The sequence below is a fragment of the Quercus lobata genome, chromosome 11 (assembly GCF_001633185.2).
Source record: "Quercus lobata isolate SW786 chromosome 11, ValleyOak3.0 Primary Assembly, whole genome shotgun sequence".
Lineage (NCBI taxonomy): Eukaryota > Viridiplantae > Streptophyta > Magnoliopsida > Fagales > Fagaceae > Quercus > Quercus lobata.
The window spans coordinates 55,868,358-55,923,636 of NC_044914.1; the positions used below are offsets into that span (position 1 = coordinate 55,868,358).

Sequence of the window (55,279 nt, forward strand, 5' to 3'; positions counted from 1 at the left end):
ACTAATGAAAAAGAGGCAGAGAGCTAATGAGAATGAGAAACGAGTGAGTAGGGTTTAGTATTTAGATTAAACGGTGCGTTCTGTGTGTTTTTTTTTTTTTTTTTTTTTAATTTCGGCCGTTTCGGCCGATATCTGCCGATACGGCCCGAGTCGGCCTGATTCAGCCCGAATCGGCCCGAGTCGGAGCCGCATCGGCGCGAGTCGGCTGAGATCTCGAGCCTGCCACGTGGCAGGACTCGGTCGGACGCGGCCGGACGCGCGGGCAACGGCGTCCCTCGCGCGTCGCCGCGTCCGGCCGCGTCCGACGCGGGTGCGGCACCTCCGGTGCCGCGTCCGTGCTTCATAGATGTGGATACGAGTATTAATTAATGAGTAGTTGTGGAGCCTTTATTAATTGCCCTGTTCAGATGAAGCAGAGGGTAAAAAGTTAAAAGAAAGGATGGAAAACAAAACTTTGAAAAGAGAGAAGGGAGAAAGTATGGCATGCCAAGGAGGGAGTAGCTTAGTACAAAGATTCTATGCTGAGAAAGGAGAAGTAACAGAGTTGTGTGAACCAATGCAGTGGTGTTCCAGCTAGGGAATTAATGAGAGAAAAACAAAACTATACGACTATGCAAGTTGTGCAGACTGAGAAGAGTAGAGATTGAACAGGGAAGCAACCAGAGATGTTTCATAAACACGTTAAAGATGTGATGTGAGAAGCTGATGATGCAGATGAAAACAAAACTTTTGTCAAATGCTTATATAGAAAACTAGGCCATTAATTTTAACATGTAAATGCAAATGCAAACAAAACTTTTTCTGCCAAAAAAAGTGGTCAAGGGGTCACAGAACCAGATGCAGAGCGAAATGCTCCAAGGTACTAGACTCAACTCAAGCCAAATTTCTTCTCAAAAAAAAAAAAAAACTCAAGCCAAATTATTCTTCAGCTGGCTGCATTGAGCAAAGTGGGAAAAATATCCCACATAAAGTTATCTCTGAATTAAGAGAAAGTCACAATGTAATGATTATGTGAAGCTGTAAATACGATGAAGATTAAGATTAAACTCAACTAGGTCGGGCCATAGGAACAACACTGTGGAAGTAAAAGAGCATTTAGCAGTTAACTCTTTTGTGTGTCTCAAATCTCAACAATAATAGTCCCAATATCACCATTTGATCATATATTCAAAGTTATACTTCGATGGAAAAAAAAAAAAATTACAATTCCAAATGCAATATATATATATATATATATAATTATGCAAAATATCGAAAATATTCAAAGTTGTCTTGGATGGAGGAAAATTACAATTCCATTGCAATGTTATTAACTTATTATGTAAAATCTTTCCCCCTATGCTAGCTAAAGTAATTCTATGACACTAATATAAATTAGGGTCTCTTTGATTCAATTAGGACCATAGTTTCTGAATTTTTTACACAAATTTAAATCAATAAAATGAAGTTTTACAATCATTAACTCAAATCCATTGTCAAACATCACTCAACGGAACAGGTCAATATAATATTTCACAATAAAGTAATAGATGAAACTATCATTAAACGACTTATTAATAGATGAATAGTTCACTTCTAGCAGATAAATAGTTCACTTCGTAATGGTATTGTGGGGACCGTTCGATTAATGGGCCCATAGGGTTCAGAATTGGTTCAGGATTGTTGGGCCCGTGGCCCATCCGAGGCCGTATACCCGTCCAAGGACACCATGCTCCTCGGCAGTACGCGTCCGAGGACGATCGCGTCCGAGGACGATCAGGACGTGGTCTCACTGCGATCAGATCTCAGAATTAGGTCACCGCAAAGGATAGAGTAGCGGACTAAAGATGAAAGAGATAAGGCAAACAAATATCTGTAACTACAGCTGCCTCCGCATTAATGACCTCTCAACCAACTCTCTGGCCGCATTAATGTGGAGGTGATACCTGAACAGTAAGGAAGCAGCCTTACAGCTGCCCATAGGAAGTTCCAGGAGGTGCCAGATGGGACAGAAAGAAATCCTCCGGACACAACCTACACGTGTGCGGTAAGGATGGAGCGCAAAGGGGAGTATATAAACTAAAAGAAGAACATGAAGAAAAGGGATCGGGACATAAAAAGAAAAAAGAGAAGAACAGACATAAACTGAAAAGAAGAAAGTAAGAGAAGAAAAAGAGAGTTGCACTAGTCACCAAAGAAAAACATTCATTATATCAACTTTAAACCTTGAATGTACTTGAGAGTAAATCTTTGGAGGAGAGACCACAGTTAACCTAGTTCTTTACACCCACGCTCTAAAAATCATATTGTTTGGGCCTTTTACGTGCGAACCCAATACTGTTTAGGTTTGTTACAAAATCGTGTCCTTACAGGTATATACATCATGATTAAAGCATGTTACTAGATCCTTATAATTACAAAATTATAAGCAAAATTGAAAAACAAGATATTATTTTTCATAATCATCTATCTACACCCTCGGATGCAGGAAAAATTGTAACAATTTTTAAAATTCATTACATAAGAATTACATGTAAATTTTTTATTAAATTGTATATGTATTATATGTGAACAGAGAATTTTACATAAATAAGATATATTTTGATTAATCTATATATGATTCATAAGAAAATGAAAGTTTTTTTTTTTAGAAATGGAAATGAAAAGATTTAGTATCAAATGAATAGTAGTTTTATTTATTTATTTTTATGAGTACTGCATTGAATTTTTTATAAATTAAATTTGTTCACCTTATTTTACCATGTGGTAGAACTTTGATCCATGTTTGGGGGCACCGTTGAATCATAATTGTATTATGAGACCCCTTTCGTTTCTTCTCTCATTTCTAATCTTGTCAAGACATGTCCTACTGCTTGGGCCCAATTTGCTGGGTTTTCCCGTGTATGCATTTTTAGTAAATCACAGATTATGAAAGAGCTTATGGAGAATAGAGAGTTCACACTTTGATTATTGACCTGGAAGATGGCAAAAAAATTCAAATTCTGTTTTGCATTGGTTCTTTAATGTCACATTTGCATTGATTATGGGGTGACTAGCTTGAGACATTCTAAATTCCTTCTCATTGAAAATTAGAGTGCCAACACAAAGCTATTTGTTGAAGACAAATGTTACACTAGGTGGCCTTACGTTCATGATACAAACTCAAACCATATCATTCCTCATTTTTTTCATTATCAAGACTCGTGTTTTTCATCACGTAGTTCCAATCCTAATTGGTGGTAGTATGATTACTGACTAGAAGAATAGGCCATAACCATATTAATGCAATTTTTACTGAAAATAGTGGTGGATTAGCTTTAATGTGGTGTCAAGAATGCAACTTGAAGGTGCAAAGCTTCTCCCCCAACCATATTAATTAATGCAATTTTTACTAAGTAGATATGGATTCAAATGGAGATTAACTGGTGTTTCTGGTCACCCCGAGACACATCAACGACGACATACTAGGGCTCTTTTAGATAATCTAAGTCAACAAATGGACTTTCCTTGCGTCTCACTTGGCGACTTTTTACTGTCATCTTTAGAGAAGTATAGGATGAATGAGCGATTGTTTTACGAGATACAAGCATTCAAGGTGGTATTGGATCTTGGACTGGTACTACTTTTAATGTGTGACAAAGTGGGCGAGAGACCACTTACAGCTAGCATATATTTGGATCTTGGGCTAAAGACAATTGACAAAAACGAGGTTAAATGCCCAAGCTACTTTGGTACCAACCGAGAAGACAGAGAAGAAATCCAAATTATCTTGCACATTTTGGACTTTAAATGTCTTGCATCAATCATGGGGTGACTAGCTTGAAACAATCTGAATTCCCTGTCATTGAAATTTGGAGTGCCAAGACAAAGCTATCTATTTGTTGAAGTCAAAGGATACATTGAGGTGGCCTTGGGTTCATGATATAAGCTCATCCATATCATTCCTCATTTGTTCATTATCAAGACTCGTATTTTTAATCGTATAGTTCCTATCCAAAAGAGTGATACTTTGATAGTAAGATTACTAACTAAAGGAATATAAATCATACAACGCAAAAAAACAAACCAAGACTTGAGCTGAGACACATTGGCCATTACTAAAGCACATCTTGCTTGGCATCATCATTTCAAATAAGCAATTTTCAGTATCAACAATTGTATTAAAAGAACTACAGAGCCAGAAAAATAGAATATAGTATAAACATCAGACAAATGTACGGAGGCAATGTACCACATCTGCTAGTCACCTTTGCCTGGTATTCTGGAGTCGATTTCATATTCTACAATTTGCAGCTGGACAAGAAAATAATGCAACGTGTTCAAATATTTTACTTGACAATGCATATATCACAAAACTAGCACACTTTAAAGCAATGTTTTGGACTCTTTTAACAGTTATGGAGAGTTTCAAAATCAAGCAAATCTAGGATGGGATCAATGAGATTGCAGAGTCCGAAACAACCCTCCCCCTCACCACAAGATGCAGGTGATACAAAGAAAATTTGAATGCTTTTACGGTGAAGATCACTGATATATCCAGGTATGAAGTTTATAACAGAGACTTTTTTTATGGGATGAAATTCTCTTTGGTTTATTCTCTCAAAGAGCTTAATCATAATCAGTCTGTAAAGACTAAAGGGGTCATGAAAGGTCACAATGAAGTAAAAGTTAACCATCATAATGAATTAGGGTACATTTAAATTTCTCTTGTAGGGAATCAGTGTACTCACTGCAAAAGACAAACTGGTTGAGATCAAGAGTCACCCTGCCTTGCTTTGCTGTATCAAATGAACTGAATAAATTCCTGCAACAAACAAGATTAGGAATTCATAGTAGCACAATAATATTTGAATAGTATATTTAGTTTAATGAATATAACTTATTTATTCCAGATTTGAGTAGTCTCAATTCAGGTAATGTGTCATATGGAGTAGGAGTTTACATGTGCTAGGGCAGACCATTTGGCATAATCAAACCTAGAAGACTATAATGACTTAATGAGATCATCAAATATAAGTCCAAAACCAGCCCATGGGCACCATGCATACCCACCAGTCCACCATGCCCTAAACTTGTACTGTTGCCCACATTTCACTAAATCAAAAAGGTACAACATTAAACATGCACTTTTTGCGAGTATAAGGGACATTTACCGAGCAGACTGTAAAAATATACAAAGAGATATGAAGTCATCCAGCCGAAATCTCCCATTCTTCTTTTGATCAAAGCTCTGAGCAACCATGGAAAATCGTATAAGTATTTTCAACTTGATGAAACCAACTGAATACCTCAATATTAAGATTGCATAACAGCAGAAAGTCTATAATGCAGAGAAACAAAAAGTGGAGCATTAATTACTTAATTGCATGATCAGCAAAAATTTAAAAAGCCTCAAAGAGGTAGTCACATGTAAATTCAACAAGTCAAAATGACAGAAAAAAAAAAAAAAAAAAGCATTATTAGAAAACACAACTTTAGCTACAAGTTATTATATGCCTTAAAAAAATTTTTGAGTACCTCCCTAGTCCTATCTTCTTCATTGAATAAAAGCTTAATATACAGGTCAAGAAAATTTTTATTGAATTACGACCAATTAAGCTTCTGAATCATGATTAGCTGAACTTAAAAGGCTACTATATAAAGAGACGCCAAACAGGTCAAGAAAATAATTATTGAACTATCACCAATTAAACTACTGAATTGTGATTTTCTGAACTTTAAAAGCTTTTAGAAAAAGATATGCCACATGAAGCACTAAAAGATGGTGCCCACCAGTTTGAATGTGAACCACATGCACAAGTCTGTTGTGCAATGACTAATGCCCCACAGACGTGTATTTTATAACTTTATCATTCCAAATCCCTAGGTGTTATTATTCAAAACTTTATGTAACTGAAAACATAAGCCTTCCTAATACATTTGCTAGAGCAATTAGGAGAAAATTAGTAACGGAGAAAATCAGCCCTGGAGATTAAAGAATTCTGAACATAATTTTCATAATAAAAGTTTCTGGCACTTATCAAAAAACCCAAAAAAAAAAAAAAAAAAAAAAGTTTCTAGTCTTATTTGTCAAAAATATAAGCTCTACCTCGCAAACTGTGTAAAAAGCAGGAGAGTCCAATGAGAAACCAATCTTCACCAACGCCTGTAACCATCACTCAGAAGTTGAGGAAAAAAAAAAGATACTTAGGGTAATCACATGGTTTCTCATCAATAGTATTGTCAGATAAAAGGAAACCTCATTTATTCATCCAAACATTCTGGATTTTCATATATCTACAGAAAACTACCTCATATACGTCATCCGGAACAATATAGCCACGACCCCTGTAATGATGACAAAACATGAAAAGATAATTAAGGCAAATAAAATACTCAGTTACATCACTTAACAATCACATCATGTGAATTTATGAACATGTAAATACATCAGAGGCTTAGAGTATATAACAGAATAGCTTGTCAAACAAAAAAAAAAAACAAATCACCTTTCTCGGTCAGAGAAAGCTTGTTGAACCTGCAAAGAAATCGAAAGTAGAAAAATGTAAATGAATAATGATACAATTGATTCTTCTACTCTTCTAAGGTGATTCGTCAAGGAAGAAGAAAGAAATTGGGTACCCAGAATCTACATATCAGAAATGTGACATAATATGGCCTGTGATGACATTTACACAGAGATACATAAAATGCACACGTTTAACCCTTCAGCCAAAACTTGGCAGAAATTGGTCTCTAGCACCAGCTAAATGTACCTCACACAGTTCCCCGACAACCCGATATTTCATCATAACAATAGTTTTCAAAAACAAAGAGGTACCACCACTATGAAAAACAAGTCAAAATAAAACAACTGCTCCTACATCTCATTGAAAGGCAAAACTACCAACATAATCAGTCTATAGCACCAGCTAAATTCACCTCTAACAATCTATCCCTAACAACTCAATATATCATCATATCAGGATCGTTCAAAAACAATGACCACACCACCACTTGGAAACAAACAAATTTATAATTTTTTTTTAAACGTGCATTAAGTCCCTAACATTTTTGGGTAAAGTTCTATTTTAGTCCTGAAATTTGAAATGTTTTTTTTTTTTTTTTTACTCAAAAATTGTAAACACACCAGGTTTGTCATTCTGTAACCTTAGCATTTATAATGCTTCCTTACGTGGCAAAATTCGATAAAGCCAAATGGCGCTCCGTTATAAAAGCAAGGTTACAGAAGGACTAACTTGGTAGGCTTACAATTTTTGAAGAACTTTATAGCAGCAAGGTTAATAAACAAGGACAAAGTGTTTTTGCCCAATAAACAATAACTCAATAATTCTATTTATAGCTGATAAAGTGATATAAGTGGGACCCAAATGAGCTTGCTAACTCAACTGTTGTGCCACAACTCGCCAAGCATCACCCCTCTACCGCTCACAACTCGCCATGCGGGCAAGTTGTGGCACAAGTTGCTAACTCAACTGGTGACACATAAAGTGGCACAACTTGTGCCACCAGCATAAGTCGTACTAAAATAACACGTGAACATAATTTTAAGTAAAAATCATATAATTTCACACCAAAAAAAAAAAAAAAAAAATTAAATCTCTAAATTATAAACATATATAGGAATTTCTGACCTTAAGAAGGAACTTGTTGAGTGCAACGAATTCTGACGAAAGAAAACAAATTTAACAAAATCGTGAACAAGTTTTCTAAGCACCCAAACAATCAAACTAAACCAAAATAACGAATTTGAAAAAACAGTTACCATCGAAGCTCATAGTGCCATTTCTGTCAAAATCGTACATCCTGCAACATGCACCGTACAATACACACATCATCAGTTTATACAGTATATAAGAATGTGTATAGATATATGTAAAAATACGTATAGTATACGTATAGAGTAGAGAGACCTGATCATTTGCTGGACGACGGAGAGAGAGAATTCGAGGTTTCCAACGGAGAGAGCGCTCTGATTGAATTAGGAAAAAGATCAAAAGTCGTCGTTTTTTTTTTTTTAGGGCAAAAGATAGAGAAGAAAGAGGGATTTTTGGAAATTGAAATAGACGAAAAAGGAGTTGAAGAAGAAGAAGAAGAGAACCTTGAGCTGAGGAGCTGTGATGGTTCCGGTTTTCTCCGAGTCGACTCGCTCGAACCAGTCCTTCAGCATCGCCGTGTTCTCCATTTTTTTGATTTCTACTTCCACAAGCTTTGCGCTCTCTGTAACTCAGATCAACTCGTTCGCGAGTGAATCAGTGAAGTGAAAAATGGTGGCAATTGCCAATTATAGTCTATAGAACCGGCGTCATTTTCAATTGTAAATATTTTAAGAAAGAATAATAATATTATTTATTCATCTTAAACTTGAGTTATTACGTGGAGTCTAGTAAAAGTCATTTTCATGAATAATTAAATTTCCTATCAAGTCAAAATTACTCATATTTTCAATCATTAGTTTGAAAGTTGGTAGGTCAATAGTACTTTTGAAATTACTTGTGTAATTAATCTGTAAAAAAAATTAAATTGTTTTTTTACAATCTATATAGCTAGTTGAAATTGCTAATATTTTCATTCTTAAATTTAAGTGTATTATGCCAAGAGATGTATTGCATTTGACTTTTAAAAAATTATGCTTTCATTGATATTACATTGAAAATTTTGTACGTGCAAATTACTAATCTGGTGAAATATTCAGACGGCATATGCATCATGCTTGCAAAAAATTCTTAGACTTTCTTAAAAAAAAAAAAAAGATCTTAACTTTGACCAATACTTAGCAAATACATACAAGTATTGCATTATTTTATATTGGGCGAGTACAATTATTTAAAAATTGACTACACATGTAATTAGCTTGTAACCACATGTATATACATGAATATATTTAAAATATATACATTAAGATGCATATTATAATTCTTACCTATATAATTTAAATATTATTGATAGTTTTTTTTCTTTTTTTTTAACTTTTTAAAAAGTCTTGTAAGAATATTACTCCATTAGGTAGAAAATGTAAATTGTCCATATTAAAAAAAATATATATTCATTAATTTAAAACTTTTTAGTTTTTGTACGGTACTTTACTTTCAAAAAATCAAGTACTAGGTAAATTTTTTTTTTTTTCATTTTTTTTCATTTGTAAATTTTATATTATTAAGTGAATTATAATATTTAAAATAGTAATTAATATTTAGATTATGAACTGTGGGGTGATTTATCTTTATTTTTTTTTCTTTTTGTATGGTGCTTTACTTTTAAGAAATCAAGTATTGGGTAATTTTTTTTCACTTTTTTTTTTCTTTTGTAAATTTTATATTATTAAGTGGATTATAAATATTTAAGATAGTATTTGTATTTAGACTCTATATTTTAGAATGTGGACTGTGGAGTAATTTATCTTTATCTTTTCTTTTTATTTTTATTTTTGTATGGTACTTTACTTTCAAGAAATCAAGTACTATGTAATTTTTTTTCTTAGTAAATTTTTTTCATCTATTCATTTCTAGCAACTATATTTTTCAAATTCTCAACCATTATATTTTTTAAATCTCCCAAGGTTATCATTTTTTGTAACATTTTAATTTGAAATTTATCGAATCTATGTAATTTGGAATGAAATTATTCATCACTTTTTCCCTACAAAATTCATTATTATTATTTTTGCCTAGTTTTATTTTTTAGGTTATGATTATTATTCATTAACTTATCATTATCCCTTTCTAATTTTTCTTTTAAAAACCTATAAAATTTTAATTTAAGGGATTATTATTATTTTGATTGTTAAGTTTGGATTAAAAATAATAATTTTGTTTAAAAAAATGATAATGATGAGTTTGAGTTTAAGTTAGACTTGTTAGAGAGATAGAATTTCACTCCTTATTAAGTTTGAACTAAACAAAGATAATTTTATTTAAATATTGTGCTGGCATGGAATATTGTGAGAGTTTCAAAGATTTTGATTTTATATATATACTAGTCGCTACCTTGTGCGATACACAGAAAAACTATTGCCTCTGAAGAAAAAAAATCCAAAAATGTGTAAATAAACATTTTGAAAAAAAAAATCAATTGAAATTAATCAACCAAAAATATAGCTTTTAATAAGAAAACAAAAAATCACATGAACTTAAGAAGCATTTAAGGTGAAGAATTAAGATCAACCTACTAAGACGCAAATACCAAAAACCCCAAGACTTAAAACTTTAAAATTTATAGAATCCCCAAATTCTACTTCAGAGCCAAACCAAATTCAACAAATTTATATATAACATACCAAATAAAAATTTATCGTTCTCTAGTCTGGAAGACATAGGTTGCATATTTGATTTTTCTCCAAAAAAAATAGAGATGCTTTATCTGCCACGATTATCAACATGAGTCATTTTCTTTTTTCTTTTTTAGTCCTATCATAATTTTTTTTATATAGATTATTAACGTTTGAGTTTGAATTTAAGTTGGACTTGTTAGAGAGATAGAGTTTCACTCCTTATTAAGTTTTGATTAAATAAAAATAATTTTATTTTAAAAAAATGGTAATGATGAGTTTGAATTTAAATTGGACTTATTAGAGAAATAGAATTTCACCCCTAGTTAAATTTGGACTAAAAAAATAATTTTATATAAATATTGTGCTGATGCAGAAAATTGTAAGAGATTCAGAGACTTTGGTTTTTATTTTTTTTTTTAAATGATAATGATGAGTTTGAGTTTAAGTTGGACTTATTAGAGAAATAAAGTTTCACTCTTGGTTAAGTTTGGACTAAAAAAAATAATTTTATTTAAATATTGTACTAATAAAGAAAATTGTGAGAGTTTCAGAAACTTCGGTTTTATATATATAATATATATATGGCATTTGGCCTTACCATAAATTCTTTATTATAAACTTTATCCACATTATCTCTTTCTCTATCTTGCATGATAATTTGAATGTTATTTTCAATTATTAATATTATTAGATGGTTTAAATATTACGAGCCAATAGCATTTGGATATCGGCATGAGGCTGAGGAGAAGGCAGGTCGGGAATCATTATGGATATCCATAATAGTTCTAAATAAACCAGCTTTCATTATTATGATTGACACGAATCTTTCGGTTTATGTTGACAATTCTATTATAATCTACCTATGTGAAAATATTTCTGTGTTAAAAGCTTTTTGAACCATCAAATGATGTAAGGATAAATTGAAGTGAATTAGAAGCTATCTTTATTTAGTGGTTAGATAATGCGATCGCAGGGGATTTATTTATTTTGTAAGTACTACTGTATCAATCTGTTTATACTTTATAGATTAATATTTGTTCACCTTATTTTCCATTACGTGGTAGAGTGTTGTTCCACTTTGGGGGCACCCTTGATTCGATGTGGCAAAAAGGGTTGGGGTTCACTGATCCCACCTGAACTCGAATTTTTTGACATGAAGTAAAAACGGTTTAACGCTGCACAACTGAAATTTAATTAATCAAAAGTATTAAAAAATAAAATTGATTTTTTATTTTAAAAAAAAGCACGTGATCATGCCATTGATTTTTTTTTTTCTTCTCAAAAAATACAATGGTTTCAAGAAGAAAAAAAAATTCAAACTTTTATCTAGTTGCCTACAAATGAATTGAAAAATGAATTATTGAGCATTCTTGTTACTTGAATAATGTGATATGACAAAGTATATGTCAAGATAATTTGGTTGCAATAAAATTAAAAACATATATTTGAAATTATAGATATGTGAGAGAGGAAGAATTTGAATTTTGGTTCACCTCATAAATGAAACTAGGCCATGTCTTTGAATTACGAGTCTCTTGCCGTTCCATACTATATTTCAAACAATTTACAAATGTGTATCCACCGTCATGGTGAAGAAAGCATCCAACAGGCTTATAGTTGTCTGCATATAAGCATCATTGCTTGGAAGTTTTGTAACAGCACTTCTATTGCTTTTGAAGGTGAAATTTCCTTGATTTTTAGACTTTCCCATAATCATGGCAAGAAAAAGTATTAAGGAGGAGGCCAGGGAAGTTCTTGTCATGTGCAGTGAGAGAAGTTGGTCCTGAAATTTCACTATCCAACCGGTTGAAATTAATTGTTGGTTTCTCAGGTCTACCATCCCCGGTGGGTTTTCATACCCTTCCCCACACATTTGAGCAGGCATTGCTGAAGTTGTGGAGCATATTTATCAGATCAAAGCTTTTAGGGGCTAGCCAGTAGATATCTATGCTAGTGGATCTCCTTGAGAGGGGCAAGTGCTGATGATTTTTTAACAGGAAGCAAGGAGAAGCTGGCTGAGATTTTGTTTGGCTTGCCTAAGGTAGCTATCCTCTGATGGACCTACACTGTGAACTGGATACTATCAAAAATTGACTAAACTTTAGCTGTTTAAAAGAGGGATTATAAGGTTTAATGCCTGCTGGATTCAGTAATGATGATATTAAGAACCGCCTAGAATTTGATGCTGTAGTTGATATTCTTGCTGTTTAATCATTAATGTGTATTACTGAAATAGGTTGAAGATATATTTTTTTCAATATATGCTTAACGGTTGTCTACAATTTGATGTTGTGGTTGATGTTCTTGCTGTTCAATGTGTGTTACTGAAATAAGTCGAAGTTTTATTTTTTCAATACAAGCTGCCTAAAATAACTTGTGGGCTACATGAATACATGTGCGTGGATTTACACATTTTAGATTATTTATCTTTTTAACTAGTATTTTTGGATTGCTGATCCAGCAGTAGTTTAGTAGTGAGTGTTCTTTTCTCCAATTTAAGATTGGATTGTTTTATGTTCTGTTTCATTTTTGTGTGCGTGTGTGTATGGATAAGGTGAACTTTTATAAATATAAATTCAAGCTTTTCTTGTGTGGGGTTTGCAAATGAAGAGTTTATAAGAGGAGAAAAACAACTTTTGAAGAATATTCATCGATGCAGGCCAGCTCATAGTCATTACATGCAGAACCAAGATCATGTTTCAGTCCCATTAACCAAATAGGAAAACAGTATTTTGAGGTGAAAATTAATAGACTGAAACACAACAACCACTTGCTTCACTTGGATCTACAGAGGCATCAAAGACAAGGAGACATTTGAGCTTCAATTATGACTTTAGGTGAGAAATTGTGGAATATGGAACAAAAAAGAGGCAATGTGACTCTACTTATTGGTTGTGGTAACTATGGCATATTATGTTTGTTTACAACCAGGCATAAGCTAAATTGTTTTACTGGTGTAAATGGTGTTTGGCTCTACTTATTTGTTGTGGTAACTATGGCAATTTCCACTTGATGTAAATGGTGGCAACTATATACTAAATATTCTTGTTTTTACTGATTTAATTTTTTGACATTTGTGCATAGGGTATGTTTCCTTTTTTTAGTGGTTTTCATGCGTGTACATACTAAATATTAGCATCAAGTGTGAAGATAAAATACCACAATGAAATAGATCTAGAAATCAATCATTTACATTAAAAAAAAAACCCATTCAAACCAGACTTTAGCATCAACTATTTACATTGAAGCATCACCCATTCAAACCAGACTTTAGCATCAACTATTTACATTGAAGCATCACCCATTTACAGAACATTATCCGGAAAGTAACATAATTTTCTAACTAAACAACAGTTCTGAGACATAGAACATAGAAGCTGGCAACAGAAGAAACAACATGCTTGACTTCTTAAGGCAACTTATGTTGCTCAGTTGCACACACAGAAAACACAAATACTAACCTAGCTGGTTCAGTTATCCTTTCATTCTGTCAAAGATCCAGAAGAAACTGAGCTGGTTCAGCTTTTGCTGCATATCCAAACTTCCAAGTACTGTACTTTCTATATGCTCCAGTGAGTTTCCCAGTTCCAGCCTTCTGATGGCAAGTAACCATCAATTTGGAGCATTCTCTATTAGCACATATGAACATCATTTCATTGTTAAGCAAATGGATTAGATTGAATTTCCACAAATAATGTGTCCCAAACTAAGAAAGTTCAAGACAAAAAAGCTAGCAAAAACAACTCACAGAAGCTGATCTTCTGAGTAGTTAGTATGCCACTCAATAGTTCTGCTCCATTGCTTAAAGCAGTAAAGACTACATTGAGCTGTGTAAACTGCTGCAGCAGCTAGCAAAGACGGTGGGAACTTGAGCATTTCGTACTCCACCAGGCATAGCTCAATGATAAAGAAGGATAGGAGCTCGAGCTGATTCAGTTTCATAGGTGGAAATCTGACTTATAAGTATCGATTTTGACAAAAAAAAAATCTAATTTAAAATCAAGATGATTCTATGACATTGGATTATTGACCTTTTTGTCAGATTGAGCTGCCTTAAGGAATCTCCTCATAAACACATATGGGGTAGGCACAGACAACTTAAATTGTAATGTGTTCACCATAAATCTCTCCTATAAGCAAGGGAAATCATTAAGTTTAATTTAATAGTGAAAGGGAGGAAAGGAAACTAGTGAGAACCAATTAAGGATATTACCATATCAAGAACTTCTTCTCTTGTATAGGCCTTGTCTGATATCATAACAAGATCCTCCACAATAGGGACAGAAACTTCCTCATATTTGCAAGCTAATAGCATGGCTGTCAGCCCAACCAATTGAAGCTTCTTTCTGAGAACTGTTTGATGCTCTAAGAACCTGTCTATAAGGTTGACAGTGAGGAATAAGGTCTCGTCCATAAGCTCAAATTTGCAGTGAACCTGTTAATACAACCAATTTCATTAGTCAAATTTCAAGTACAAATTTTCAGCGTCACTCAGATGTCCCTACAACTGCCTTAATCAATAAAAAGTAATTCCTTTCTGAAAGAATGGTGAAATTGATATCTGTCTGAAAAGAACATGAATATGAACTCCAAAACACAGAGATTTTGCTCATTATAAACGGTTATGCAAAGGCTTTCAAGTGCTATGCAGATCAAATGTAAATTTTTTTATTTCTACATGATGACCAAAATACATCCTCAGTATCTCCCTTCACAGAAGCAAATCAGTTTAGAATCATTTACCTCGATAAGCCAGTCAATGAGGATAGCCCTCATTTTCTTGTTGATGTCGAATTGATGAGCCATGTAATTTGGAGAAACACAGCTAGAATTCTGCATGATTGTTTAGAGAATCAACTATGGATGATCTAACCAATTAGCTACATTCTTATGGCATATAATAACTCTCACAAGTTGCTAAACCTCAAGAATGCACGTCTTTGCAAAACACAAGTGATTGGCATGATGACAACAAATAAAGGGAACTTCAACAAAATAAATGGATCCACTTTATAGCAAAGTATATAGTATACCTCAATATTTGAATGTGAGGGAGTAAGTAAAGGTACAAGCCTACAACAGATTCATGGGTTTAAGTCATCCCATAAAACAAGTAGGTGCTTTCATATTCATACTTTTTAATGTCCACAAAATCTTCATTATTAAGCAAATGCTCAAAAGATTTTACATCATTTAATGACCCGCAAATAATCAAAATAGGACCTTTCTCAAGTTCTGTTGTTTGGTTGAAAGATTTCCATTTAGGACTTGATGCAGAAAATGCTGTCCACCTAATGTTGGTTCTAACATATTTACAACCTCATACCTCTCAATCACATCATAGTGTACATCGCACAATCTCTTCTATTTCCAACCCTCAAGAAGAGTGCACTTCTTTTGCAGAAACAAAACTTGTATCATTGATATCTAAGTCTATGATTAATCATTGATCATTAATTCAGAAGACCCTATATGTTGTAGTAATACTACTAGTATAATCAAATAATTTGAACAATTAGCCAAAAGAATTGAACATTGTAAAGTGTAAACTATTTGAACATCAATCAACACTTGTACAATTTGTGTGTTTCGATAGCAAATAAACTTGCCTCAGTTTCCCTGTAGTAAGCAGTTATATCATCTATGTACTCAACAACCGCAAGTGGATCTTTCAGATCACTACTGTCGATATCAATAACTGGTTCCTCCACATCTTCCATCTCAATCTCTTCCTACAGTCATTCAATGTAAAGTTATAATGATGCTGCTTGGCCAAAAATATACCTTCAATCCATTTCAACAAAAAAGATATGAGAATTACTATATACACATACCATTCGATCAATTTCATCTAGCATGGCTTCAGTGTGCTTCACAAACATCGGAACTTGACCATCACTAGCATCATCATACTCCTCCACATCTATTATTGTACAATCTTCCAAGCTAGTTGGGTTTGGAGCCAATGAGGTTACTTTCTTAGCTTCCTAATAGGACAATCAATCTATTAAATACCAATTCAAAATATTTTTTATAATTAAAGAGAAATAAAGTTAATTAAAACATCATCTTATACAGATATTTCTCCATAGCAGTGCTGGACCATTTGTGCTGCAAACTTCCTAAACAAACATCAAAAAATAACATTCAGTATTATGAGAAATATTTCACAATGTAGAAAGCATATCCAATGAAACTGTTAGTTCTAAATTCTAACCTTGTAATTGGTTTGTCATACATCACATCTTTCCTGAACATATTATATAATTAAAATCAATTAGAAAGATTTAATAGAAATAGAACCTAATGATAGACAAAAAGGTTTAAAAAGAATATGAAGATTTTACCCTTTGAATTCTGCTTTGTTTGCCATATAAGACTTCAAGCTAGCTCCAACAATATTCTGATTGATGTTACTTAGAGCCCCTCGATGATTATATCCCATTTCCTTCATGAACTTGGAACCCTCCATTCCTGCACCTTCTTTAAAATTTGAAAGAAATTAAAAAAAAAAAAGAAAAAAAAAAAAGAAAAAAAGATGGGTGATGATAAATTTTAAATTCCAAGCTTCTAACCATACACTTCAAGATAAATTTTTTTAGATTAATTGATTGGTCAAAACTACAAACAAGACTAACAACAAGAATTACAAGAAACCTTCAACTTCAACTTCAATTTTTACCTTCTTGAAAACTTGAGTGGCTAATGAGGCTTGGATAGTTCTCCTTTGATTCTTCCATTTTACTCACCTTCAAGATTAACCCACAAAAGAGAACTAAAGCCAATTAAAAACCCACTAAAACCCCATTATCTAAATTATCAAGAACAAGAAAAAAGAAGAGCAACAAATCCAAAATACCATAAATTTTCTTTACAAAATAAAACAAGCCCACCAACCTTCAAGAAGAAAGTTCCTTAATTTTTCACAAGAGAGAGAGAGACTAAACCCAACAATTGAAGGGTGTCAGTGTGTGTAGTATGAATAGATGAAAAGCGAAATTCGAGATTTTCCACAAACACACATGACACTTCTTTTTTGAAAATAACGGCTACTATAAACTGGCCGTTGGATCTAATAACAATGAAGGGTCGCAATTGTTTTGTGTGTAACGGTAACGTTGCTTTGTTTCGAATATTTCTATGGCCCAGAAAATAAAGAAAAGTAAAAGAATATTCGATTCGACAATGTGGGGTTGGGCTTGAAATTAAAGCCCATCAAGGCCATGCTGGTACGCTCTACTGCACTGAGAAAAGGTGAGCGTTCCTTGAAGCTTCTTTGGTTGTCACATGGTACAACTGTGCTGTATTTCCATTGTCAAAGAAGAACTTGACAAAACTCATAATTATGTTACTTATTTATTTATTTATTTTTTGCAAAAAAACTTAGTTACAATGGAATTTAATTAGTTCAATTAATAAAAGTTTGTCAAATAAGCAATTTGAATCTAATCCGACCCAAAAAAAGAAAGAAAAAGAATTAATCCGTTAATATATTGATTTGATAATAAAGAATAACTATTTTAAAACGGAAATCACAAATATTAATGTATAAATATTTGAAAAGAAAGTACAACTAAATTTTACTCATTGCTAAAACCGTTATTTATTAAAAGGTCTTCAATATGATGTGGTTGGTGATACTTCAATAACATAAAAATTTATAAAAAGTTTAATAAAAAAATGTTAAAATTGTTAAACGGATAAAACTATAATTTGTAATTTTAGAAAATTATGAAAAAGATTGTGAAAGATGATAAAGTTGTGATGTGTGTATGCATGTGAGATGTTACTCAAGTCACACGTACTAAAAAAAAAGTAATGTTAATCTAGGGATGGATTAACCCTTTTCCTATTCTTTCAAGCCTCTCCCACATTATAGCAACTTGCCACCCTTGTCATTATTTTCTGATGGAACTTTGGGAGAGATCATTCATATTTTTTTGTCTTGCAGAAAAAGAAAAGGGAATAATTTTGTCAAATAAAATCAAAAGGCCGCTGTCAAGAACAAGTAAAGCATTTCGTAATTCTAATATTAACACTAAATAATAAGAGTATAAGACACTAATTTAATGGCTTGTCTGGTTTGTTGGCATGCCGTCCCTTTATTCTTTTTTTTTTTTTTTTTGGGGAAAAATCGATAGAAACCGTCCCCTTATTAGTTGGTCCTTCTTCAAATAATAATAATAATAATATTATTATTATTATTATTATTATTACTTGGTCTTCCTAATTGAGCTTAGCCCAAAAAAAATTTTTCATTTTTTTTTAATTATAAATGTGAAAACTACATTAATTAATTATAAAACATATCTTGTGGATGTTAGTAAACCCTTATCTTTTTTTTTGGATAAGTTAGCTAACTTAATTAGTAAGATTTTATTGGGATTGAATCCCATCTATATCAAGAAATGGACAAGTATCATCATGTAGCTCATAGATTCAACAATATGTAATTCTAATATTAACACTAAATAATAAGAGTATAAGACACTAATTTAATGGCTTGTCTGGTTTGTTGGCATGCCGTCCCTTTATTCTTTTCTTTTTTTTTCGGAAAAATCGATAGAAACCGTCCCCTTATTAGTTGGTCCTTCTTCAAATAATAATAATAATATTATTATTATTACTTGGTCTTCCTAATTGAGCTTAGCCCAAAAAAAAATTTTCATTTTTTTTAATTATAAATGTGAAAACTACATTAATTAATTATAAAACATATCTTGTGGATGTTAGTAAACCCTTTTTTTTTTTTTTTTGGATAAGTTAGCTAACTTAATTAGTAAGATTTTATTGGGATTGAATCCCATCTATATGAAGAAATGGACAAGTATCATCATGTAGCTCATAGATTCAACAATATATTAGTAAAAAGATACTATAAAATAAAATAAAACCCTTCCTTCACTCTTTGTTTTTGCTAGTCAAAAAGGTAATGAAGTCGTGGAAGATAATAGGAAGCTGATGGAGTTTGGTGGATTCATGCATTGCGCACCGAATGGACATTATGGACTTGACCTAGTAAACAAATTCATTTGAGTTGTAAGTCATTAATCTGTTTGTTTTTTTCTTCTTTCATTGCTGGCCCAACAAAGACTTCAATTACATATGTAATGCTTTATGCTTGCCTTGCCTCTGAGTCAAGGTCAAGTTGAAGGCCAGCCCCTTGGACGGTGCATATGAAAAAATTATGTCATGCAAGCATTCACATTAGTTCGTACAAAAAATTTATGTGATATACTTACTTTTAAAAATATCTCAAATCAGATTATTTATTTTACACTTCATTTAATTAAAATATCAATTTTTTAAAATGTTTTTAATTTTTTTTTTGTTCACATGCAACAACAACCACCCACCAAATGAATAATTTACATGATTACTGTAGCGAATTAGTAAATTTAAACTTGATGTGATTAATTTTTAGACAAAAAATATGTAATTTTTACACATATTTTTAATTATACACCTAATGCTGTGAATGCTATCCTTTCTCAAACATGTCGGTTATAGATGTGAAAATCTCACAACACGTATATAGTGGTTACATGATATAACTACTCTTGCATATGATTAAGTGTTTCATACCGAGTTTCAAAAAAAAAAAAGTGTTTCATACCGGCAGTTTGTTTTGTTGCTGACTTAATAAGATGCAAATTATCTTTACCCTTATATTGAGGTGTGGCTGCGAGATATATGGTAATCAACTAATCATTGTAAATCTTTTGCACTTTTATCATTGTTTCACGGAGTTATTATTATTATTTTTTGATGGGACACGGAGTTATTATTATTTTAATGAGAAAGAGAATAAAGAGTCTATAATCTTTTTATAATTCCACTTATTACTTTTTTAATGGAAACCCACTTCTTATTTAATTGAAAAAAGAAAGATTTTAATTAACGGATTTTTATCTATCAAAGGATGTTTTAATATTTTATACTGTTAAGTGTTAAAATTCTTTGCCAATCAATAATCTCGAGGAAAAAATATCTTATGTGACCTTTTCGTAGTCTCATTACATATGAGTCTTAACACATAAGACGGATCAAACATAAGATAATTTTTCTCAATCTAATCCCAAGCTCCATTTGCAAGACTTTAACAACCAATATAGCATAACTTTGAATCGATGAAAACAGAGGCTCCACCCTAGATTTCTTGTCCCGAAATTGATACAAAAACCTATAAAAGTGGAAGAAAGATAAGAAAAAGGGACCCATAACCCCAAAAAAATCAAAGGAAGAACCAAGAAGAGACTAGGAAGCTTAAGAAAAAAAAATTAAACCAAAATAAAGAAAAACAAAAACAAAAGCAAGAGGGGGTGGGGGTGGGACCTTGTAGTACAACGCAAACGTAGAACAATGAAGAAGTGCAGCACGTGAAGACGCGTTAAGATTTGTCAAACAAAGTTTGAGGAAAACCGCGTGAAACCGTCCCTATGTAAAACATACTAACTGTTTTTCAAACACTATTCTATTTTTGGTAACCACAATACCCGCCAAACTTATTATCCAAAAAATATATATAAAACTCCTAATTATACAACCGAGCTGAGAAAATGACACCCAGTGGCCTTTTGAAATTGCCCCCACCAATTTTTTTTTTTTGCTTTTCTTGGGAAAGTCACAATCTTTCCGGGAAAATCAAAGATATTTGCTAATACCCCTTTTTAAGAATAAGAACTAGAGCTCGTTATCTGGTTGGTAGTGAGAGAATTTGAGAAAAATGGACAGCCGGATGGTGATGGAGGGAGGGAATAATGTTCTTGTTTCTGTATCATCTAGTGGTGGTGATGAAAGTGATGTGGTTAAGGAATTGATGGAGGTGATTGAGAGCGTTGGATTGTATAGTGGTTACAGGAAAACACAGAGGAAGGACTGCTTGAGTTTGGTAAGGAGGTTGAAGCTGTTGGTGCCTTTTTTAGAGGAGTTAAGGGAGCTTGGTACATCGGTTTCCGGTGAGGCTTTGAATTGTTTGGATAATTTGAGGAAAGCACTTGTATCGGCAATGAAATTGCTGAAGCATTGCAACTATGGAAGCAAGATTTATCTGGTCAGTTTGCTCTCTCTCTCTCTCTCTATCTGTCTGTCTTTGTCTGTCTTTTTGTCTTTTCCGATTTGTCAAGTGGGTTGTGTTTTTATCTGAGTTTAATTTAACTTTGGCTGTATTGATGAATCTTAATTAGGCATTGGAAAGTGAGGCAGTTATGAGCAGATTTCTTGGTGTTTATGACAAATTACATCAGGCTTTGGATGGTATGCCTTACGATGAGCTCGGGATCTCAGTCGAAGTGAAAGAGCAAGTAATTCCTCTCATTTCCCATCATTTCTAGTTTTTTTTGGTTCTTTCCCACATGTATTTTAGGGTCTTCATTATTGCTGGTGAGGTGAGATATACTTCTTGATTAGAAGTATATTGTCAGTTGTCCACAATGTGGCCATCTTTAGCTCTTATTAATGATCTATAACAGTCCTATCTTTTCTCTCTCAAAAAAAAAAAAAAAAAAAAAAATCTATCACAATATATCTCATATCTGCTTGCCTTAAACTAAGTTAGGAGTTGAGGTACTCACTTTAATTAAGTATCTTTACTTATGATAGTGATCTACTGAGTAGGAAGCTATAAAGTTTAAGGATGATCCCATTGACTTAAATTCACTAGATAATAAGTACTATAAATATAATTCATGTTTGCTTCTTATAGCGTATAGATAATGTAGTACTAAGAATTTTTCTTTCAAGACTTGGTTGATCAATAAATCATTTTGTTTGAATCAACCTAATGATTAAGTGCCAGTTTGGTTGAGATCCTGCTACTTAATTAGATAGGAATAGGATACCATTTAGAATATAATTCTTAAAAAGAATAAAAAGTTTTGTGGGATTATTGTAGAGTATTCTGTTTAAATTTGACGAACTAAATATTGTCTGAATGTGTTTGTTGGTGTGTCTGTGTGAAGATTACACTAACTACCAGTCTACCATGAAAAGATCGAGACTCATTTGTCTCTGAATCTCTGATAATAATAAAAAACGTGTATATGCTTTAGAATATACATATAGGATTTGTTTTACATGTGAATGAATATTTGGTGGTTGAACTTGAATCACGTGAAAGTTCTTGGAGAAAAGTCGTCTATAGTTTCCTTGTAGCAGAAACAATTGAAAAACCTTTTTCAGTTTTTTTTTTTTTTTGGTGTGTGTTTCCAGTCCTCCTGTCTTACACATATTGGGTAGGTACTGGGAAAAATCCTTTCGGCGACCCCAAGGTGTTGACTAGGAGAGGACCTCATGGGTCACAAAAGGCATGCGGAACCATTAGACCAACCTTAGGGTAAAACCTTTCTCAGTTGGTTGCTTAATAATTTTAGTAGAGGAAAAGTAGAAATAATATCAGTAGAAGTGATAAAAAAATAACTGTCAATTAAGGAAGTAACAAAGAGTATGACATCGAATAGAATAGAATAGAGGAAACAAAAAACATGTAACGGACCCTAACTAATTTGTTGAGGATCTATAGCCAACCCCAAAGTTTTGGTACTAAGGTTTTGTGGTTGTTGTTGCTTAATAATTTCAAAACCATTCCTCAATTTTGTTGAGTTAGCGGAAGTTCTGACACTAGATTATTGAATAAATAACTGAACAAGAGAGCTTTTATTTAAAATTTGACTATTTGAATTACAATACTTTACAAGCACTAATACTTTTACAAGGCACACACACCAACTCTCTAGACACCTATGTATTGACACTATACAATAGCTCTTACTTATTTCTTCACTTCACACGCTTCATAAGTCTCTCACACATCTCACTAATCTCTCTAATCTCACACTAGTCTCCCACTAGTAGCGCACACTAGTTTCTCACTAGTCTCACACTCTACTTCACATACCACCACATCTATTTATAATAGGTGTGTGTTGGTTAGGAAGCCAACTTGAAGCTTCTAACATCTTCCTTTTTATTGGCATTAAATGAATGCCATTCTCCAACCTTCTAACTATTCTATAAACATGTGGCTAAAATTCACTAGTGCAAGGAAGCTTCTAGAGAAAATATAAGAACTATCTTGGAGAGAATTCTGGAAAAAGAGCAAGTGAGAAATTTCTAGAATTAGAGAGAAACTTCTAGAAAGAGAGAGATTGTGTGAGAAGTTCTAGAAGTTTCTAGAGAATTCTGGAGAGAAGCAAATTGAGTGGAACTCTAGAAATTTCTAGAAGTTTCTAAAGACAACAGAGTTAATGTTGATTTCTAACAAATTTTGCATTATTTATGTGCTCTAGGTTGAGCTAATGCGTATGCAACTTAAAAGAGCAAAGAAAAGAACAGATACAATAGACATGGAGCTAGCAATGGACATGATGGTTGTATTCTCTAATATGAATGACACGAATGCAGACAGAGCAATACTAGAAAGACTAGCTATCAAGTTGGAACTACGAACTTTTACAGACTTGAATCAGGAGACATTGGCTGTTCAAAAACTAGTTAAAAAGAGAGCTGGGCACAATGCTGAGAACATCCAGCAAGTCGTAGATCTTTTGGGGAAAATAAAACAAATTTCAGGGCTCGAAGAGACAACTGCACTTGATGGTCCTGTTTCATCTAAAATTCTTCAGAGGTGTCAGTCCTCATTAGTCCCTCATGAATTCCTCTGCCCAATTACTCTAGAGATCATGACGGATCCAGTTATTGTGTCTACTGGACAGGTAATCTTACCTTGATGATATCCATTTCAATTACATGCATAACAATACTTAAAAGTGGCAATCATTATTAATCACAAAGTAATGCTGCGGTACTAGCTATTTTAATTTCTGATATGTAGTTTAATATATCATATGTAAAACGGATCACTGAATACTAGTAGTTCTTGACATGTTTCATCAAGAGTAGACAAAATTGCCAGATAGCAAACTATAGTTTTAGGTATTTCAATTTTTCTACCTCATGTTAAAAAGTGTTAAAAGCGTTCTCTTAATAGTACAACATTACCATATATGAATACACTCTGGAACCAGTTTTTGTTATACATTTGAGAAAAACTAAATGTAGAGCTAGATGCCAATCATGCATGCTCTGGAGCTGAGACAGTTTTCCTTCTGTTTTGAAGACATATGAAAGAGAAAGCATACAGAAATGGCTGGATTCTAATCATAGGACCTGTCCAAAGACTGGACAAATTTTGCTTCATTTGTCACTAGCACCAAATGTTGCTCTCAAGAACCTTATTCAGCAATGGTGTGAGAAGAATAATCTTGAGCTGCCCAAGAAAGATCCTTACATTGGCCCTGATGGCTCTTCTACTGAGCTCATAAAGGAAATCTCTTTCCTGGTTGAAAATCTATCATCTTGTCAGTTGGATGTGCAAAGAGAGGCCGTTTTGAAGATCCGTATGCTCTCCAAAGAGAGCCCCGACAACAGAATTTTGATTGCCAATAGTGGTGGAATCCCTCCTTTGGTTCAGCTCCTTTACCACCCGAATTCCAAAGTTCAAGAACACACCGTGACAGCTCTTTTGAACTTGTCGATTGATGAAGCAAATAAAAGACTCATAGCAAGAGAAGGAGCTGTTCCTGCTATAATCCAAATTCTGCAGAATGGAACAGATGAGGCAAGAGAAAATTCTGCTGCAGCCTTATTTAGCTTGTGCACACTTGATGACAACAAAGTATTGGTGGGCACATTGAATGGAATCCCTCCCTTGGTAGAACTTTTGCAACATGGAACGATCAGAGGTAAAAAGGATGCTGCTACTGCACTATTTAATCTGTCTTTAAACCAAGCTAACAAGTCCAGGGCCATTCAGGCAGGTATCATACCCCCATTGCTCCAAGTGCTTGAGGATAAGAACTTGGGCATGATTGATGAAGCCCTCTCAATCTTGTTACTCCTTGCATCACATCCGGAGGGCCAAAATGAGATTGGAAAGCTATCTTTTGTTGAAACACTTGTTGAAATCATTAGACATGGTACACCCAAGAACAAGGAATGTGCTACATCTGTTTTGCTAGAGTTGGGGTTGAATAATTCTTCTTTGGTTTTGGCTGCACTTCAGTATGGTGTATATGAGCATTTGGTAGAGATTGCAAGAAATGGAACCAATAGAGCTCAAAGAAAAGCAAATTCCCTTTTGAATCACATGAGCAAGTGTGAACACCTCCCTTGAAATTTCAACAAGTTCCTGTTGATTGTCACCTAGCTACATCAATATGGGGAGCATATATCGAATTTCAGTTTGTGCTTTCTTTTTTGTGATTTTATGCCTTGTCTTCAAACCTTTTTAAGAATAGTAAATTTTTGTCTCTGTAGTCTGTACATAGTTTAGATCTGACTATGTTACAACTTACAAGTGAACAAATCTTTGTATAAAGATTTTTAGTTTTAAGGTGAGTTTGGACTTTACATATCAAGAAAGAAAAAGAAAAAGAATACAAATCGTGGTCTTGTAAAAACCACATGTTTGACCCTTTTCTATAAAAACATGTAGGGCATCCAATTTCAATAGGTACGTACCTTGGCCAAATAATAGCCTGTCATTTTTGTCTGTTGACCAGTCACATGTTTATACAGCCTAATCACAGAAGATTTTATTTGAATTGTACAATCGTTCATCCATTTCCACGGCGTGGAAATATATTGGTCCCCAAACCTATTGATATGTTCACAATTTCCTTGATATTTTAAATACATTTTTTAGCAAAACAATGAAACATATAGATGATCCTGCCAATATTCATTAATTACGCATATAATCATCATATAATATATGTAACAATATATAAATATATATTTTTTCTAAATCAGTCTCCTAGTTTTTAAACAAGTTTTTTTTTTTTTTTTTTTGATAGGTAGTTTTTAAACTAGTTTTTCTCAACCAACAACAATATATATATATATATATATATATATATAAAAAACTAGTTTCACCCTTATTTATTATATTCTCTTTTCAAGCAAATTGAAAAATATATTATTTTTTCAAATCATAGACATCGAATACTGCAACAAAAATTATTATTAATAATATGGTATTTGTAGGGTGTCCGAGGACCGAAGAGGATTCAATGCAAAGTATCATACATGATCCCACCCGTAAAAGCATATTCGACCCGAGGACTTCATCGATCCGAGAAGGGATGGATATGCGAGGTAGTGTTTTATGAGAACCCGATTGGAAGGGATAGAACCTGCGGAATGGGTCAAGACAGTGGGAGGAAGCTTCCTGAAAGGGTATACCTTCCTCCTCCGCATTGAATGCTCTGCAATAACCTTATCAACTGCATTAATGAGGAAATGACCCCTGAGCAGTAGTTTCACATCTAATAACCCCTTCTACCACCTTTAGCAGAACTCTGATGGGACAAGTATCCTAAGAAAAGCCCTGAGGCATACAAGTGGAGGGCTAAGATCCAAGGAATGATGATATATATATAAGGGGGAGAAAACCTCCCAGTAAGGGGGGATGATTTTGGGAAGAATTAGAAAAACAAGAAAGTGAACAGTACATTGCCTGGTATAAAACTTGTATCAATCATATATAAGAACTCAACCTTAGACCTAACTGAGGAGAGCTCTATTCTCAATTATTCAGTGAATTGTTTTTCTTTGTTACTTTGGGCTCCTCGGCCTTAGACCAGAACTTGGCTAAGAATTATACTAGAACTGTCTTCCCACCCTCTGCGTAGTAACTTTCTATTGTTTGAGCTTGGTTTGTCGGATAAGGCACTACTGTTCTAAATGGGCTTGGACCATCAAATTCTTAGTTCTTACACTATTTCTTTTGTTAATATTTATATATTAAAAAAAAAAATCTTATTGGGCTATCACTTGAATCCCTTAATCCTTAAAATTTGATACATTTATTTTTAGTGCTCAAAGAATTATAAAAATAATATAGTCATTTTGAAATCGTATGATAAGACTATAAAATAACTAATTTGCAAAGTTTATAATTTTTTTGTTCTAAAAAAGAAAACTCCAAATTTTAGTAACTCAAATAAAACTCGATCCAAATTTTAATGAGCAATATTATATTTTTTTTTAAAAAGCCATATCTCCATTAAAAGCAGTCGTTAAGCGTATATTACCTATTGAGTGAGAATTTTGGTCCAATGTTTAGTTGTATTGGACCCAATCCAAGTCTTTATTTATTTTAGTCCGCCCGATCAAATATACTTTATTATTTAACAATATCTTACCCTTTGATCCACCAATTAATATTGTCTCTCCACTATCCGATCCAACAATACTTGTACAACAAATCTAATGCCACAAACTTAATTACATTTGCCACAATTTTTCCACATTGTTGATTGTGAGTAATGGGAGAAAATGTAATAATTTATTATTATATAAATAAAAGTAACATACAACCAATCACAATTTGCCACATAGTTTATATATATAAAGTTCGTGTTGACAAGCATAGTAAGGTGCTCATTAAAAAATAACTTTATATCAAATCATTTTGCTTTATGTCAAATTGTTTACTAGTTTTATAAGGTCTAGAGCCAACAAAGTTGATTTTTTGAATTTCATTTGTCACTTCAATAATATTTTCATTCCCCTCATCAATTCTTTCAAATTTTTTATATAATGATTCTCAAAAAAAAAAAAAAAAAAAAAAAAATTAAATGAACCCCACAATAAATCATCCTTAATGCGCACTAGTGTCCGTTAACATTTACTTATAAATGCTTATAAAAAAACATTTACTTATAAATAAAAGTGACACTTAGTTACCACATTTGCTCAAAAATAGTTACCACATCTACCACGCGAGTGATTAGGGGTGGTAGAAAAAAACATAGTCCATATTAAAGTCACATGCAGCAAATTACTAATTGTTGCTAAAGTTTGTACCAATATAACAACTCATACTCAAATCATATCGTCCTTTCTATCCAAAAAAAAAAAAAAAAAAAATCCTATCATCAAACGCTGCTCAATCATCACATACATGACGAAAGTTCTCCACCGTCTGATCAATCTGATTTGCCCATAGAACAGAATATGCCAACCAAACCGTACAGAATCTCAACCCATCTCTTTCCCATTTGGCACACAAACCCATATATTAATATAATCAATTTAATAGTATTAAAATCTCTTTCACTCTCTTTACCAAGAAATTATTATTTTCACATAAAGAGCAGTAAATGCGGTCTTTTCTAATTATTTTATGATGTTATTTATGTAAATATGTATATATATGTAAAATTTTTAATCAATACAAAAAATTAAAAATTAAAATTATTATATGATGTCATATTTATGTAAATAACAGTATCTTATTGATTAAGAGATCAAAAAAGACCACATCAACCGACCTAATAATTTCTCCTCCCTCTCCATCCATTCATTCCCAAATCTTCTCCGATCTTTATTTTTGGTGATTTATTTTAAATTTTTATTTTTATAAATTTTGTTCAAAAATAGAAAAAATTATCTCTTATATAAAAAAATAAAAAAAAAATTGATTCTAATAATAATACTTTGGCATAGAGGCACAAGTGAAAACATAAAACGCAAAACACGAAACACAAAAAACGCGAGACCCGCATAGCTTTGACATAGAGATAGAGGCACAAGTTAACAACGATTTGGGGGAAATTCTCAATTTTCAATTTGGTTTTTGATTTTTAGGGTTAGGGTTTTCGAATTTTTTTTTTTTCTGATTTCGATTCGAATTTTCGATCGAGAAATTATGGGTGCCGAGGGCGATTCGAGCGAGGCGAGAGTGAGTGTTGGTGTTGGTGGTGAAGAAGAGCAAAGAGAAGAGGTTGTAATCAATATCAGGTGCTCGAATGGTACGAAATTCACGGTGAGGACGAGCCTCGATTCTTCGATTAGTGCATTCAAGGCTGCTTTGGCTCAGAATTGCGATGTACCAGCTGATCAGCAGAGGTTGATTTACAAAGGTCGCATCTTGAAGGATGACCAAACCCTAGAAAGCTATGGTACTCTCTCTCAAAGTTGCGCCCTTTTTGTTATACTAATATTTGGGTTTTGTTATTATTCGATGCAATTGTGATTTTTTTTTTTTGTTTAAATTTTTGATACTAACGTTTATATGGTGAAATATATGAACTTAATTTGTCGTGAAAAATGAAAATTTTTAATGTTTTTGATAGTGAATGCAAAGCTATGGTACTTTGACTCAATTCCTTTATATGGGTTTAGTTATATTAGATGCAATTGACATTTTTTTTTTTTTTTTTTTTTGGGGTTTCAAATTTGGTCCTTTAATTTGTCTGTGTGTGAATTTTGAATTTAGTTTGATTATTAGATTTATTTTTTTTGATAGTGCATGCGATTGATTATTTTTTGGATAATGAATGCAATCAATTAAGGAGGTAATGGAGAGTATGATTTCGGATAGAATAGAATGGCAGAAATGAACTTATGTGGCTGGTCCTGATTAGTTTGTTGAGTATCCATAGCCGACCCCAATTTTTGGTACTGACCCTTGGTTGCTCATGTTCTTGTAATTGATTCAGATTCTGTATTGGAGATGGGTGTTGAATTTTAGTTATTGGTTTGTCTGTTGAATGTCTTTGATGATAGGAAAGTGAGTTTGTTGGGATTTTTGCTGCTTTTTTTTTGGGGGGGGGGGGGTGGGGGAGGGATTATACATGTCTTTGGGAAACCCTTGGACCTTTTGAAGTTTATTAAACTGTGGTTTTAATTCGATGCAATCAATTGTGTTCTACAATAGGGAAGGGTAGCAGATTGTCTGGCATGTTCTGATGGTGTGCAACTAATCTGAGTGAACTTCTCCTATGTCATCAAAATATATATATATATATATATATTTTTTTTTTTTTTTTTTGCCTAGATAATTGAGTCATAGAAATAGCATTGTTCTGGTGAGGAAACTTAACACTCATGTCATGTTGAAGTCAGATGGTACCAATTTTCTTATGGTGGCAGAATGAGAGGTGAAGTGACTATTGTTTGTGGTTGTACCATATATATTTTTTTTATGTGGTTTTCATGATCAAATGAATTGGTTATTCCATTGTAATCTATTGGAGTCTTATTTGTAGTATACAGGGAATTATTAGAACAGTTTGCAATATGCTTTATAGGGGTATTTCTTCATTAGAGATTGATTCTTTTTTTTTCTTTTTGGGATACTTTCTTTATTGAAGGTTTGCAGGCAGAACACACTGTTCACATGGTTCGTGGTTTTGCTTCAGCTGCGTCAACACCTGCTGGTACTGCCACTGCTACTACTGCTGCTGCCACTGGTAATTCAGAAAGTCTGAACAATACGCCAGGTGTTACACGGGGTGTTGGTTCAAACGAAGGCGGGGGCTTGGGAAATGCTGGTCTTGGTGCATCTTTATTTGGTCTCAATGCTCTAGGAAGTGGAGGAGAACCTGGCTTATTTGGAGCTGGGCTGCCAGAATTTGAACAAGTGCAGCAACAACTGACTCAGAACCCAAATATGATGAGGGAAATTATGAGCATGCCTGCCATTCAGAGCCTAATGAACAACCCTGAATTAATGCGCAGCTTGATTATGAGCAATCCTCAGATGCGTGATATCATTGACCGGAATCCAGAGCTTGCTCATGTGCTTAATGACCCTGGTATTCTCCGACAGACTATAGAAGCTGCAAGGAACCCCGAGCTCATGCGTGAGATGATGCGAAACACAGACAGGGCAATGAGCAACATTGAAGCTTCCCCTGAGGGATTTAACATGCTTAGACGCATGTATGAAAATGTTCAGGAACCATTTCTGAATGCTACAACAATGGGTGGAAACGCTGGAAATGATTTGGGTTCAAACCCATTTGCAGCACTGTTGGGGAACCAAGGTGGGACACAAGTGAGGGACGGGTCAAATAATCCTTCAACTACTGGTTCTGAAACCACTACAGGACTTACTTCTCCAAATACAAACCCACTTCCAAACCCTTGGAACAATACTGGTGGTAAGTTTTGCCCTTCTTAACTCTTTCAAAGCACTTATGGTCCAGCTTTGGTATCCACACACACACACACACACACACACACACACACACACACACACACACATGTAATAATGTGTAAAGAAGACATAATTCCCTGAATAACTCTCATGCATTTCTTAACTATCTTGAGTTTTACTGTAGTTGGTATTAGTCTGGATATATAGATTAGCCTCTTGTGATTTTATTAGAATTTTTTAATTTTAAATGCTGCTAATTATATTTCTCATGTCTTTTTATACAAAATGTTAGGAGGTACTCAGACAACAACTACAAGGCCAAATCCTGCTGGGGATGCAAGGGCACCTGGTATTGCTGGTCTTGGAGGGCTTGGTCTCCCTGAGATGGAACAGATGTTTAATGGTATCCCAGATTCTACCCTACTCAATCAATTTATGCAAAATCCAGCTGTATCACAGATGATGCAAAGCTTGCTCTCCAATCCCCAATATATGAATCAGGTACTACGACTGGGAAAATTACCTTTAGCTCAATAAATTATTTTTTGTGAGTTGGGATCTTTCATGGGTTAAATAATCTCTCTTTTTTAGATTCTCAGTCTCAACCCTCAACTGCGTGGCATGGTTGATACAAATCCTCAATTAAGAGAAATGATGCAAAATCCAGATCTTCTACGTCAGTTAACTAACCCTGAGACAATGCAGGTATGACTTTGTACACATGGTCTCAATTTGTGTGTGGAGAAAGTGACTTACATGCTTGAGTGCGTGTTCGTTTGAACTAGTTGATATTGACATTGAGTTTCAAGTCTTGTCAAGGTGGGAAAAAATCTTACATTTTACTTTTATAACATGATTTGGCCAGAGAGAATATTGTGGTTGATTGAATTTAGTGATCATGCTTGTAACATTTTTACCAAGAAATTTAATTGTGATTCACACATGCTTGATGTTTCTTTGGCTCCTTTCTCTGTTTCCTCTTGCAGCAAATGCTAGCTTTACAGCAGTCACTTCTGTCTCAGCTCAATCAACGGCAATCAACCCAGTAAGTGTGGATGTGTCTTACTTGATTAGGATTTGGGATTGGTGCCATTAGTTTGCTTGCTGCTAGGTTGTAATAAGATCATCTAGTTTGTGTGCTGGTGTAATTACCTGATGAGTTGTCAGAGTTGTTTCCTAGGTTGTAATTGCTTGCTAGAAATTGAATGAATCAATATACATGGCAACTAGTTTATGCCCCTTGATATTAAGCCTCTAAATGAGTATTATTTTTTGAATTATTCTTGTGAAAGACAAATTTTGGATATATGGCCATTTTATATTGATCATATTGCCACTACTCTATTTTCATCACTATGGACTGATTCAATTTCTCCATGGCTTGTCAAACACACCATTGTTTAAAATACTTGGTGTAAAATATTCATTTTCCCTCAATTTTGATGAATTGTTACTTTATTTAAATTATGGATTATAGTGCCAATTTCTCCTTGTCTTGTCAAACATATCATCTGTGAAAGAGAAATACACCAAATGGTTTTTAACTTGTGTTCTTCATATAGATTCATTTGCATTTTGTTGGCCAGCATTTATAAATCCAATTTGTTGACCCTTAATCATTTGCTGCTCCCTTGCAGGGATCAAGCTCAGACTGGTGGGAATACAGGTAGTTCACAAGACTACGATTTTAGAAATGAATATTCATTATGATTATTCTTTTGTCTTACGTTCCCTTTCAATTAGATTCATTAGATTTGATGTTTGTCCATTACAGGAGCACCTAATGCTGCTGCATTGGAGTTGATGATGAACATGTTTGGTGGTCTTGGAGCTGGCAGCTTGAGTGTTCCAAATAACCCCGATGGTTAGAATTCTTAATTGATATCATTTTCACTTAATCTAGCTGTTAGGTTGCCACTAAATATGTCATTTGTTTTTGTAGTACCTCCGGAAGAACTGTATGCAACTCAGCTTTCACAGCTTCAAGAAATGGGTTTCTTTGATACTCAAGAGAATATCAGGGCACTGCGTGCTACGTCTGGGAATGTCCATGCTGCAGTAGAGCGACTTCTGGGGAATCCTGGGCAATAACTTCCTTAGGGTTTACATTTTTATATTTACTCGGGGAATTCTCATTTGGACATGTAAGAATAGTTAAATTTGTACCAGTGTCTTTTAAAGGCATACAATGTGCACAGACGAACATTTCATTTTGGGCGTGTTAATAAGCAAGGACACGCTGTGATAGAGCTTTCAGCTTGTGGGTATAATCACGAGCATTACCCGATTATTTTGGTGCCCTTTCTCTCATGTACATACATATTTTCAATATGTTTTTTTTTTTTTTTTTTAATGATACTATTCTTATCATATCTGAAATCTTTTGGATTTTATTTGTGTAATGATCACAAAACCCACCTGTGTTTACATTGATGATTGAACTAGGAAAAAGGAAACAGTTGTTGCAAAGAGATTGCTGTCTCTTTCTATGTCCCATAAAGGTTAAATTTTTTCTCTGCTTGATGTCCCATAAAGGGTCAATTATCTCATAGAAATCCATCAATCAATCGGTTCTGCATAGGTTTTCTGTTTAAATATGTTGAAAATTTCACTTGGAAACAAGGGGGAGGGGAAAAAGATAAGAGGTGATGGGGGGTATTTAGTGGAAAACATCGATGGAGAATTTTAGCTCCTAATAGGAAATCATTATTAATCCAATCAATGGAATTTTAAGTCTACCTTATGTCTTGCTTTGGTGTAAATTTACGATTATCACGAGAAAAGTGTTTGTTGAGGAGGGTAAGAGGATTGTGCGGAATGACTGAGAATATTAGGTTAAAACAGATGAGTGAAGCATGATAATTGAGGCAGGAGACAGATTCTAGCTTGATTGGAACACCAATTTCAAAATGACACTTGTCTAAGAATAGGTGAACTAAAATTTAGTTAGTCTCATTTGATTGGCCTTATCCTGTTGTGCTTAGCACATTTTTGCCAATTTGGAATGTTTTGCCCTAATGAGACCATAATTGGCTCTACTTATAAGTAGATATTTCCAAGAAATAAGGATGTTTTCTACATGGATATGGTGTATTAGGTCAAATCTTCCTGGTCAGGATGACAGGATCCTTATGATTTTCCTAATTTTATGAAACCTTGTCCTTCTATGTGTCTTGATTTCAACCCAAGATTAGTCTGGCATGCAAAGTCAGTACTTGTCTTTCCGAAGGTGTTAAGGGACTTAAATTGTCTTGGTCTAATTCAATTAGTGCTTCTAAATTGTCAATTCCTAATCACTTATATATAGGTGATAGCAAGATGAAATTTTCCTTACTAGTGTTAAGCCTAATGAGGGATCAAGACGGGTCTATGCCACCTAGGCTAAGGCCTCAGGGTATCAGATCTTACAATTGAATTGTATTCAGCAACGAAACACACTAAACCCTCGGCTCCATTAGCATTGTTCAAGTAAGGCTGTGGAAATGTCTGTCATTTTATCAACCTCTCTTGCCCCTCTTGCTAAGATCAACAATCCATGTTAAGTGGCATAAGTCACCTAACGGGTTGGTTCAAATTAAATACTGAGGGATCTTCTGTGGAAAACCAAGGCCTTGCCAGTAGTGGGGGGATTATTCGTGATAACAATGACAATTGTGTAAAGGGTTTTTCAAGGTCCATTGGCAGAGCAACTAGCATGCTTGCCTAAATTTGGGCCTTAAGAGATGGCCTTGGACAAGCTAGAGAACTAGCAATTACCCCATCTTTTTGGTGAAATTGGATGCACAAGAGCTTGTTTTGCTTTAAAAAAAATAAGCACTCACCTAATATACTGATTTAGAGTAATATACATATTGCAGGAATATCAACCAGCTTTCCATAGCTGCCAAGTCAATATCTTTAGAGATTAGAGAATCCAACAAGTGTGCTAATGCTTTTGCCAAGAGAGGGTGTTCTCAAATGAATGACTTTATTTTGTTTTGTTTGAGGATCCTCCTAATGCTATATATATATATATATATATATATATATTTTTTTAGAACTTGATGAATTTGGGACTCTCCCGTGACAAATTAGCAATGGAGGAATTTGGAAAGTAATACAAATAATAATAATAAACATGGATGGATATCAAATTTTCTAGTCCACAACTTTCAAAGGTGAGTTTAGGATTTCATCCACTACAATTGAAAATTATGGAGAGAGAGAGAGAGAGAGAGAGAGAGAGAGAGAGAGTCCAAACTCATCTTTCCATATTTGGCATTTCATACTGCCATATTTGAAGTTGAAAGACCTGCATAGATTCGAACAAAACAACAAAATGTGTTGCTTTTTGCTTTTTATTTTTTAAATTCTATTATTTTAATTGTAATTGTATACTGGGAGAATATTGAGGGAATTCCAATTGAAGAAGTAGAGAGTTCAAACACAAATTAAAAACATCTAATTACTACAAATATTATATGGCAGTTAATGATCATACCTTTCAAGTTTTAGTATAATACACGTGGTTTCCATCTTTTATCTTATACATACTAGATTAAATTTCTATAAACACTTTATTTATTGATTAGAAGATTTGTACTTAGAACTTTATAAATCACATAATGCTTAAGAATTTTGTAGGATAACTTCTAGTGCTGACTCTCGAAATTTGGGATAAGTTTAATTTCAGTATTCAAAGTAAAAAAAATCACATTTGCACCTTGAAATTTCAAAAGAAAGAAAAAAATTATCCCTTCATTTGTGGGGCTATTTACAATTTTGGTATCTTAAATATGGAATTGGTTGATTTCGTTCCCTAAAAAATTGTAATTGGTCCAAATTTGGTATCTAAAAACTGGGTAGCCTTAGCATCCTACTAATTCATGTAAATAGAAAAATAAATAGAAGAACTAAATTATTTCATTTTTGAATTTTACATTTGAGAGACCAAAATCAAGGACAAAAGGTATAATTTACCCAAATTTAGTATAATAACATCTCCTCAACTGGTCATGACTAGTATAAAATTTTCATGGGCCAAGTTTGTCATGCTTGTAGAAGTTCAGGACTAAAATGTATGTAACCTAAAAATTGGGGGCCAATTTATAATATTAAAGAAATTTAGGATCATCACAAATTTGCTAAATGTATAAAACCAGGGGCAAAATTATAAATTCCCATATAATTAGAGCGAAAGCTTTTAGCTTTGAAACCCGTTTCTCTCTCTCTCTCTCTCTCTCTCACACACAGCGCTTGCAATGAGCTAAGGTAACAATGCTATTCCCTCTCTGCTTTGATTCGTGAACTAGTTGAATCTTAGTCTTTGTTTCTTGCTAAAGGTTCACTTCGTTGAATTGTTTGTTTCATTTTGTTGTATGCATATTTGGGTGCTTTTGGTGGAGAAAGGTTTCAAATCTTGATTGCTTGTGAATCTCTATGTGGGAAACTTTGTTTTTCAAATTTACTTTAATGGGTATTGTTTATTTTGTGGTTTTGGTAGAACCCATGTTGCAAATTTGGAAATTTTGTGGTTAATCAAGTGTTGAAAAGTGTTTCTGCATTGTTGTCTTGAGTTTGCTGAAAGATGAAGAAGAAACTGAATTATGCATGAATGAAGCAAATTATAGGGCTTATTTATTGGTCATTCAATTGGTGCTTCCTTGAAAATTGTATGCATTGGTGGACTGGAGGGTTTAACGGTTTCAATTGGTAGGTGCTACAGTACTTTCATGCTATTGATTTTGTGGATATGAGTAATAAAATGTTTGTGTTGCATTTTCACTATTATGTAGAACATAACGTTCACACCGGGAAAAATAAAAAATAACGATACAATATTGGTCAGTGCATGCTTAGCCTATGCCAGTTAATGTGTTTCCTTAATTGTAATTACCAATACCTTAATTTTGTGTAGAAATTCTTAATTATTTATAGGTGCAATTATCTTGAGCTCACTGTGAGGAATAACTCAGGGTCAAAGACGTATTCAGTCCTTTCTATTTTTTTTTTTTTGAAGAAAGTCATAGATGTGTGAAGAGGGAAAGTTATTTGACTATTCTTTGTGAAATCAAGTTGATGCACTGGTTAATTGAGAACTAGAAGTATATTGGTAGTATTGCCATAACTGGATTTTCTTGTGGATATGTATTGGAGAAATTCGTATTGTGTTTAAATTAAAACTCCAAAATGTTACATTGCCCACATAGGAAAGAAGCGTCTTGAGGAATTCTTTTGAGTATTATCAAAATAAGACTTCTATACTATTATACAGCACAGCTTTGAGCTGTTACCATGTAAACGTTCTTAAATAGCTGTCCTTGCAAGTGAATGACCACAGCTGCCACTATATGTCATAAACAAATCTTAATTTGGTAAGAAAATAAGCGTAGTTTTTTTCTTTTTCTTTTTTTTTGGGGGGGGGGGGGGGGGGTTATTGATGTGAAGAGAAAGAGGACAGAATGATGGCAAAGGACTAGAAGGTTTTAGGATGAAGTCATGTTGTGGTTATTTTGAATAGTTCCTAATGATGAAATACCCACCTTTATTTTAATCTGTAATTGTGTAGGGTTTATCTCTATCAGTGTTATGAGTGCAAATAACTGAAATAAATGCTTAAACCCATTCGTTTTAAAAGCCATGTTTATCTTGTTCCTATTCCTATATTTAATAAGAGATGAGTTTTGTGAAATTAAATATTGCTTATAATTTATTTTCTGTCCTTTATTTTATTTGAAAACAATTTGCACAGTGATTTTAATATATGTTGTGTATTCTAAAAATAGGTACACAATGCCAATTTAACATAAGATTTAACCCTTTTTGTGATGATAACTAGCTCATAAGCCCTGCCAAAATGATAACACTGTCTTAATGGCACTAGATGTAGTCACAACAACAACAACAACAACAACAGGGCTATGGATCCTCAACAAATTAGTTAGGGTCAGCCATGTGTTCTTTTCCTCCATTTTATTCTATTTGGAATCATATTATCTGTTATTTCCTTAATTGATAAGTCCTTTTTTATTACTTCTACTAATTTTATTTGGGTCTTGATCTACCTTAATTCGCTCCCTGAACTTGGATCATGTCACTCTTTCTTACCGGTGCATTAATCGCTCTCCTTTGAAAATGACCAAACCATCTCAAGCGACTCTCTCTCATTTTTTCACAAATAAGGGCTACCTGTACCCCTATCTTTGAGCGGGTTTCCTTAGATGTAGTCAGAATCTTGAGGAAATATCTTGGAACAATACTAAGCTGAATCTAAATGGAGTTTAGTTATTTTTCATAACTTTAAAAAGAAACTCCAATTAATCTTCGTTGAATTTTGACTAGATTACCAGTTTTTATCCTCCATAACCAGTGTCAATTCTTCAATTTTCACCAACTAATATGCTTCCATTAGTGTTTGATTAAGTTATTTGCTGGTTGCTTCTTTTAGTTACCGTTTATTCTTCCAGTTTTTTCATGGCGCAAATAACTCAAAATGATGTAGAAGCTTAATTGGTCTATGGTTTATCCTAGTGAGTGTAGGTGGTTGAACTTGATTCAACCATTATCTACTTTTGTCGGTTATCAATGTTGACTGAATCCATTAAGTTGTGGTTTGTGAAAATCCACCATCTTATACATTTAGAGTGTGAGGTGTACATTTCATGTGTTCTCATCTTTCTTTTTTTTCTTTTGCTTTCTTAATAAAAACATGATCTTCTTATGTATATCTAATTGTACAAGTTCGTATAATATAAACATATTTACCAAAAAATAAAAAATAATTATCCCAAAACATTTCATGTCAAAGACAGTAACTTGCTGTTTAGTATTTAGTGTCTTATTTGCGTATCCTGTTTTCGTTTTCAATTTATTTGGAAATTTGTGCGTGTTTCATTTTTGTTGGTTTCATTAATGCAGTCAGTGTGTCTTCTTATTTGAGCTTTTGTTAGAAGCTATTCATATGTTTGTTTCTTGCACATGGAATCTTGTCAATGTTCTGTCATCTGTGATCCTAAATAGAATGCAAGAATATACACTTTATCTTGTCAACATTGTGAGATCTTTATCTGCCGAGCCTTGTCGTAGTAGCATTTGTTTTAAATGGTACTCATTTTACACTGGGACCGATATCAAGGAGATGTACGGGTTTCCAAGCTATGCGGCTTGTATTTCATATAAGTTATCTTCTGTTGTTTTGTAAATGTCTGATTCTGTAATTCTGAATTCCTAATTTTTTTTCATTGGAAGTTAAGTTGACTCAGATGGTTCAACAAACAATAGAGTCTAAATTCAGCGAATATGGGATGGGAAACAGTGAAAATGATTTGCCTACTCGTGATAAGCAACTGCCGGTTTCTGTAAAGAAGACAGTGTTGAGAGATTTGCAGAATGATAACAGAATTATGGTGCCCAACTCTATTGGAAACTCTCCGCTTTTGAAGGATAAAAGTCCAGTTAGTGATGCCACTAAAGCTTCTGGTGCCAAGAGAGCCTCACCAGAACACCCTGTGAGTCCCCCTCACCCCCATTCTCAAAGCAGTAATGGGCATCTTGTTTATGTCCGTAGAAAATCTGAAGCAGAATTAGGCAAGAGTAGCACTTGTGATAGCACAAGCGTTACTACTGATTGCCCACAGTCAAGGCAACTTGGTCACCAGGATGAGACCACCCAACCCAACTCCCAGGTGAAGGAGCCAAAAGATTCTTGCTTTCCGGCATTTGCATCTTTTCCAATGGAGACTTCTATAAGCTCATCTGGAAAACCTTCAGTTCCTCAACTTCTTGGAAAGCCTGGTATAAGGCCAGCACCAGCAGAATCCAATTATCATCCTGTAGCTTCTGCTGGCCCTTTGTTGAGTAATCCAAAGGGATCGAAGAATCTACAGTGGGAAGACCGATTTCATATACTGCAGATGTTATTAAGAAAATTGGACGAAGCAGATCAAGAGAATTATCTCCAGTGTAAGCCCTTCTATGTCAAATAAGTAAACTTAACATGCATTATTTTGCCACTACTTAAAATTCTAACGGTAACCTTTTGGTGTTTGATTTATGTGATTCTGTTAGCTCTTCGCATGCTCTCTGCCGAAAGTCTCAGCAGACATGCTGTTGATTTGGAAAAGAGATCGATTCAGCTTTCACTAGAGGAAGGTAATATGAATTGTGGCTTTTCCTGCCTTTTACTTTACACAGCTTAAATAGAATCTTCCTAAATTGGAAAAAGTATCTTTGGATGATTTATTGCATTCAAATTTTATTTTTGGATAGATAATCCGATTATTGTTTTGGATTCGTATCTGATCTCTTGTTTCACTTCTAGTAAGTTGTTCACAAAACTTCTCATTTTGAAACTTTACGATTTACATTTGTGAACTTTGACATGCTTTGATGCCCATTTAAATACTGTGAAAATTCTCCTGCTGCTTCCCCAATCAATACTGATGATTTGTTAAATGAAGGCATTTAGGGTGCTACCAAAGTTATTGATTTGCAGAATTATCGTCTGACTTCTTCTATAACCACTGATATTTTAGAATCTACTCGAGTTATTTAAACATCATCATGTTTCTCCTACTGACCTATAATTCTCAGTGTTAAACATGGACAAAATGTTTCTAGAAATGCAGTTTTTAGAAATCTAATAACACGGACGCAAGAGCCACTGTCTAACAAGGTATGAAGTGTCTAACTTGAAAAAGGGTGAGAAAGCAGTCATTTATTTAAGATTCCTATGACTTCATGCACATAACAAGGCGCATTCAATGTATCATTTTGTTTAGTCATGCCTCTATAAGTGGAAACAGAAGATACAATTGTTGTGGTTGCAGATATTAATGTCAATATAGCATCCATTAGCTGGCAATTTAATTTCACCTATTGTGCCCTAAGAAAGTCAATGATCTATGAATATTCTGAGATGACAGGAGTTCCTTATATTCTTTTCTCACTAGTTTTCCACATCATTACAGCGAAAGAGTTGCAGCGGGTAGCTGCTTTGAATGTCCTGGGAAAATCTATGAAGAATTTTAAAGCACCCTCAACTTTTCAAGACCGGTTAGAGAAGTGACAGGATGGGATGAACTTCAGTAGTGTTTATTACTTTATTTCATTGTTGTGTTGGGCAAAAAGATAGCTTGTACACAACTGTCCCAACTTTTATTATTTTTCTGGCTTTTCTGCAGTAGTCATTCACCTGCTTGTTTCAATATTATCCACTGTAATATTGCCATTGTAATTTTCCATATCTAGTAGTGAAATGCTGTTGGCAATATCACATTGTTTCTGTATCAACTATTGACAGCAGCAAAAAATGAAAAGGAAATACTTTTAATTGTGATGCATTGCCTCTTTGATGTGAGTGTGGGTGGTATCTAGTTATCCATATCACTTATTCTTTGGTATTTTTGTATTATCTTAGAACAACAACAACAAAGCTATAGTTCCGAAATTTGGGATAGGCTATGGATCCTCGACAGATTAGATTGGGTCGGCCATGTGAGTTCTTTTCCTCTATTCTATTTTATTCGAAGTCATACTCTCTGTTATTTCCCTAATTTGCATGTCATTTTTTTTTGTTTTTTCTAAATGAAGTCATTTAAGGCTTTAATCAAACATTGAGGGGTCAAACTTGGGACTATAGGTTTGCAAGGTGATTTGCATTTGGTAATAGGGCAATGTAGAAGCAATTTGAGAGTTAGAGCATCAGCAGTAGGCTTCTCAAATGCCAAATTGTAAATTTCATTTGGCATTTGGGCCCAAATTGCTCCAGCAACTGGATGGCTATACCTGGGATCAACCAAATTTTTTTGGCATAGCGCTACAGTGCAATCTCACATATGAGATTGCACTGTAGCGCTATGCCATCAAAAAAAAAAAGTATTTTAATGATAAAGTAGAATAGGAAAATATTATTTTAATGATAAAGTGAAATAAGAAAATATTATTTTAATGATAAAGTGTATTTTATTATGTAGAAATATTATTTTGATGAGTAGAATAGGAACATAAAAGTTGGGATGTCGGGTGTATTGTAAAATGGTATGGTATAATTGATAAAGTAGCTTTTTAGGATGGTAAAATAAGATGAGATATGAAAATCGGTTGTGGATGCTCTTAGCCAACACGTGTTATAGCTGCAAAAACAGGCAGGTGGAAAGTTCACCTCTTCTATTTTATTTTATTTTTATTTTGGTGTCTTAGAGGGGGAAAACATTTATTGTGGGTATCAAGATTATATATATATATATAATTTTATGGGAGGAGATTTGAACTTTTTCTGTGTTGAAAATATTGGAAAGTGTCAGTTGAATTACAAAGTTCTTTGCAAGATGCACTAATTGTGTGCAACCAATGTGTCATAACATTTAGGGTCTGCAGATGTGTGGTTCTTGTAGACCGATGTCTTGGATAATTCCTCTAGTACCAGAAATAGCAAACGCTAGTTGTATGTTTTTTCCTCGCTATTATGTCCAGGCAAAATATATTGGACTTGTTTGGGCTGAAGAATTCGTGCCCAGTGAGTTCTAAAATTACAATCCAATTAGCCGGTCAGCTTCCTTGTCACAAACAACTCTGTCACCTTTTATTGGTCTTTGAATCTTCCAAAGCCCATCTCAGAAATGAAATCATGAATTCATTTACTTTCTGATTTTATACTTCATACCGTATAATTTTGTGCTCAAAAGCTTAACTTATACTGCTGTCATGTTTAACACCTAAACTTTATTATTTATTTTTTGAGGTTAACACACACCCATAATTCATTTTCTTTTCAGATAGTTCACTTCAACCCTTAGCGTCAAATACATACTAAAATTTGTGGGGTTGAAAGAAAAGATCCAAATAAATTTTTTATTCTAACCCATATTAAAAAAAAAAAAAAAAAAAAAAAAAAAAAAAAAAAAAAACACAAAAACACTAAAAAGTGAGAGAGAATGAGGTTCTAGCTTCTAACACAAAAACATTACAAATTCTACTCAAAAGTCATGATTCATATTTACATCAATGAAATCCTATGAAATAAAACCTTGCTCGAAGGTCTTGTTTGTTACATCTTTTTTTTCCCCATTTATTTAACTTATTTGATTTATGTATAACTTCTTGAAATTTCATTTTTCTTAAATATTGTTATACAACACTTTTTGGGATTTATTTATTAAGCTCAATAAATTTATTTAAATAAACTCTCTCAAAAGAGTACTAAGTAATAAACAAATAGATTAATAGTGGATACGCTAGATTGTGATTTGCAAGTGGTTGTTTTGATTCTAATGGATGCCAGTCATATTAGTTTATATACATTCTACTTATAATTCATATAATAATATTTTGTGCTCAAAAGCTTAACAAAAACATTCATATCAAATGTGCTAAAAAATTTAACTACTCAAAAAGTTACTTTATTTATTTTAACACTTCACAATAAATTGTCAATTGTTAGAGATGACAGTTTACTATAACTAGGTGTTAAAAATTATAGATTTGACACATTTGATATAGTGAAATTTTAGTGCTGTGGATGCTGAAATAGCATTTTAGCACTTTTGATGTGAATACTCTCACCAAAATATCATGTTTAACACCTAAATGGATTTTTCTTTTTTCAATAAAATGTTGGTCAAGTAATATAAGTATATAACACAAGAGACCAAGCTATCTTTCTTCTTTCCCAAAAAAAAAAAAAAAAAAAAAAAAAAGTAACAAACAAGAGAGCTAATTAGTGGAAGCACAAAGCTAGTAGTTTGTGACTCTAGTGGGTATCACAAATTCAGTGAAATTACTTCATCTTAGCCACCTAACTAGGGCCTCATCAAGCTGAAAGTGTTTAATACCAACACACTAAATATAATTAAGGCAATTAAGCGTAAACAAAGGGAGCAGTTAGTTAATCCCCGAAAACCACTGACTAGTAGTAGTACACTAGTAATAATTAAGTAATAATTAATAAATAGTATAATATAGTGGATGCACTAGATTGTAATTTGTAAGTTGTGTAGTGACTCTAATATAGTGTAAACACCCTCAGTTGTTATTTTATAACTCAAGCCACCCAGAACCCACTCCATTCGGATTTGTAAACTTAAAAAAATTTGCAACCTATGAATGGTAAGGTTGCATATATTAGTTTAATCTTGTGATTGTGTGTGAAGAGAAAAAGTGAGTGGGAGGAAAAAAAAAAAAAAGAATAGTACTTTATATTATTTTATTGGATTGTTTATATTATTTTATTGAGTTATATGTAAAAATAAAAACTGTGATGTAGGGTGAGTTGTAAAATAAGTTGGTAAAATAGATAAAGTAGTGTTTAAAAATGAAAAATATGTTTTTTTTTTTTTTACATCCCCAAATGCTAATGCTGCCAATCATATTAAATCATTTACATTCTACTTATAATTCATATAATAATATTTTGTGCTCAAAAGCTTAACTAAAACATTCACATTAACTTTTAGTAAGACAAAAAGTTACTTTATCTATTTTAACATATTATTTTACAATGCACTTAATATCAAATACTCTATTCTTTTACCATTTTATTTAAATATTCTTTTTTTATTTTTTTATTTTACAATAGGGCTCTCTCTCTAGCTATCATTTAAATAACTTTTTTGTGTTTACCATCTAACTAGCAGTTTACTGTAACTAAGTGTTAAAAAATTATTAGTTTGACATTTTTGACATGGTAGAGTTTTAGTTTTAGTGTTTTGGAGTGTTAAAATAGCATTTTAGTTATATTTTAGCACATTTGATGTGAATGCTCTCACCAAATGTCATGTTTAACACTTAAATGGGTTTTTTTTTTTTTTTTTTCAATTAAAATGTTGCTCAAGTAATAAACAAGAGACCTAGCTATCTTTCTTATTTCCCAACAAAAAAAAAAAAAAAAAAAAAGGAGTAATATACAAGAGAGCTAATTAGTGGATGCGCAAGCTAGTTACAAGTGAAATGTTTAACACCTAAATGGGTTTTTTTTTTTTTTTTTTTGGTTCAATTAAAATGTTGCTCAAGTAATAAACAAGAAATCTAGCTATCTTTCTTCTTTCCCAAAACAAAAAATAAAGAGTAACAAACAAGAGAGCTAATTAGTGGATGCACAAAGCTAGTAGTTCATGACTCTAGTGGGTATCACAAATTCAGTGAAATTACTTCATCTTAGCCACCCAACTAGGGCCTCATTAAGCTGAAAGTGTTTATAATTAAGGCAATTAAGCATAAACAAAGGGAAAACAGTTAGTTAATCCCCGAAAACCACTGTGATTAGTAGTAGTACACACCAGTAGTTGTAGTAGTGAGAGTAGTGACCACGTTTCAACTCTTCAACTCTTCCGTACATATATTCCTTCGGCCCCAAGTATATCCATTCACAAAATTACCATTTCACCCCTCACAAACCTTAAACAACAGGGATATCCTAGTAATTTCACACTCACACAATATATAACCACCCCTCGTCACTTCCCAACTGAAAATAACCGCCCATACTCAAAACTCTCTCTCTGTCTCTGTCTCTCACAAACCCTAGTAACTGTCGATCTTACAAATACAAACCCACCTCCAATTTCTCACTTTTTTTTCTCTTCTCCTTTTCTTCTCAGAAACTGCTCTGATATGATGACCACCATTACTACTACTACTGACTCCGGTCTCCGGTTCTCGCCTTCTCCTCCGTCTCTCGACGTTGCTGTGGTCCCCGAGAAGCCCCGGCAGAAACCCAGAAAGAAGCGTACAAAGCTGATCAGAATTGATGACACGTCGACGGGTTCGAGCACTGGTGTGGGGAAGCCGAAGTACAGCAAGAAGCCGGACCCGGGTGCGCCGAAGATCACTCGGCCGTGTAGCGAGTGCGGGAAGAAGTTCTGGTCGTGGAAGGCGTTGTTCGGACACATGCGTTGCCACCCGGAACGGCAATGGCGGGGTATTAACCCCCCGCCAAATCTCCGGCGACCCGGCTCGCCTTCGGGGCAGCCGGTGGCGGTTATGGCACCCGCGGTGAGTGAAGAGGATCATGAGATTGCTGCGTGTTTGTTAATGCTGGCCAGTGGGGTTGATAGGGCTAGTGAGAGAAGTATAATTGAAGCGGAGTTTGATGGGTTTTTTAGGGAATCTGTGGCGGCGGTGGAGATGGTGGGCCCGCCGGGGATGGGGTGCCGGTTCGAGTGTTCGAGTTGCAAGAAAGTGTTTGGGTCGCACCAGGCATTAGGAGGCCACAGGGCTAGTCATAAGAATGTGAAGGGTTGTTTTGCAATAACGAGGAGTAGTGCTAGTGATGGTGATGAGTTTGATAATATTCAAGACCAGAGTGTTGTTGGGCATGGTGATAATGAAAGGGACATTGGGGCTGCTTTGGAGGAGGAGAAGATGTTAATGGTTTTGGGTGGGCACAAGTGTAGCATTTGTTTGAGGGTTTTTTCAAGTGGTCAAGCTTTGGGTGGACATAAGAGGTGTCATTGGGAGAAAGGTGAAGAAGGGGTTACTACTTGTGGTTTGGACTTGAATATGCCTGCACCGATGGAAGATGGGTCTTCATCTTCTTATACTGCTACTTCAGGATTGACTTTGGATTTAAGGTTGGGACTATGAAAGAAGTTTTAGATAAATATAAAGCTAGATTCTTTTTTCTTTTAGCAATTGGGTTTCTCTTTCTGCTTAACTGATGGTATATTTTACTAGGTTTAGTTTTTTTTTTTTTTAGTATATTCTATCGTGGTATATTTTGTAACAATTGATATGTGACTTTGATGGAAAAGTTGTACTTTGTTGTCTCCACAATTAGGAGACAAACAGTTTGTGTTTGATAGACAACATGGAAAAACACTTACTTCTCATTAGTAATAAATTTACAAAGGTTGTTAAATCGAGGTTTCTTTGTTTTTCATGTGCTTTGATTGGGTATGCAGAGACCAATGGTGTTTGATGTATTAATTCATACATTCTTGTGTGTACGGACGGATGTATCTTTCCTTTTTTTTTTTTTTTGCAAAATGGCTTGACAGGTCTTATTATCACGTACTGAAATGGCAATGATTTGTCATTATTTAGAAATAGGTTTTGGTGCCCTTTCTCATGGGGATTGTTCAGAACTACACAACATATTATTACTCTGATCAACATGGTCCTTATTCATCTTAACTAACACCATTATGTGAATGTTCCATTTGGTGTGGATTTTGGATTTGCAACTATTGGAAAGTGGTTTAGCATTTGAATGGTTCAGCAGTCAAGGCCTGATTGAATATGATACTTGGCTCTCAGTTCATTTGTTGTATTTTGAGTTCCAACTACTACTTTTGGATCCATCTTTTGGAATTAGAGCTATAACTTTACAGATCTAGTCCACTAAGTAGTGACTAGTGGGTCCCTATTGACATTGGATTGTGGTATCCATCTCATGGATTTTGAGTTACAAGCTATATGTAATGTAGTCTAACATTTGTTTGGTTTAGTTGTCAGGTCCAGTAGTGTAACACTGTAACAGTAATAAGTAGCTATATATATGATCCATCTCATGGATCTTGAGTCAGTCATGTAAATGGATTTGATCACTAGTTAGGTCCCTTATGTCTGATATTGTTATGATACTATCAGGCCCATCTCCTGGATATTGAGCAAAAAGCCATGTGAATGTAGTGCAACTGTTTGATGAGTTTAGAAGCGAGGCCTTAACTTCATGGGGGGAAAATAGAAGCAAATGTTTTGTAGTGAGAGTTGCTGATTAGACTGCAATTTGAAACATCAGGTATAGATTTGTGATACTAAAATGTTGAACCAATGCTGCTTGATTAATCCAACCGAATTGTTTACTGGTTCAAACTAAAATTTAGATAACAACAATAAAACAGAAAATCAGAATCTAGCATTGTCTTTTTGTTTTTGAAAAACAGAATCACTGCTTTCTTTACTTCCTAGTCCCTTTACACACAAATTTTTTTTTTGATGAATACACATTAAATCTTTATTGAAGAGTATTTGGCCACCATCATAACTAGAGAACTTTGAGGTAGAGTTATTTGTCACAATTAAGGAGAACCTGAGAGGTTTTATAGCCTTGGGAATGGAACTTGCAAGCATCATCTGTTAAAATAGGCTGTTCATATTTTTCAGCGGTTCTTGTTGCAACTGCAAAATATTTTTAGCAATTCTTTGTCAACCATCTCAGTACAATTAAAATCAAGAGATGGTGGGTTACACTAGTGTAATTTAATGTACCTACAGATTGACCTAACTAACAATGGATGAACAAGTGACATTGAAGTGACAAAATTTGTCAATAAATCTTTCAATTTTGTTATCCACATGGCAGGGGCAGAGTTACCATGCACTGCATATTTGTGAATAACACACTCTTTGGATGTCTTCAGTAAATACTTATCCCAGAACAAAAGTGAATTTGAAAATTTTCTATTTAAAACAAGTTTTAGCAGACACTGGTAAATCAACATTGATCTTATCTTAGTAAGTAACCAAATGTCACATCAGCTATATGTAAGTAAACCACTTCAAAAGGCAACGACCTCAGACCCACAAAAGATTTTTTATTCAGATAAAGGGATAAGGGTAGAGAATAATATTGGCATAAAATGGTGTCCAGCTGAGGATAGGTCTTTTTCATTTTATGCAACTTCTGTTCCAATTTAATATTACAAATTATAAATACATGGCTAAGACCAAATCCTTTATGCCCTCCTCACTGATTATATTTTTTTTCTATGCCACTTGTGTAGAAAACACTGAACCGTTCCACAAATCTCTTATGAGTGTTATAATGAGCTATTAAGAACATAGGATTATGTGCTACTTTTAACACTTTAGTGGTACCCCCATATATTCAACTGACTTTCCCACCATACATAACTTTAGAATTCAAGAAACAGTTATGAACTTATTATAGAGTTTTATATTAAAGAGAAAATCAGGATGACCTTGACGATCTAAGTAAATCATTTTCAATGAACTCAGCAACATGACTTTTATAGTGCCTTGTCTACTTTATATGAATTTTTCCCATCAAAAACCGAATCAAATGTGGTGAAGAAGTCAAGTCACCCATCATCAGGTCATACGTTTTGCACTAGCACTACTATTTTACAAACTACTTTAATTAGTCTATGCTTTGAAAGAATCTATCTCATAAATTCATAATTTGATTCTTAATAGCCATTGTGTGGGAAGTTTTGGTCAGATCCTCAGTGTGTTCAGTGAAAAAGGAAAAAAGAAAGTTATAACGCTGATATTGGCAAGGAATGTCATTCATTCAACTTTTAGTTTCTCTCTTGATATAAAATAAATTCTTCTCTTCCTTCTCTAATCATTAAACCCATCATTCTCTTTGGTTCAGAGAATGTTGATAGTCTGTTTCCACAAGTTGTCTCTAATTTATACCAACTATCCTCCTTTAAAGAGCAGGCTTAATATTTGTTACTTGTATCTGTACCAATTAGGTGGATCATTTATATTAGTTTAATTTCTTTAAGCTTCAAAAGTATTTTTAGAACTTTCTAATATCCTTAATTATAGTTAACAATTACAGTTGATCTGTTCAAAGGCATTGCATGCTTTGAGAGGATCATCCCTTTAATATATCTCTAATCTTGGGTAAGCTGCTGTGCACATAAGCATGCACTTATGGTATTAGTTGAACCAACTGTGACATTTAATACATAAGATGTTTATATGATGCTAATTATCCTAAAATAGCACTACCTATATTTAAGACTTAATCCTGCATCACTAAGGGACTGATAGCCTATTTCCAACAGTTCTCTCTAACTAGAAATTGAATTCTGAAACTGATTTCAATTTACTTTAGCTAAAGAGATGATCCCCAAGTAAAAATGATGCTTTGTATTTTATACTTTTCTTCATGTAAACTGGTTTTCCAATTAAAATTCCATCATTACTCTATAGCATCCCTTGATATCATAGGCCAAGAGCCTTGTAGACTTGTAGTTCATTAGCATTTTCCGATTCTTCAATGGGGAGAACCTGGGTTCTAATCACCCTTTTCCCCACCTGTTGTAAGAAAAATAAATAAATCCCTTGATATCACAGGCAACTTGAATGGTAGCTGTTGAATTGACAAAAAGTATTTCCAATCAAATTGCCAATAGCATCCTGTATCATAGAAATCTTGCCTGGTTTATGAAGCACCAACAGACCAACATGCGTCAGAAGCTTCCATCTTAACAACTCATATATATGAGGTTCACAAGCTTAAAATAATGGCCTCATTGACCATACAGTAGAGACATATTGTGATGAACATGCTTTAATTTTAGCTCTTCTTTAGTACACAACTTCTTAGAGTACGCTTTAGGGGACAGAACAACAGGATTGGAGGTCATTCTGATCTGATTCTGACATGAAAGTTCTAAATCAGATCTTGTTTGGAAAGAAAGTCAAAGGATCTTCTCCATTTGCATATTTTATATCAAGTTTACTGCAATCAGACTTTTCCTGGTTTTTATCCTAGATTTAATTAGTCCATGTGATCTTCTTGAAAAGAATCTGGTCTTGAGGCATATCCATTTGCTTCCGACATTTATATATATATTTAATAACAATTGGTCCAAAATAATTGAGATCTAGACTTTGGATGTTTCACTGATTTGTAATCATCATTCCAATAAATTTATACTGTTCTTAGTCATATATTTAGCTTCCAAGCTCTTTCTCTGACAATGATTTAATTTATGTCTATGAATGCTATGTGCAACATATGGGAACCATTTTTTCTTGGGACATTTAAATGCACCCATCCATCATACCTTGCTAGGTAAGGAGTAAACATTTCAATTAATTTAGAGGAACCTTGACTTGTTGGTTAGCCTATTGAAATATGTTTGTTAGACTATGTTCATTGGTACATTTCTTTCATGTAGATGAAATAATTAGTTACAAAGCATCTTACAAAGCATCTAATTCAAGAGCAAACTTCCATAGTTTGGTCTCTCTCCTTTAGATATAATAAATAAAAGAGTAAACCACGTAATTGGTCCCTATCCTATACACTATATTTCAACTAAGATATAACATCAGGAACTAAATTGACACGACATTGAAAGGTTAGGGATCAAATTTACACAATTGAAAGGTTAGTAACTAAATTGAAATATGATGTAAGGATTAGGAACCAAATATGTAGTTTACCCTAAATAAAAATCTTAAATAAAAATCATTTGTCTACTTTAAGTGTTCCGCTTTATGCTTTAACAATCACAATCTACCACACGACTTTCTTCACCCCTCTTATAAATTGACCAAGATTTTTAATGATAAATTTTCAAACACATTACATATTACAATTGTTGGAGTATGAAGCCTATCATTAAGGATGGAACAAAAGATTTAATTTTTATTTTCTAATCCTCCTATTTGCTGTTAGGGTAAGAGAATTCCTAACCCAAAATTAAAAATTTGTTCATTCATTTTAAAATGCGACCATCTAACTAACTATAAGTCTATAAGGAGTACACATTTGCCACCACGTGGCTCATCCTAGTGAAGTCTATCGAGCTAAAAACCCTGCAACTTGAAAGGAAAAGAAATCTTGAATCCACATCAGATCAAATCTAGTTTTATAGTTTATCTACTTGTTCCCAACCAAACTAAGATAATTAAACTCCATTAATAACTTATTTGTTAGTAAGATATATAAGTTGAAGGATCTCACTGCAAATATAAAATTAAGTTTGCATGAATCTAGCTAATGAATCCGCATGGTATCTCGTATACATCTATTCTGTTGGGTTTTGCAAACCTCACCCTTGACCATGTAATTTATATAAGGGTAAACTACGTTTTTGGTACCTATCTTATACACTATATTTCAATTTGATCCCTAATCCTTCAATTGTGTCAATTTGGTCCTTAACCTTTTAGTACCGTGTCAATTTAGTCCTTATTGTTATCTTTTGAATGAAAATTGATGACATGTCTAATGGCCAAAATAAAAAATTAGCTTCCATTGATGTGAGAATAAACTAAAATTTTATTTTGGCCGTTTTTCATGTCATCAATTTTCATCCAAGATATAACAGTAGGGACTAAATTAACACGAGATTGAAAAGTTAGGGACCAAATTGAAATATGATATAAAAGATATGGATCAAATATGTAGTTTACCCTTTATATAATATGGTAATAATTTATAAAAGTAATCTAGTATTATATATTATTAATGTGTCATTGTACACAATCGTTCATCTAATATACCTCTATTTCTGGTCCCTGTTTGATAAGAAACTAAACAAAAAGAATGATGTTTAAGCTTAGTTAGATGTTTTCTTGGACTGTGCTTAAATTATGACTTATTAAGAGTCTTATAGTTCAATAGTATTATTTGATTGGAAAAAAAAAAAAAAAACTAGTAACTTTTGCCTTAGTTACCTTTGACAACATTTGAGGGATAAATATTTCCATCTAAAAGTGGATATGTTTAGGAAATGGGTGTAAATTACTTGTTTGTTTGAGATGGTGAAATGAACATGAGTGATGTTATGAGTATTACAAATTCTTGTGCATAAACTATATAAATTATGTGTTAACTTTTAAAATACAAAACAAAAAAAGTAATTAAGATATTTATTTAATATGTTGATGATATGACATCAATTACATAGTACATTCATTGTCATCTACATTTGATCAATCAACGCCAATAAGTTTGTAGTGTGATTGGCACCTACTCCCTATCCCTAATTCCCATGTCGTGGTTTTGACACCTCCTTCCGAATCCAATCCCAAGAAAAAGTGAAGTTTTATATGGTCTTTTGTTCGGTACAAGTATTTCAAAGTTAAAACAAAAGTCCTTTACCAAACCAACATTTTAGAGGTTTAGTGAGGAAAATTATTGAATATTTTGGAGTACTATAAATGCGTACTCCTTCCTCTTATATGAATTGTGGGTTCTACTATAAATTTAATTAGTGGGATCCATAGTTATGTGAGAGGAGGGCGTACGTATTTATGGTATTCTGGAAGTACCCAATAATTACCCATTTAGTGAGGGGCAGTAGTTTTTTCCACTTTTCATAAATTACTCACTTTCCTAATCTCAACACTTGATTAGGAAATTCAAATTTAGTCAAGCAGTTGTAACAACTCTTTTTTCTCTTTCTTAACCAAGATGTCTCCAAAAGCACGCTTATGGTCTGTTTGGTATTCCTCCATCTTTGTGATTGTATAAAAATATTAATTTGCAGACTAATACTCTTAGGTTTTTTTAATGACATTTAAAAGCAATAAGAACAAGAATAATCTTTTAATTGGTTGGTAGCAAGAATTCAATTCTTGGTTGATAATCGGAATAATCTTTTAGTGATTATAATATTAAACAGAATCTTAATTGAATAGATCCAACTAAAGGGTACAAAATTTTGATGCCTACAGACATGTTTATATACTAGCTTCGGACCCCATAAATGCTCTGGACCTTTATTTTTTTTTTCAATGTAACATATTCATATACCTAGATTTTGTCACTTTAGGAACACAGATTTAAAGTTCTTCCACAACAATTACTAAAACTAGTCCAATTTTTTATATGTATTAATGCCACTATCATCACATATTGAAATCTTGAACATACAAAAAAGTGTATCCATCATTTATCAAACTATGTTAGATTCGATTGCCGGCCACACACACAAATTAAAACCATTTAATCAAATTAGCTGTCTTGCTATAAGATTTAATGTTAATTTTAGCAAATATATATAATTTAAATTTATATGAGTTATGACACATGTAATGAAGATTCTAATCCAACGGTTGGAAAGAGGTCAAACAAATTTGGATCACTTTGACGAATCTTTGAGCTCCATTAATATATCCTAATAGATTAGAACCCCGGCCCCATTACCAAGTTTTGAAAGATGAAACTGATGTGAATAACCATAAAAAATGAAAAAGCATATTGATCAGCTGAATATGCCTTACTTTTGTCAAAATCAATTAGCTATATGTACGGGTTTTGAGACCGTTTTGAGTGACAAGTAAGTAATGTTGTTGAATGAGAGAAGCAAATGTTGATTACTAAAAAAAACACAAATATTATTGGTACATAAGATTTTACTTTGTGAGATTCAAATGAATTATTAGGGGTACAATCATGTGACAAAATTTCTAATTGAGACTAAGACCGTTATAATTTTTATTTCTGCAATGTCTTTGCTAATCATTTTCCTAAGCCTTGATTCTAGGGTTAACATTTTGTTAACAGTCTCATTTTGTTTTTCAATGTAGATTCCAATTTCCAAATGACTGAGATCATGATTTATGACTAACAAATAAGTTTTTCATGTGATGTACAGATAATTTTGTAATACTTAATGTAAGAAATTTTTGGAGAATGTTATACATATATTAAAATGAAAAAATAATCTACATTTGAGTAAAGAAACATATATATTTTGAGATATTAAAAATTAGTTTAGTAGGTTCACTGCACATTTGTAGCCTTCTCAATGTAAGTTTAATTGTTCTTTTTAAATCATGAAACCAAAAATAAATACAAAAGAGCAATAGGACCGTGAAGATCAATTAATCTATGTTGTACTCATAAATTGCATACCATGAAATGAAAGTATGCCCAACACTCTTGCTGCCTTCCACTCATCAACAATACGACATTAAGAGATGGTGTGAGCAAGTGCATCTGTGTGTGTCATATAAATGATTTAAAACTATGGTAAAAAAGAAAAAAAAAATTACCCATAGAGATTTCAGTGACTTGATGGTGGGAGAAGACCAATATGAAAGAGGTGGCGGCTCCTTAGATTTCTTTTTCTCTCTCTTACAAATGCTTTGTCAAACTCAAGTTTTTTATTTTGGTAATAGTAAAACAATGTGTTTCATTTAATTGTTCACAACATTTTCGTATTTCTCTATCTCTTCCTAGTGTCTTATCTGGTTAGTTATTAGTATTAGTCCTTAATTATTTTTTTTTCTTTTGTTTTTAATACTAAAATGGTGGGTATGCTAAAAAACATGAAAAATAGAGAAGTGTATGGTATAAGTTAAGACAATCAATGGGAAATTAATGAGATAACAGTAAAATATAAATTAATGTAAAATTTTGGGTAATAGTAAAAAATACTTAATAAATA

General features: G+C 33.4%; 6 protein-coding genes across 7 annotated transcripts; 4 read left to right on the forward strand and 2 right to left on the reverse strand.

Moving 5' to 3' along the window:
* Window positions 1-4,037: 4,037 nt before the first annotated feature.
* On the reverse strand, window positions 4,038-8,245 carry LOC115968611 (sorcin-like). Its single transcript, XM_031088039.1, has 10 exons — window positions 8,081-8,245; window positions 7,893-7,951; window positions 7,745-7,785; window positions 7,614-7,645; window positions 6,468-6,496; window positions 6,270-6,306; window positions 6,068-6,124; window positions 5,133-5,209; window positions 4,710-4,783; window positions 4,038-4,272 (listed from the first exon to the last, which is right to left on the reverse strand). Exons 1-10 carry the CDS (start codon window positions 8,162-8,164, stop codon window positions 4,253-4,255), a joined length of 510 nt encoding a protein of 169 aa, XP_030943899.1. The 5' UTR covers window positions 8,165-8,245; the 3' UTR covers window positions 4,038-4,252.
* A 5,261-nt stretch (window positions 8,246-13,506) lies between these two features.
* On the reverse strand, window positions 13,507-17,314 carry LOC115968610 (G2/mitotic-specific cyclin-2-like). The gene is made up of 12 exons (XM_031088038.1): window positions 17,147-17,314; window positions 16,932-16,998; window positions 16,597-16,732; window positions 16,467-16,499; window positions 16,326-16,371; window positions 16,084-16,236; window positions 15,859-15,981; window positions 14,993-15,082; window positions 14,463-14,684; window positions 14,281-14,379; window positions 13,998-14,176; window positions 13,507-13,878 (listed from the first exon to the last, which is right to left on the reverse strand). Exons 2-12 carry the CDS (start codon window positions 16,987-16,989, stop codon window positions 13,740-13,742), a joined length of 1,278 nt encoding a protein of 425 aa, XP_030943898.1. The 5' UTR covers window positions 16,990-16,998; window positions 17,147-17,314; the 3' UTR covers window positions 13,507-13,739.
* Window positions 17,315-20,731: 3,417 nt separating this feature from the next.
* On the forward strand, window positions 20,732-25,962 carry LOC115968608 (U-box domain-containing protein 15-like). Its single transcript, XM_031088035.1, has 4 exons — window positions 20,732-21,302; window positions 21,436-21,552; window positions 23,536-23,961; window positions 24,366-25,962. The coding sequence occupies exons 1-4, from the start codon at window positions 20,976-20,978 to the stop codon at window positions 25,419-25,421; spliced, it is 1,926 nt and encodes a 641-aa protein (XP_030943895.1). The 5' UTR covers window positions 20,732-20,975; the 3' UTR covers window positions 25,422-25,962.
* A 2,715-nt stretch (window positions 25,963-28,677) lies between these two features.
* On the forward strand, window positions 28,678-33,566 carry LOC115968609 (ubiquitin domain-containing protein DSK2b-like). The gene is made up of 8 exons (XM_031088037.1): window positions 28,678-29,214; window positions 30,409-31,200; window positions 31,489-31,697; window positions 31,788-31,901; window positions 32,183-32,241; window positions 32,834-32,862; window positions 32,971-33,060; window positions 33,139-33,566. The coding sequence occupies exons 1-8, from the start codon at window positions 28,962-28,964 to the stop codon at window positions 33,285-33,287; spliced, it is 1,695 nt and encodes a 564-aa protein (XP_030943897.1). The 5' UTR covers window positions 28,678-28,961; the 3' UTR covers window positions 33,288-33,566.
* Window positions 33,567-36,368: 2,802 nt separating this feature from the next.
* Window positions 36,369-41,515, forward strand: LOC115969210. 2 transcript variants are annotated; one of them, XM_031088808.1, is made up of 4 exons: window positions 36,369-36,446; window positions 39,428-40,136; window positions 40,242-40,325; window positions 41,144-41,515. In XM_031088808.1, exons 2-4 carry the CDS (start codon window positions 39,437-39,439, stop codon window positions 41,239-41,241), a joined length of 882 nt encoding a protein of 293 aa, XP_030944668.1. In that variant the 5' UTR covers window positions 36,369-36,446; window positions 39,428-39,436; the 3' UTR covers window positions 41,242-41,515. The 2 variants fall into 2 exon arrangements, with proteins under 2 accessions (XP_030944668.1, XP_030944669.1); XM_031088809.1 differs by having other exon boundaries at window positions 36,370-36,446; window positions 39,423-40,136.
* A 4,270-nt stretch (window positions 41,516-45,785) lies between these two features.
* LOC115967208 (zinc finger protein ZAT3-like) lies at window positions 45,786-46,757 on the forward strand. Its single transcript, XM_031086265.1, has one exon. The coding sequence runs from the start codon at window positions 45,786-45,788 to the stop codon at window positions 46,752-46,754; it is 969 nt and encodes a 322-aa protein (XP_030942125.1). The 3' UTR covers window positions 46,755-46,757.
* The last annotated feature ends 8,522 nt before the right edge of the window (window positions 46,758-55,279 follow it).

Bases quoted from the DNA above. Each gene is read 5' to 3' on its own strand.
- LOC115968611 (XM_031088039.1), bottom strand. From the start codon at position 8,164: ATGGAGAACACGGCGATGCTGAAGGACTGGTTCGAGCGAGTCGACTCG. The intron at 7,646-7,744 runs GTAACTGTTTTT...TTCTTTCGTCAG, and splicing joins TGGCACTATGAGCTTCGATG to AATTCGTTGCACTCAACAAG. The intron at 6,125-6,269 runs GTAGTTTTCTGT...TGATGGTTACAG, and splicing joins TTCCGGATGACGTATATGAG to GCGTTGGTGAAGATTGGTTT.
- LOC115968609 (XM_031088037.1), top strand. From the start codon at position 28,962: ATGGGTGCCGAGGGCGATTCGAGCGAGGCGAGAGTGAGTGTTGGTGTT. The intron at 32,863-32,970 runs GTAGTTCACAAG...TGTCCATTACAG, and splicing joins TCAGACTGGTGGGAATACAG to GAGCACCTAATGCTGCTGCA. The intron at 33,061-33,138 runs GTTAGAATTCTT...TTGTTTTTGTAG, and splicing joins TGTTCCAAATAACCCCGATG to TACCTCCGGAAGAACTGTAT.
- LOC115967208 (XM_031086265.1), top strand. From the start codon at position 45,786: ATGACCACCATTACTACTACTACTGACTCCGGTCTCCGGTTCTCGCCT.
- LOC115968610 (XM_031088038.1), bottom strand. From the start codon at position 16,989: ATGGAAGAATCAAAGGAGAACTATCCAAGCCTCATTAGCCACTCAAGT. The intron at 16,237-16,325 runs GTATAAGATGAT...TTGTCCTATTAG, and splicing joins ACTGCTATGGAGAAATATCT to GAAGCTAAGAAAGTAACCTC. The intron at 15,982-16,083 runs GTATGTGTATAT...GAATGACTGTAG, and splicing joins TAGATGAAATTGATCGAATG to GAAGAGATTGAGATGGAAGA.
- LOC115969210 (XM_031088808.1), top strand. From the start codon at position 39,437: ATGGTTCAACAAACAATAGAGTCTAAATTCAGCGAATATGGGATGGGA. The intron at 40,137-40,241 runs GTAAGCCCTTCT...TGATTCTGTTAG, and splicing joins TCAAGAGAATTATCTCCAGT to CTCTTCGCATGCTCTCTGCC. The intron at 40,326-41,143 runs GTAATATGAATT...ACATCATTACAG, and splicing joins TCAGCTTTCACTAGAGGAAG to CGAAAGAGTTGCAGCGGGTA.
- LOC115968608 (XM_031088035.1), top strand. From the start codon at position 20,976: ATGGACAGCCGGATGGTGATGGAGGGAGGGAATAATGTTCTTGTTTCT. The intron at 21,303-21,435 runs GTCAGTTTGCTC...AATCTTAATTAG, and splicing joins ATGGAAGCAAGATTTATCTG to GCATTGGAAAGTGAGGCAGT. The intron at 21,553-23,535 runs GTAATTCCTCTC...TATGTGCTCTAG, and splicing joins CAGTCGAAGTGAAAGAGCAA to GTTGAGCTAATGCGTATGCA.